Source organism: Microchirus variegatus, assembly GCF_963457635.1.
Source record: "Microchirus variegatus genome assembly, chromosome: 17".
Taxonomy (NCBI): Eukaryota; Metazoa; Chordata; class Actinopteri; order Pleuronectiformes; family Soleidae; genus Microchirus; species Microchirus variegatus.
The window spans coordinates 10,252,959-10,325,047 of record NC_139818.1 but is presented as its reverse complement, the minus strand read 5'-3'; the positions used below and the strand labels follow the sequence as shown (position 1 = coordinate 10,325,047).

Sequence of the window (72,089 nt, the reverse complement as noted above, 5' to 3'; positions counted from 1 at the left end):
ACGTTTTTGACCATTTTTTGACAACATACTATACTATGACTTTTTGACAATTTTTGGACGACATACTATACTATGACGTTATTGACCAATTTTGACTGTTTTTGGACGACATAGTATACTATGACGTTTTTGACCATTTTTGGACGACATACTATACTATGACGTTTTTGACCAATTTTGACCATTTTTGGATGACATACTATACTATGACGTTTTTGACCATTTTTGGACGACATACTATACTATGACGTTTTTGACCATTTTTGGACGACATGCTATACTATGATGTTTTTTGACCATTTTTGGACGACATACTATACTATGACGTTTTTGACCATTTTTGGACGACATACTATACTATGACGTTATTGACCAATTTTGACCGTTTTTGGACGACATAGTATACTATGACGTTTTTGACCATTTTTCGACGACATACTACACTATGACGTTTTTGACCATTTTTGGACGACATACTATACTATGACGTTTTTGACCACTTTTGGACAACATACTATACTATGACGTTTTTGACCATTTTTTGACAACATACTATACTATGACTTTTTGACCATTTTTGGACGACATCCTATACAATGACGTTATTGACCAATTTTGACCGAATTTGGACGACATACTATACTATGGCGTTTTTGACCAATTTTGACCATTTTTGGATGACATACTATACTATGACGTTTTTGACCATTTTTGGACGACATACTATACTATGACGTTTTTGACCATTTTTGGACGACATGCTATACTATGATGTTTTTTGACCATATTTGGACGACATACTATACTATGATGTTTTTGACCAATTTTGACAATTTTTGGACGACATACTATACTTTGGCGTTTTTGACCATTTTTGGACGACAAACTATACTATGACGTTTTTGACCATTTTTGGACGACATACTATACTATGACGTTTTTGACCAATTTTGACCATTTTTGGACGACATACTATACTATGGAGTATTTGACTATTTATCGACGACATACTATACTATGACGTTTTGCCCATTTTTGGACGACATACTATACTATGACGTTTTTGACCATTTTTGGACGGCATACTATACTATGACGTTTTTGACCAATTTTGACCATTTTTGGACGACATACTATACTATGGCGTTTTTGACCATTTTTGGACGACATACTATACGATGATGTTTTTTGACCATTTTTGGACGACATACTATACTATGACGTTTTTGACCAATTTTGACCATTTTTGGACGACATACTATACTATGGCGTTTTTGACCATTTTTGGACGACATACTATACTATGACGTTTTGCCCATTTTTGGACAACATACTATACTATGACGTTTTTGACCATTTTTGGACGACATACTATACTATGACGTTATTGACCAATTTTGACCATTTTTGGACAACATACTATACTATGACGTTTTTGACCATTTTTGGACGACATACAATACTATGACTTTTTTGACCAATTTTGGATGACATACTATACTATGACTTTTTGCCCATTTTTGGACAACATACTATACTATGATGTTTTTTGACCATTTTTGGACGACATACTATACTATGATGTTTTTGACCAATTTTGACCATTTTTGGACGACATACTATACTATGGCGTTTTTGACCATTTTTGGACTACTATGACGTTTTTGAACATTTTTGGACGACATACTATACTATGACGTTTTTGACCATTTTTGGACGACATACTATACTATGACTTTTTTGACCAATTTTGACCATTTTTGGACGACATACTATACTATGACGTTTTTGACAATTTTTGGACGACATACTATACTATGACGCTTTTGACCATTTTTGGAAGACATACTATACTATGACGTTTTTGACCAATTTTGACAATTTTTGGACGACATACTATACTATGGCGTTTTTGACCATTTTTGGACGACATACTATACTATGATGTTTTTGACCAATTTTGACAATTTTTGGACGACATACTATACTTTGGCGTTTTTGACCATTTTTGGACGACATACTATACTATGACGTTTTTGACAATTTTTGGACGACATACTATACTATGACGCTTTTGACCATTTTTGGACGACATACTATACTATGACGTTTTTGACCAATTTTGACAATTTTTGGACGACATACTATACTATGGCGTTTTTGACCATTTTTGGACGACATACTATACTATGGCGTTTTTACCATTTTTGGACAACATACTATACTATGACGTTTTTGACCATTTTTGGACGACATACTATACTATGACGTTTTTGACCAATTTTGACCATTTTTGGACGACATACTATACTATGGCGTTTTTGACCATTTTTCGACGACATACTATACGATGATGTTTTTTGACCATTTTTGGACGACATACTATACTATGACGTTTTTGACCATTTTTGGACGACATACTATACAATGACGTTTTTGACCAATTTTGACCATTTTTGGATGACATACTATACTATGACGTTTTTGACCATTTTTGGACGACATACTATACTATGACTTTTTTGACCAATTTTGACCATTTTTGGACGACATACTATACTATGACGTTTTTGACAATTTTTGGACGACATACTATACTATGACGCTTTTGACCATTTTTGGAGGACATACTATACTATGACGTTTTTGACCAATTTTGACAATTTTTGGACGACATACTATACTATGGCGTTTTTGACCATTTTTGGACGACATACTATACTATGGCGTTTTTACCATTTTTGGACAACATACTATACTATGACGTTTTTGACCATTTTTGGACGACATACTATACTATGACGTTTTTGACCAATTTTGACCATTTTTGGACGACATACTATACTATGGCGTTTTTGACCATTTTTGGACGACATACTATACGATGATGTTTTTTGACCATTTTTGGACGACATACTATACTATGACGTTTTTGACCAATTTTGACCATTTTTGGACGACATACTATACTATGACGTTTTTGACCATTTTTGGACGACATACTATACAATGACGTTTTTGACCAATTTTGACCATTTTTGGATGACATACTATATTATGACGTTTTTGACCATTTTTGGACGACATACTATACTATGATGTTTATGACGATTTTTGGACGACATACTATACTATAACTTTTTGCCCATTTTTGGACAACATACTATACTATGATGTTTTTTGACCATTTTTTGACGACATACTATACTATGATGTTTTTGACCAATTTTGACCATTTTTGGACGACATACTATACTATGGTGTTTTTGACCATTCTTGGACGAAGTACTATACCATGACGTTTTTGACCAATTTTGACCATTTTTGGACGACATACTATACTATGGCGTTTTTGACCATTTTTCGCGACATACTATACTATGACGTTTTGCCCATTTTTGGACAACATACTATACTATGACGTTATTGACCAATTTTGACCATTTTTGGACAACATACTATACTATGACGTTTTTGACCATTTTTGGACGACATACTATACTATGACTTTTTGGACCAATTTTGACCATTTTTGGACGACATACTATACTATGACGTTTTTGACCAATTTTGACAATTTTTGGACGACATACTATACTATGGCGTTTTTGACCAATTTTGACAATTTTTGGACGACATACTATATACTATGTCGTCCAAGATCTGACAATTTATTTGAAAAACGTTTTTTTGGTCCAAAACTTGACAAAAACGTCATACTATACTATGTAGTACGTCACACTATACTATATCTCCAATATGTGACCATTTTTGGAGAAAAAAAAATTGGTCCAAAATTTGACCAAGATCTGACAATTTTTTTGAAAAACGTTTTTTTGGTCCAAAACTTAACAAAAACGTCATACTATACTATGTAGTACGTCATACTATACTATATCTCCAATATGTGACCATTTTTGGAGAAAAAAAATTTGGTCCAAAGTTGGACAAAAACGACATACTATACTATGTCGTCCAAGATCTGACAATTTTTTTGAAAAACGTTTTTTTGGTCCAAAACTTGACAAAAACGTCATACTATACTATGTAGTACGTCATACTATACTATATCTCCAATATGTGACCATTTTTGGAGAAAAAAAATTTGGTCCAAAATTGGACCAAGATCTGACAATTTTTTTGAAAAACGTTTTTTTGGTCCAAAACTTGACAAAAACATCATACTATACTATGTAGTACGTCATACTATACTACATCTCCAATATGTGACCATTTTTGGAGAAAAAAAAATTGGTCCAAAATTGGACAAAAACGACAAACTATACTATGTCGTCCAAGATCTGACAATTTTTTTGAAAAACGTTTTTTTGGTCCAAAACTTGACAAAAACGTCTTACTATACTATGTAGTACGTCATACTATACTATATCTCCAATATGTGACCATTTTTGGAGAAAAAAAATTTGGTCCAAAATTGGACAAAAACGACATACTATACTATGTCGTCCAAGATCTGACAATTTTTTTGAAAAACGTTTTTTTGGTCCAAAACTTGACAAATACGTCATACTATACATGTAGTACGTCATACTATACTATGTCTCCATAATATGACCATTTTTGGAAAAAAAACTTTTGGTCCAAAATTTGTCAAAAACGACATACTATACTATGTTGTCCAAAATCTGACCATTTTTTTGAAAAACATTTTTTTGGTCCAAAACGTGACAAAAACGTCAGTCTATACTATGTAGTACGTCATACTATAATATGTCTTCAAAATGTGACCATTTTTGGAAAAAAAACTTTTGGTCCAAAATTGGACAAAAACGACATACATTACTATGTCGTCCAAAATCTGAATTTTTTTTTGAAAAACGTTTTTTTGGTCCAAAACGTGACAAAAACGTCAGTCTATACTATGTAGTACGTCATACTATACTATATCTCCAATATGTGACCATTTTTGGAGGAAAAAGATTTGGTCCAAAATTGGACAAAAACGACATACTATACTATGTCGTCCAAGATCTGACAATTTTTTTGAAAAACGTTTTTTTGGTCCAAAACTTGACAAAAACGTCATACTATACTATGTAGTACGTCATACTATACTATATCTCCAATATGTGACCATTTTTGGAGAAAAAAAAATTGGTCCAAAATTTGACCAAGATCTGACAATTTTTTTGAAAAACGTTTTTTTGGTCCAAAACTTAACAAAAACGTCATACTATACTATGTAGTACGTCATACTATACTATATCTCCAATATGTGACCATTTTTGGAGAAAAAAAATCTGGTCCAAAGTTGGACAAAAACGACATACTATACTATGTCGTCCAAGATCTGACAATTTTTTTGAAAAACGTTTTTTTGGTCCAAAACTTGACAAAAACGTCATACTATACTATGTAGTACGTCATACTATACTATATCTCCAATATGTGACCATTTTTGGAGAAAAAAAAATTGGTCCAAAATTGGACAAAAACGACAAACTATACTATGTCGTCCAAGATCTGACAATTTTTTTGAAAAACGTTTTTTTGGTCCAAAACTTGACAAAAACGTCTTACTATACTATGTAGTACGTCATACTATACTATATCTCCAATATGTGACCATTTTTGGAGAAAAAAAATTTGGTCCAAAATTGGACAAAAACGACATACTATACTATGTCGTCCAAGATCTGACAATTTTTTTGAAAAACGTTTTTTTGGTCCAAAACTTGACAAATACGTCATACTATACATGTAGTACGTCATACTATACTATGTCTCCATAATATGACCATCTTTGGAAAAAAAACTTTTGGTCCAAAATTTGTCAAAAACGACATACTATACTATGTTGTCCAAAATCTGACCATTTTTTTGAAAAACATTTTTTTGGTCCAAAACGTGACAAAAACGTCAGTCTATACTATGTAGTACGTCATACTATAATATGTCTTCAAAATGTGACCATTTTTGGAAAAAAAACTTTTGGTCCAAAATTGGACAAAAACGACATACATTACTATGTCGTCCAAAATCTGAATTTTTTTTTGAAAAACGTTTTTTTGGTCCAAAACGTGACAAAAACGTCAGTCTATACTATGTAGTACGTCATACTATACTATATCTCCAATATGTGACCATTTTTGGAGGAAAAAGATTTGGTCCAAAATTGGACAAAAACGACATACTATACTATGTCGTCCAAGATCTGACAATTTTTTTGAAAAACGTTTTTTTGGTCCAAAACTTGACAAAAACGTCATACTATACTATGTAGTACGTCATACTATACTATATCTCCAATATGTGACCATTTTTGGAGAAAAAAAAATTGGTCCAAAATTTGACCAAGATCTGACAATTTTTTTGAAAAACGTTTTTTTGGTCCAAAACTTAACAAAAACGTCATACTATACTATGTAGTACGTCATACTATACTATATCTCCAATATGTGACCATTTTTGGAGAAAAAAAATCTGGTCCAAAGTTGGACAAAAACGACATACTATACTATGTCGTCCAAGATCTGACAATTTTTTTGAAAAACGTTTTTTTGGTCCAAAACTTGACAAAAACGTCATACTATACTATGTAGTACGTCATACTATACTATATCTCCAATATGTGACCATTTTTGGAGAAAAAAAATTTTGGTCCAAAATTGGACCAAGATCTGACAATTTTTTTGAAAAACGTTTTTTTGGTCCAAAACTTGACAAAAACGTCATACTATACTATGAAGTACGTCATACTATACTATATCTCCAATATGTGACCATTTTTGGAGAAAAAAAATTGGTCCAAAATTGGACAAAAACGACATACTATACTATGTCGTCCAAGATCTGACAATTTTTTTGAAAAACGTTTTTTTGGTCCAAAACTTGACAAAAACGTCATACTATACTATGTAGTACGTCATACTATACTATATCTCCAATATGTGACCATTTTTGGAGAAAAAAAATTTTGGTCCAAAATTGGACCAAGATCTGACAATTTTTTTGAAAAACGTTTTTTTGGTCCAAAACTTGACAAAAACGTCATACTATACTATGAAGTACGTCATACTATACTATATCTCCAATATGTGACCATTTTTGGAGAAAAAAAATTGGTCCAAAATTGGACAAAAACGACATACTATACTATGTCGTCCAAGATCTGACAATTTTTTTGAAAAACGTTTTTTTGGTCCAAAACTTGACAAAAACGTCATACTATACTATGTAGTACGTCATACTATACTATATCTCCAATATGTGACCATTTTTGGAGAAAAAAAATTGGTCCAAAATTGGACAAAAACGACATACTATACTATGTCGTCCAAGATCTGACAATTTTTTTGAAAAACGTTTTTTTGGTCCAAAACTTGACAAAAACGTCATACTATACTATGTAGTACGTCATACTATACTATGTCTCCATAATATGACCATTTTTGGAAAAAAAACTTTTGGTCCAAAATTTGACAAAAACGACATACTATACTATGTCGTCCAAAAACTGACAATTTTTTTGAAAAACATTTTTTTGGTCCAAAACGTGACAAAAACGTCAGTCTATACTATGTAGTACGTCATACTATACTATGTCTTCAAAATGTGACCATTTTTGGAAAAAAAACTTTTGGTCCAAAATTGGACAAAAACGACATACTATACTATGTCGTCCAAAAACTGACAATTTTTTTGAAAAACGTTTTTTTGGTCCAAAACTTGACAAAAACGTCATACTATACTATGTAGTACGTCATACTATACTATATCTCCAATATGTGACCATTTTTGGAGAAAAAAAAATTGGTCCAAAATTGGACAAAAACGACATACGAGACTATGTCGTCCAAGATCTGACAATTTTTTTGAAAAACGTTTTTTTGGTCCAAAACTTGACAAAAACGTCATACTATACATGTAGTACGTCATACTATACTATATCTCCAATATGTGACCATTTTTGGAGAAAAAAAAATTGGTCCAAAATTGGACAAAAACGACATACGAGACTATGTCGTCCAAGATCTGACAATTTTTTTGAAAAACTTTTTTTGGTCCAAAACTTGACAAAAACGTCATACTATACTATGTAGTACGTCATACTATACTATATCTCCAATATGTGACCATTTTTGGAGAAAAAAAATTTGGTCCAAAATTGGACAAAAACGACATACTATACTGTCATCCAAGATCTGACAATTTTTTTGAAAAACGTTTTTTTGGTCCAAAACTTGACAAAAACGTCATACTATACTATGTAGTACGTCATACTATACTATATCTCCAATATGTGACCATTTTTGGAGAAAAATAATTTGGTCCAAAATTGGACAAAAACGACATACTATACTATGTCGTCCAAAATCTGACCATTTTTTTGAAAAACATTTTTTTGGTCCAAAACGTGACAAAAACGTCATACTATACTATGTAGTACGTCATACTATACTATATTTCCAATATGTGACCGTTTTTGGAGAAAAAAAGAATTGGTCCAAAATTGGACAAAAACGACATACTATACTATGTCGTCCAAGATCTGAAATTTTTTTTGAAAAACGTTTTTTTGGTCCAAAACTTGACAAAAACGTCATACTATACTATGTAGTACGTCACACTATAATATATCTCCAATATGTGACCATTTTTGGAGAAAAAAAATTTGGTCCAAAATTGGACAAAAACGACATACTATACTATGTCGTCCAAGATCTGACAATTTTTTTGAAAAACGTTTTTTTGGTCCAAAACTTGACAAAAACGTCATACTATACTATGTAGTACGTCATACTATACTATATCTCCAATATGTGACCATTTTTGGAGAAAAAAAATTTGGTCCAAAATTGGACAAAAACGACATACTATACTATGTCGTCCAAAATCTGACAATTTTTTTGAAAAACGTTTTTTTGGTCCAAAACGTGACAAAAACGTCATACTATACTATGTAGTACGTCATACTATACTATATTTCCAATATGTGACCATTTTTGGAGAAAAAAAAATTGGTCCAAAATTGGACAAAAACGACATACTATACTGTCGTCCAAGATCTGACAATTTTTTTGAAAAACGTTTTTTTGGTCCAAAACTTGACAAAAACGTCATACTATACTATGTAGTACGTCATACTATACTATATCTCCAATATGTGACCATTTTTGGAGAAAAAAAAATTGGTCCAAAATTGGACAAAAACGACATACTATACTATGCCGTCCAAGATCTGACAATTTTTTTGAAAAACGTTTTTTTGGTCCAAAACTTGACAAAAACGTCATACTATACTATGTAGTACGTCATACTATACTATATCTCCAATATGTGACCATTTTTGGAGAAAAAAAATTTTGGTCCAAAATTTGACCAAGATCTGACAATTTTTTTGAAAAACGTTTTTTTGGTCCAAAACTTGACAAAAACGTCATACTATACTATGTAGTACGTCATACTATACTATATCTCCAATATGTGACCATTTTTGGAGAAAAAAAATTTTGGTCCAAAATTTGACCAAGATCTGACAATTTTTTTGAAAAACGTTTTTTTGGTCCAAAACTTGACAAAAACGTCATACTATACTATGTAGTACGTCATACTATACTATATCTCCAACATGTGACCATTTTTGGAGAACAAAAATTTGGTCCAAAATTGGACAAAAACGACATACTATACTATGTCGTCCAAAATCTGACCATTTTTTTGAAAAACGTTTTTTTGGTCCAAAACTTGACAAAAACGTCAAACGAAACTATGTAGTACGTCATACTATACTATGTCTCCATAATGTGACCATTTTTGGAGAAAAATAAATTGGTCCAAAATTGGACAAAAACGACATACTATACTATGTCGTCCAAGATCTGACAATTTTTTTGAAAAACGTTTTTTTGGTCCAAAACTTGACAAAAACGTCATACTATACTATGTAGTACGTCATACTATACTATATCTCCAATATGTGACCATTTTTGGAGAAAAAAAATTTGGTCCAAAATTGGACAAAAACGACATACTATATACTATGTCGTCCAAGATCTGACAATTTTTTTGAAAAACGTTTTTTTGGTCCAAAACTTGACAAAAACGTCATACTATACTATGTAGTACGTCATACTTTACTATATCTCCAATATGTGACCATTTTTGGAGAAAAAAAATTTGGTCCAAAATTGGACAAAAACGACATACTATACTATGTCGTCCAAAATCTGACAATTTTTTTGAAAAACGTTTTTTTGGTCCAAAACGTGACAAAAACGTCAAACTATACTATGTAGTACGTCATACTATACTATATTTCCAATATGTGACTATTTTTGGAGAAAAAAAAATTGGTCCAAAATTGGACAAAAACGACATACTATACTATGTCGTCCAAGATCTGACAATTTTTTGAAAACATTTTTTTGGTCCAAAACTTGACAAAAACGTCATACTATACTATGTAGTACGTCATACTGTACTATATCTCCAATATGTGACCATTTTTGGAGAAAAAAAATTTTGGTCCAAAATTTGACCAAGATCTGACAATTTTTTTGAAAAACGTTTTTTTGGTCCAGAACTTGACAAAAACGTCATACCATACTATGTAGTACGTCATACTATACTATATCTCTAATATGTGACCATTTTTGGAGAAAAAAAAATTGGTCCAAAATTGGACAAAAACGACATACTATACTATGTTGTCCAAAATCTGACAATTTTTTTGAAAAACGTTTTTTTGGTCCAAAACTTGACAAAAACGTCAAACGAAACTATGTAGTACGTCATACTATACTATGTCTCCATAATGTGACCATTTTTGGAGAAAAAAAAATTGGTCCAAAATTGGACAAAAACGACATACTATACTATGTCGTCCAAGATCTGACAATTTTTTTGAAAAACGTTTTTTTGGTCCAAAACTTGACGAAAACGTCATACTATACTATGTAGAATGTCATACTATACTATATCTCCAATATGTGACCATTTATGGAGAAAAAAAAATTGGTCCAAAATTGGACAAAAACGACATACTATACTATGTCGTCCAAGATCTGACAATTTTTTTGAAAAACGTTTTTTTGGTCCAAAACTTGACAAAAACGTCATACTATACTATGTAGTACGTCATACTATACTATATCTCCAACATGTGACCATTTTTGGAGAAAAAAAATTTGGTCCAAAATTGGACAAAAACGACATACTATACTATGTCGTCCAAAATCTGACCATTTTTTTGAAAAACGTTTTTTTGGTCCAAAACTTGACAAAAACGTCAAACGAAACTATGTAGTACGTCATACTTTACTATGTCTCCATAATGTGACCATTTTTGGAGAAAAAAAAATTGGTCCAAAATTGGACAAAAACGACATACTATACTATGTCGTCCAAGATCTGACAATTTTTTTGAAAAACTTTTTTTGGTCCAAAACTTGACAAAAACGTCATACTATACTATGTAGTACGTCATACTATACTATGTCTCCATAATATGACCATTTTTGGAAAAAAAACTTTTGGTCCAAAATTTGACAAAAACGACATACTATACTATGTCGTCCAAAAACTGACAATTTTTTTGAAAAACATTTTTTTGGTCCAAAACGTGACAAAAACGTCAGTCTATACTATGTAGTACGTCATACTATACTATGTCTTCAAAATGTGACCATTTTTGGAAAAAAAACTTTTGGTCCAAAATTGGACAAAAACGACATACTATACTATGTCGTCCAAAATCTGACAATTTTTTTGAAAAACGTTTTTTTGGTCCAAAACGTGACAAAAACGTCAAACTATACTATGCGGTACGTCATACTATACTATATTTCCAATATGTGACCATTTTTGGAGAAAAAAAAATTGGTCCAAAATTGGACAAAAACGACATACTATACTATGTCGTCCAAGATCTGACAATTTTTTGAAAACATTTTTTTGGTCCAAAACTTGACAAAAACGTCATACTATACTATGTAGTACGTCATCCTGTACTATATCTCCAATATGTGACCATTTTTGGAGAAAAAAAAGATTGGTCCAAAATTTGACCAAGATCTGACAATTTTTTTGAAAAACATTTTTTTGGTCCAAAACGTGACAAAAACGTCAGTCTATACTATGTAGTACGTCATACTATACTATATTTCCAATATGTGACCATTTTTGGAGAAAAAAAATTGGTCTAAATTGGACAAAAACGACATACTATACTATGTCGTCCAAGATCTGACAATTTTTTTAAAAAAACTTTTGGTGCAAAATTGGACAAAAACGACATACTATACTATGTCGTCCAAAATCTGAATTTTTTTTTGAAAAACGTTTTTTTGGTCCAAAACTTTACAAAAATGTCAAACGAAACTATGAAGTACGTCATAAAATCTATGTCTCCATAATATGACCATTTTTGGAAAAAATACTTTTGGTCCAAAATTGAACAAAAACGACATACTATACTATGTTGTCCAAAATCTGACCATTTTTTTGAAAAACATTTTTTTGGTCCAAAACGTGACAAAAACGTCAGTCTATACTATGTAGTACGTCATACTATACTATGTCTTCAAAATGTGACCATTTTTGGAAAAAAAACTTTTGGTCCAAAATTGGACAAAAACGACATACTATACTATGTCGTCCAAAATCTGACCATTTTTTTGAAAAACATTTTTTTGTTCCAAAACGTGACAAAAACGTCAAACGAAACTATGTAGTATGTCATACTATACTATGTCGTCCAAAATCTGACCATTTTTTTGAAAAACTTTTTTTGGTCCAAAACGTGAGAAAAACGTCAGTCTATACTGTGTAGTACGTCATACTATACTATGTCTTCAAAATGTGACCATTTTTGGAAAAAAAACTTTTGGTCCAAAATTGGACAAAAACGACATACTATACTATGTCGTCCAAGATCTGACAATTTTTTTGAAAAACGTTTTTTTGGTCCAAAACTTGACAAAAACGTCATACTATACTATGTAGTACGTCATACTATACTATATCTCCAATATGTGACCATTTTTGGAGAAAAAAAAATTGGTCCAAAATTGAACAAAAACGACATACTATACTATGTCGTCCAAGATCTGACAATTTTTTTGAAAAACGTTTTTTTGGTCCAAAACTTGACAAAAACGTCATACTATACTATGTAGTACGTCATACTATACTATATCTCCAACATGTGACCATTTTTGGAGAAAAAAAATTTGGTCCAAAATTGGACAAAAACGACATACTATACTTTGTCGTCCAAAATCTGACCATTTTTTTGAAAAACGTTTTTTTGGTCCAAAACTTGACAAAAACGTCAAACGAAACTATGTAGTACGTCATACTATACTATGTCTCCATAATGTGACCATTTTTGGAGAAAAAAAAATTGGTCCAAAATTGGACAAAAACGACATACTATACTATGTCGTCCAAGATCTGACAATTTTTTTGAAAAACTTTTTTTGGTCCAAAACTTGACAAAAACGTCATACTATACTATGTAGTACGTCATACTATACTATGTCTCCATAATATGACCATTTTTGGAAAAAAAACTTTTGGTCCAAAATTTGACAAAAACGACATACTATACTATGTCGTCCAAAAACTGACAATTTTTTTGAAAAACATTTTTTTGGTCCAAAACATGACAAAAACGTCAGTCTATACTATGTAGTACGTCATACTATACTATGTCTTCAAAATGTGACCATTTTTGGAAAAAAAACTTTTGGTCCAAAATTGGACAAAAACGACATACTATACTATGTCGTCCAAAATCTGACAATTTTTTTGAAAAACGTTTTTTTGGTCCAAAACGTGACAAAAACGTCAAACTATACTATGTAGTACGTCATACTATACTATATTTCCAATATGTGACCATTTTTGGAGAAAAAAAAATTGGTCCAAAATTGGACAAAAACGACATACTATACTATGTCGTCCAAGATCTGACAATTTTTTGAAAACATTTTTTTGGTCCAAAACTTGACAAAAACGTCATACTATACTATGTAGTACGTCATCCTGTACTATATCTCCAATATGTGACCATTTTTGGAGAAAAAAAAGATTGGTCCAAAATTTGACCAAGATCTGACAATTTTTTTGAAAAACATTTTTTTGGTCCAAAACGTGACAAAAACGTCAGTCTATACTATGTAGTACGTCATACTATACTATATTTCCAATATGTGACCAATTTTGGAGAAAAAAAATTGGTCTAAATTGGACAAAAACGACATACTATACTATGTCGTCCAAGATCTGACAATTTTTTAAAAAAAACTTTTGGTCCAAAATTGGACAAAAACGACATACTATACTATGTCGTCCAAAATCTGAATTTTTTTTTGAAAAACGTTTTTTTGGTCCAAAACTTTACAAAAATGTCAAACGAAACTATGTAGTACGTCATAAAATCTATGTCTCCATAATATGACCATTTTTGGAAAAAATACTTTTGGTCCAAAATTGAACAAAAACGACATACTATACTATGTTGTCCAAAATCTGACCATTTTTTTGAAAAACATTTTTTTGGTCCAAAACGTGACAAAAACGTCAGTCTATACTATGTAGTACGTCATACTATACTATGTCTTCAAAATGTGACCATTTTTGGAAAAAAAACTTTTGGTCCAAAATTGGACAAAAACGACATACTATACTATGTCGTCCAAAATCTGACAATTTTTTTGAAAAACTTTTTTTGGTCCAAAACGTGAGAAAAACGTCAGTCTATACTGTGTAGTACGTCATACTATACTATGTCTTCAAAATGTGACCATTTTTGGAAAAAAAACTTTTGGTCCAAAATTGGACAAAAACGACATACTATACTATGTCGTCCAAGATCTGACAATTTTTTTGAAAAACGTTTTTTTGGTCCAAAACTTGACAAAAACGTCATACTATACTATGTAGTACGTCATACTATACTATATCTCCAATATGTGACCATTTTTGGAGAAAAAAAAATTGGTCCAAAATTGAACAAAAACGACATACTATACTATGTCGTCCAAGATCTGACAATTTTTTTGAAAAACGTTTTTTTGGTCCAAAACTTGACAAAAACGTCATACTATACTATGTAGTACGTCATACTATACTATATCTCCAATATGTGACCATTTTTGGAGAAAAAAACATTTGGTCCAAAATTGGACAAAAACGACATACGAAACTATGTCGTCCAAAATCTGACCATTTTTTTGAAAAACATTTTTTTGGTCCAAAACGTGACAAAAACGTCATACTATACTATGTAGTACGTCATACTATACTATATTTCCAATATGTGACCATTTTTGGAGAAAAAAAAATTGGTCCAAAATTGGACAAAAACGACATACTATACTATGTCGTCCAAGATCTGAAATTTTTTTTGAAAAACGTTTTTTTGGTCCAAAACTTAACAAAAACGTCATACTATACTATGTAGTACGTCATACTATACTATATCTACAATATGTGACCATTTTTGGAGAAAAAAAGAATTGGTCCAAAATTGGACAAAAACGACATACTATACTATGTCGTCCAAGATCTGACAATTTTTTTGAAAAACTTTTTTTTGGTCCAAAACTTGACAAAAACGTCATACTATACTATGTAGTACGTCATACTATACTATATCTCCAATATGTGACCATTTTTGGAGAACAAAAATTTGGTCCAAAATTGGACAAAAACGACATACTATACTTTGTCGTCCAAGATCTGACAATTTTTTTGAAAAACGTTTTTTTGGTCCAAAACTTGACAAAAACGTCATACTATACTATGTAGTACGTCATACTATACTATATCTCCAATATGTGACCATTTTTGGAGAAAAAAAAATTGGTCCAAAATTGGACAAAAACGACATACTATATACTATGTCGTCCAAGATCTGACAATTTTTTTGAAAAACGTTTTTTTGGTCCAAAACTTGACAAAAACGTCATACTATACTATGTAGTACGTCATACTTTACTATATCTCCAATATGTGACCATTTTTGGAGAAAAAAAATTTGGCCCAAAATTGGACAAAAACGACATACTATACTATGTCGTCCAAGATCTGACAATTTTTTTGAAAAACGTTTTTTTGGTCCAAAACTTGACAAAAACGTCATACTATACTATGTAGTACGTCATACTATACTATATCTCCAATATGTGACCATTTTTGGAGAAAAAAAATTTGGTCCAAAATTGGACAAAAACGACATACTATACTATGTCGTCCAAGATCTGACAATTTTTTGAAAACATTTTTTTGGTCCAAAACTTGACAAAAACGTCATACTATACTATGTAGTACGTCATACTGTACTATATCTCCAATATGTGACCATTTTTGGAGAAAGAAAAGATTGGTCCAAAATTTGACCAAGATCTGACAATTTTTTTGAAAAACATTTTTTTGGTCCAAAACGTGACAAAAACGTCAGTCTATACTATGTAGTACGTCATACTATACTATATTTCCAATATGTGACCATTTTTGGAGAAAAAAGAATTGGTCTAAATTGGACAAAAACGACATACTATACTATGTCGTCCAAGATCTGACAATTTTTTTGAAAAACTTTTTTTGGTCCAAAACGTGACAAAAACGTCATACTATACTATGTAGTACGTCATACTATACTATGTCTTCAAAATGTGACCATTTTTGGAAAAAAAACTTTTGGTCCAAAATTGGACAAAAACGACATACTATACTGTCGTCCAAAATCTGAATTTTTTTTTGAAAAACGTTTTTTTGGTCCAAAACTTTACAAAAATGTCAAACGAAACTATGTAGTACGTCATAAAATCTATGTCTCCATAATATGACCATTTTTGGAAAAAATACTTTTGGTCCAAAATTGGACAAAAACGACATACTATACTATGTTGTCCAAAATCTGACCATTTTTTTGAAAAACATTTTTTTGGTCCAAAACGTGACAAAAACGTCAGTCTATACTATGTAGTATGTCATACTATACTATGTCTTCAAAATGTGACCATTTTTGGAAAAAAAACTTTTGGTCCAAAATTGGACAAAAACGACATACTATACTATGTCGTCCAAAATCTGACCATTTTTTTGAAAAACATTTTTTTGGTCCAAAACGTGACAAAAACGTCAAACGAAACTATGTAGTATGTCATACTATACTATGTCTCCATAATGTGACCATTTTTGGAAAAAAAACTTTTGGTCCAAAATTGGACAAAAACGACATACTATACTATGTCGTCCAAAATCTGACCATTTTTTTGAAAAACTTTTTTTGGTCCAAAACGTGAGAAAAACGTCAGTCTATACTGTGTAGTACGTCATACTATACTATGTCTTCAAAATGTGACCATTTTTGGAAAAAAAACTTTTGGTCCAAAATTGGACAAAAACGACATACTATACTATGTCGTCCAAAATCTGACCATTTTTTTGAAAAACATTTTTTTGGTCCAAAACGTGACAAAAACGTCAAACGAAACTATGTAGTATGTCATACTATACTATGTCTCCATAATGTGACCACTTTTGGAAAAAAAACTTTTGGTCCAAAATTGGACAAAAACGACATACTATACTATGTCGTCCAAAATCTGACCATTTTTTTGAAAAACTTTTTTTGGTCCAAAACGTGAGAAAAACGTCAGTCTATACTGTGTAGTACGTCATACTATACTATGTCTTCAAAATGTGACCATTTTTGGAAAAAAAACTTTTGGTCCAAAATTGGACAAAAACGACATACTATACTATGTCGTCCAAGATCTGACAATTTTTTTGAAAAACGTTTTTTTGGTCCAAAACTTGACAAAAACGTCATACTATACTATGTAGTACGTCATACTATACTATATCTCCAATATGTGACCATTTTTGGAGAAAAAAAAATTGGTCCAAAATTGATCAAAAACGACATACTATACTATGTCGTCCAAGATCTGACAATTTTTTTGAAAAACGTTTTTTTGGTCCAAAACTTGACAAAAACGTCATACTATACTATGTAGTACGTCATACTATACTATATCTCCAATATGTGACCATTTTTGGAGAAAAAAACATTTGGTCCAAAACTGGACAAAAATGACATACTATACTATGTCGTCCAAAATCTGACCATTTTTTTGAAAAACATTTTTTTGGTCCAAAACGTGACAAAAACGTCATACTATACTATGTAGTACGTCATACTATACTATATTTCCAATATGTGACCATTTTTGGAGAAAAAAAAATTGGTCCAAAATTGGACAAAAACGACATACTATACTATGTCGTCCAAGATCTGAAATTTTTTTTGAAAAACGTTTTTTTGGTCCAAAACTTAACAAAAACGTCATACTATACTATGTAGTACGTCATACTATACTATATCTCCAATATGTGACCATTTTTGGAGAACAAAAATTTGGTCCAAAATTGGACAAAAACGACATACTATACTTTGTCGTCCAAAATCTGAATTTTTTTTTGAAAAACGTTTTTTTGGTCCAAAACTTGACAAAAACGTCAAACGAAACTATGAAGTATGTCATACTATACTATGTCTCCATAATGTGACCATTTTTGGAAAAAAAACTTTTTGTCCAAAATTTGACAAAAACGACATACGTCGTCCAAAACGTATGTCCAAAACTTGACAAAAACGTCAAACGAAACTATGAAGTATGTCATACTATACTATGTCTCCATAATGTGACCATTTTTGGAAAAAAAACTTTCGTCCAAAATCTGACCATTTTTTTGAAAAACGTTTTTTTGGTCCAAAACGTGACAAAAACGTCAGTCTATACTATGTAGTACGTCATACTATACTATGTCTTCAAAATGTGACCATTTTTGGAAAAAAAACTTTTGGTCCAAAATTTGACAAAAACGACATACTATACTATGTCGTCCAAAATCTGATTTTTTTTTTTGAAAAACGTTTTTTTGGTCCAAAACGTGACAAAAACGTCAAACGAAACTATGTAGTACATCATACTATACTATGTCTCCAAAATGTGACCATTTTTGGAGAAAAAAAATTTGGTCCAAAATTGGACAAAAACGACATACTATACTATGTCGTCCAAAATCTGACAATTTTTTGGAAAAACGTTTCTTTGGTCCAAAACTTGACAAAAAACGTCATACTATACTATGAAGTATGTCATACTATACTATGTCTCCATAATGTGACCATTTTTGGAAAAAAAACTTTTTGTCCAAAATTTGACAAAAACGACATACTATACTATGTCGTCCAAAATCTGACCATTTTTTTGAAAAACGTTTTTTTGGTCCAAAACGTGACAAAAACGTCAGTCTATACTATGTAGTACGTCATACTATACTATGTCTTCAAAATGTGACCATTTTTGGAAAAAAAACTTTTGGTCCAAAATTTGACAAAAACGACATACTATACTATGTCGTCCAAAATCTGATTTTTTTTTTGAAAAACGTTTTTTTGGTCCAAAACGTGACAAAAACGTCAAACGAAACTATGTAGTACATCATACTATACTATGTCTCCAAAATGTGACCATTTTTGGAGAAAAAAAATTTGGTCCAAAATTGGACAAAAACGACATACTATACTATGTCGTCCAAAATCTGACAATTTTTTAGAAAAACGTTTCTTTGGTCCAAAACTTGACAAAAACGTCATACTATACTATGCAGTATGTCATACTATACTATGTCTCCAAAATGTGACCATTTTTGGAGAAAAAAATGTGGACCTTTTTGCATTTAATGATAGTATAGTGGAGAGAGACTGGAAATATGAGGCAGAGAGATGGTGAATGACAGCTTTGGGCGGGATTCGAACCAGGGTCATCTGCAGCAATGACTAGAGCCTCAGCATATGGGCCCGGTGCTCTACCAGCTGAGCCACCGCTCCCACTTTGGTCCAAACTTTGACAAAAACTTTATATCATACTATGTAGTACGTCATACTATACTATGTCTCCAAAATGTGACCATTTTTGGAGAAAAAAATTTGGTCCAAAATTGGACAAAAACGACATACTATACTATGTCGTCCAAGATCTGACCATTTTTTTAAAAAACGTTTTTTTGGTCCAAAACGTGACAAAAACGTCAGTCTATACTATGTAGTATGTCATACTATACTATGTCTTCAAAATGTGACCATTTTTGGAAAAAATAACTTTTGGTCCAAAATTGGACAAAAACGACATACTATACTATGTCGTCCAAAATCTGACCATTTTTTTGCAAAAATTGTTTTGGTCCAAAACGTGACAAAAACGTCAGTCTATACTATGTAGTACGTCATACTATACTATGTCTTCAAAATGTGACCATTTTTGGAAAAAAAACTTTTGGTCCAAAATTGGACAAAAACGACATACTATACTATGTCGTCCAAAATCTGAATTTTTTTTTGAAAAACGTTTTTTTTGGTCCAAAACTTGACAAAAACGTCAGTCTAAACTAATTTTGGACAACATACTATACTATGACATTTTTGACCAATTTTGACAATTTTTGGCCGACATACTATACTATGACGTTTTTGACTATTTTTGGCCGACATACTATACTATGGCGTTTTTGACCAATTTTGTACGACATACTATAGCATGACGTTTTTTTTTACCATCTTAGGACAACACTTTACTATAACGTTTTGGAACGATTGTGCACAACACACGATAATGTTTGGACTAAAGGTAGAAATTTTAGTTGGCTGAGTGGTCTATGAGACTGACATTCGGGTGCCAACCGCCCACAGTGATTGTCGGTTCAAATCCCACCCGGGACAATGTAAACAACATTCTAAAGAGATCTCTGATGACATTCTATGGTATGACTGTTTGGTCATATCTTGGACACGTTATGATGTTTTGACGACATACTATGACGTTTTTGACCAATTTTGACCATTTTTGGACGACATACTATACTATGAAGTTTTGACCAATTTCGACCATTTTTGGACGACATACTATACTATGACGTTTTGGATCCAATTTTGACCATTTTTGGACGACATACTATACTATGACGTTTTTCACCAATTTTGACAATTTTTGGACGACATACTATACTATGGCGTTTTTGACAATTTTTGGACGACATACTATACTATGGCGTTTTTGACAATTTTTGGACGGCATACTATACTATTGCATTTTTTACCAATTTTGACCACTTTTGGACGACATACTATACTATGACGTCTTTGACCAATTTTGACCATTTTTGGACGACATACTATACTATGGCGTTTTTGACCATTTTTGGACGACATACTATACTATGACTTTCTTGACCAATTTTGACTATTTTTGGACGACATACTATATACTATGGCGTTTTTGACCATTTTTCGACAACATACTATACTATGACGTTTTTGATAATTTTTGGACAACATACTATACTATGGCGTTTTTGACCATTTTTGGACGACATACTATATTATGATGTTTTTGACCATTTTTGGACGACATACTATACTATGACGTTTTTGACCAATTTTGACCATTTTTGGACGACATACTATACTATGACGTTTTTGACCATTTTTGGACGACATATCATAGTATGACTTTCTTGACCAATTTTGACTATTTTTGGACAACATGCTATAGTATGACTTTTTTTGACCATTTTTGGACGACAGACTATACTATGACGTTTTTTGACCAATTATTAATATAGTGTGCCGTATAAAATGTGACAAAAGAGTAATAGGTTATTTTGTCGTCTAAAATTTGACAAAAAAAGTCATAGTATATTATGTTGTCCAAAATTTGACAAAAAAGTTATACTTTTGTATTTCGTCCAAATTTGACAGAAAGGTGTGACATTTATTTCAAAATGTCAAAATTATGAAACTAGAGAAATCAGAGAACTCGACAATTACTAGATTATTTTATTTGAAATAACCATACCTTGGAACCCTAGTTATGCCATTGCTAAAGCTATTAAAGCATCAGTGTGTATGATTTAGTGGCATGAAGTTGTATAGTGCAACCAATATGCAGTAACACAGTCTAAAGTCAACAAAAACACAAAAGTTGTTAGTTTTAGGTGTAATAGTTTGCAAAAATACATTTAGTTTTTGATGGTCAAATGGTCTTGCGTTTTCTATCACACATCTTTGATACCCAGGAGTAATATAGGGTTGCAAGAGACATTGGCATGTAGACTTGGAGTGTCGGGACTCAAACCTACAATCTTAAAGTTAAAAGACGACAGTCTAGCCTCTTAAATTCTACATACTGGACACTCTGGAAATCTACATTTATGACAACAAACTCCAGTGTTTTGGATGTGTCCCTTGTTAAATACTATTGAAACCTGATTAATGTGTGAAGTTTGTTGAGGTTGAACACTCACCTCCTTTTTCTCCGTGGCCCAGATGTGGAGGTACCGTCACCAGCCTCCTCTCTCCTACACACATTCCCCTCAAACCCACGTCCAGCCCGTCGATAACTTTGTCCGCCCCCAGCACGGCGTCCTGCATGTTCTCATAGTCGTGTCTGAACACAAAGAGTTCAAATGAACGGGTACAGGGCAATAAATATTAACGTTGATCTATATATGTATTTGTGTGACTCACGAGGAGAAGAGCAGCGTGCCGTCCATCAGTGAGCAGTTGTAGTGATAGTGGACGCGGTCGTGCTCCGCAGTGGTGTCGTTGCACACTTCGGGTTTGTGGGTGACCTGGATGCCCACGGTGTCGTTGGGGTTGTGGAAGTCGATGATATGAACGTCAAAGACAAGCACGGTTGAGGGAGGGATGACGTCACCTGTGATGATGCAGGTTTCATCTTTTTGGTAACTTGTGACGCTTTCATTAAACTCCATTACAAGGTACAGTGTTTTTCAGCTGAACAAAATAATGTACATCGTAATGTACAAAACCAGGTACAAAACCTCTAACATCAGATCCAATATAACAGGTTAATAATAAAAAATGATACACAATTGCTTGACTTAAATACTTACAGGTCTGTCTGCATTAGCACTTTGTGAATACACTGCAGTGTGCTTATATATTATTAATAAAAGTTAATATACAGACTGAATGTTGAATACAGAAAGTCATCAAAAAACAAGACAATTAAACTTATAATAATAATAGGTTTGCCAAGCACATATTGGACACAAGGTTTAGTGTGAGATGGAGGCAGATGATCCGCTGTGGTGACCCCTAAAGGAAGAAGCTGAAAGAAAAAGAAGAAGTCCACTCTATAGATTTCATAATAACTCACCTGCTCCTTGTTCTCCATAGGCCAGGTGAGGAGGGATGATGACTCTTCTTCTCTCCCCAACACAGACTCCGAGCAGAGCCTGGTCCATGCCCGAGATCACATACCCCATCCCGATGTAGGTGTTGTACGTGCTGTTCCTCTGGTAGCTGTGGTCGATCACACAAATAAAACCTCATTTTAAAAGCCAAACGCACAACAGAAATCTATCTAAATAAAGCGAGGACCAAGAGTTGCAATAATAAGACCTGAGCTCACCTGGTGTCAAAGGCGACTCCGTTGAGGAAGGTGCCGTTGTAGTGGTACCTCATGTAATCCCCGACCACCGACTTGCGAGTGCATGCCTCAGGCACCACCTGGTTCTCAATAGTGATGGTGTCCTTTGGGTTATGAATGTCCACCAACAGGACGTCGTACACCAGGGTCGCCTGGGAGGGAATCTCTGTGCCTGGTGAACAGGAAGAGGAGAAACACAATGACACTTGAAAGGTCAGGTGTTTGATACAGTGGGAGTTTTATTTTTGTTAAAGGGGTCATATTATACCCTATTTCTCCAAGTTAACCTAGTTCCCTGGTGTCCTAATGAACATGTCTGTGACATGCTTTGGTCTAAATACCATAAGGATGAAGCAGCACAGCAGTTCAATCACCCTGCTAAAACAGCCCTGTTCAGAACACTATGTTTAGTAGTATCGCTTTAGGTCCACCTTAAAAAAAGTACAACGAGACTTAAGGGACAGGAAATCAGCCACAGTGGCTACTGGGTGCTAGTTAGCATTTGGAAAAGTGATCATTTGCAGGCTCTAGCCGGCTGTCATATATAACATGTATCCACTGGACAGATAAATCCTCTGAGGCTGGAAGTTTGTGTAGGACTCTGTGCTGCACTTTGGAGCCAAGAATAGAACTTTTCACAGACTTCTGGTTTTCAGATACCATTGCCCTCGCCAGCACTCTCACGTGTTTTACGGACAAACCGGAGCTCCACGAGACAACAATTCCAGGATTTAGCACATTATGACGTCCCAATGACTGTGGAAGTCAACATCGTGTGTTTTATCACCCGTACTTAGACTGAGGAGGACCACAAACACTTGAGTCATCTATTTCACACTTTGGCAACTGATAGGGCTTCCAGAGACCCAAATGTAAGGATTTGAATGATTTAAAACATTTATTTTGCATAATATGTCCCCTTAAATTCAATTAATTTATAACTGTTGTTGCCAAATAAAAGCAATGTTAATTTTAGCCAAATATAGCCTTGTCTTACAGTCATGAAAAAAGGTCAATATTTCCACATTAAAGGTATAATTAGCGTCACGTATAGTCACAAGGGGAAACAGGAAAAAAAAATGTTTTAGCCCCCTATTTAACTTAAATAAGGGTCACCTAACAAAATCTATGCCTGGTTAAGTATATGATATCTTAAGAATAAGTTTGCTGCTGTATGTCACCGTTATTCATCTTTTTCTGACTGGAAACATAAATATTTGAAAACCTCTCACTTTCCCGCACCAAAGTCCATAGAGATAATCTGCGTTTTTAGCTTGCAGGGACACAGAGCTACTGGTCTACTGTTGCCTTGTTTAGTAAATGTGTGTCACGTCAGTGAATCTGAAGAAAGGATTTCAAACACAGAAGTCACACATTTATACATCGGAACTTGCCGACAGAGGCAGCAATGGATCGACAACTCCTGTGTGCCTGGGGGTTGATTTTCTTTGGTGCAAGGAGTGAGTGAGTTTAAAAAGTGGCAAAAACTTTATTTTCCATGAAGAAAAAAAGGAACACAAAGGGGGGAAAAAAAAAACATATAAGTCTTTGTTTTCTTTCTCATTTCCTGTCATTTGTACTCACCGGATCCCTTCTCCCCGTAAGCCTTGAAGGGCGGGATGACGATATGTCTTGTCTCTCCCACACACATGCCCAGCAAACCTTCATCCATGCCCTTGATCAGCCAACCCTCACCCACTAAGGAGTTTTGGGTCTGCTTCCTGGTGTAGCTACGTAGGGCTCATACAAGCTCAAAGTCAAACACAAGGTCACACAGACAACACACCTGGGTGACACAGTACAAAACACACAAGAGCTGTCATTCGGATGGTGCTTCATCACACGTACACACACACACTTGATTGTGTATGGTTTGTGTTTCATAAACAGATCATTCAGTTCATACATACATACGGCAAACCACAAGTCACCTGGAGTCAAAGATGGAGCCGTCGAGCAGGGTGCCGTTGAAATGGTAGCGCACAAAGTCCGTGCGCATCACAGAACGTTTGCAGTCTTTGGGCGTGTTGATGGTTTTGGTGACGACCAGGTCGGCTCTGTTCCACAGATCAACCAGAAGGATGTCGAACACCAGAGTGGCATCAGGAGGAACCACATCACCTGGAAACAATGGGATAATAATACATTTACATACAGTTACAGTTCAAATTTTTACCACAGCACGAGTGTAAATTCTTCTGGCATTTGTTTTCATATACACCCTCATTAATACTTTTTTAAACTTGATTCTCACATTATTTTAATAAATAAATAAATAAATAAAAAGTCAGTATAAACAGGGTGTGTGTAAATGCTTCACTGTTATGGCTTCACTGCTTTGAATTTGAGTTTTCCTTTCAAATTATATCTCTAAAACTTTGTGTTTTCAGGCCTTTGTGAAGTTTCCCTTCCAGTGATAGAGTTGTAAGTAAAGTATAGTCATTCAAATCCGAGAGTAAGTTAATTTTATTCACTTTATAGCATTTTATTCGACAATTTAGTTTTTAAAGGTTATCGACTGCTATTAAAATTTTTAAGTTGACGTCAAACCTGTACACAGTTACAAAATAATCAAAATTAGTCAAAATCCGGATATGAAAGTATAAAAAACGTTTATTTATCCTGAGCTGGTGCTTCTGAAGGCGAGATACAGACTAGTATCTTATGAGCTTATAAATCTAATTATGAGATATACATTGAAATTATGAGATATAAAGAGCAGGAATTACAGGATAAGTCATATTTATGAGATTAGAAGTTCAAATGAAATAAAAAAATGATAAATGGTCAAAAATATTAAATTAAAGTCATAATTATGATAAAATGTCTTAATATTCTCATATGTTTTACACTTTTATGGTCCTTTCCCTGCTTGACAATGCAGCCATAATGAGAAAAGTCTCAAATAAACCTCCCACATTTTAAATGTACCTTAAACCTGTTGTCAATGCAGATTCACTTTGTTTATGACTTTTTTATTTTTATTTTACCTGCACCGGTGCTTCCATAGGCCAGGTGAGGAGGGACGGTGACTGTCCTGCGCTCATTCACACACATGCCCTGCAGACCTTTGTTCATGCCCGCGATGAGCCGACCCTCACCAATGAGAGCCACCTTAGCGTCACCTTTCTGACGACTGTGGAGGAAAACAAGAGGAGGTGACAAAGTAAAGAGCCTGTGGAACTACAGCTGCAGCTGCAGGGAATATAAAGCCAACACTATCGTATGAAAGGACTTTAGGGCCTTGGGCAAAAGAGACCTGGAGGAGGGGGGGCTACACTTTTTACTGCCTTTTATTAACTGTAATTGATTGCACAATAAAAAAAAATATTCCGTTAATCTGTTTATTTCTAAATTGATGTATTAATCTGTTATCAGTATTCATTCATACTTTATATTTTAAAGGTTGAGTGCATAATATTTTGATTTGGCAGAAACAGAGGCCGCCATTTTGGACCACACTGTTTTTACAGTAGCACTGACGTTATATATAGTAGCTTTAAAGGTCCAGTGTGTAACATTTTTTTTAAATTATTATTATTGGCGGAAATTGAAAATATAATAAAACTACACATAAATATGTTGGTATAAATGTATATCAGAATCAGAATTGGTATTTATTGCCAAGTAACATACAAGGAATTTGACTATAGATTTTGTTTCTATTTTTACATTACAAAATATTCGCGTTAAGATAAAACAATTTGTTTTTCGTAGCCTTAGGTCCTCGCTGTTTCAGAGGACGCCACCTTGTGGCGCCATGTTTCTACTAGCTCTGCACAATGTGGTTAAAATCAAAGCAATAAATATTATGCATAGTGATTGACATTTTTGGCTTCTGTCAACTTGAATTTAATCTAAAGAACAATCTACATTACCGAATTCCATTTTGGCACATCATTTATATCGACATAGATCTGGACATTGCACTTGGTCATAATGCGATTTTGATTATTTTGCGATTAATTGTGCGTATCTAAAGCAGCACAAACGGACAAACCAGCCACAGCTTGTTTTTCCATCGTTCAAAGTAGGAGTCAACAATGCAAACAAAGAAGAATGCCATCTTCTTTGGAATGTGAAGGCCACTGTAGATCTCTGACTTGTGAAAGAGAGGGGGTTTATCACCGTTAGGTGTCGCTAAGTACTGCATTCCGCATCTGTGATGAGCTGCTTTGTATTTCTGCATGTGCGTACAAGCCAGCGGCTCCATTCATTCTAAACGAGGGTCTCTGTCAGTCTATCGCTCCACACATGCACACGCAGTCTTATAATCTGACTCTAGAGCTGTGATTTCTCACCAGGAGTTCATTTGCATTTCCTCATATTATTTGAGTGCTGACCGGTAAACGTGTGGCACCTCCTCATCTAATCTAAAGAAAAAGTTTCCATGGTTACCGTCTTCTTCGTTGACTCTTTTGGACAAATCAAGACGGTGCCGTAAACTTAACGGCAAAGTGTGCAGATTTATCCGTGCTGGAACAAGCAGAATGTACGACTTGGGGCCAAATTCTTACACTGTTCCTTTAAGAAAACTAGGGCTGCTAATCTGTGGATTATTTTCTTGATGAATCGATTACTTATTTGTTCTGTAAAAAAGAAAATCATTATCAGAATATGCAAATATTGGCTTTAAAATGTATTATTGGATATCGGAAAAATGCCAAGATCTGCTGATATGACCAATGACTAAAATAGTAGGCTGAAAAAGCAGCTAACTCCTTGACCTTTATGCTAGCGCCCCCTACAGCTATTATTTTTTAATGCTTTTTTTATTTATTTTTGCACAATAAAGATATTTTATATCCACATCTGCTGCGACATATGTATGAAAAATATTATGTTAATTTCACTGCAGAGGAGACCAAATGAAAAAAAGAAAGACATATCGGTATTGTTTATTGGTCCAAGTACTCCCGATATATCGGCATATCGGCAAAATGTCCAACATCGTGCATACTTACCACAAACTATTGAGTTTGAATGAAGCTGAAAAATCAAGTTTGAATTATTTAAACATATATATTCTATCAAACTAATACATTAAACTGGTGAACTTACAACACGAAACAGTCAATAAGAACATAATAACTGATGAGATAAACTGTAAAAATCATTTTGTTGGTTTTTTTTTTTTTCAGCTACCCCCCCTTTCTCAGTTTGGGGCCCCAGGGCAAATGCCTGCCCTATTAGATTTAGGACGCCCCTGTCCACAGTGGCCTGTACTACACACTAAACTTGTTATAACGTGCAAACTCCTCATCTGATAGTTTTTACATAACTGTGCATCAGTGTTTCTGCGGCACAACAGAAGGCCTGTGTGTGTGTGTGTGTGTGTGTGTGTGTGTGAGCTACACTGAGCTTCAAATAAACTACGGTTAAATCAAATAAAAACCACATAAAGTGTGATAAATTTGAGATAATGAAGCGAAAACCAATCTCACCTGGAGTCAAAGGCTTTGCCGTCGACAAACGTGGCGTTGTAGTGATAGCGGACAAAATCTCCGTCCTTGGTTTCTCTGCCGCACTCAGCGGGGATGAAGACTCTGTCCACGACTACATCTCCTAACACTGGACTGGGGTTACAGTCCACACAGCAACGAGCAGAGAGCAGGAAAACGAGCAGGCGACAGGAAAACATCTTCAAACAAAGTCAAGTTAAAAAAAGAGAGAGTTTAACAATAAACAGTGCAACAGTTTTTCCACGAAGAAACGGAGAGCGCTGACGCGGGGCCGGGGCTGCAGCTGAGGGGCAGAGAAGTTGAGAGACTGAAGGCTGTAAACGTGGACAATCTCCAGGCTCCTCAGGCTGTGGGAAGACTCTTTTTTTTTTTTTTTTTTCACCTTTTTCCTTTTTTCTTTTTTTCCACGGAGAATGAGTTGGAAGTGGGATGCGCCCCTTTTTCAGAAACTCACCACAATAAGACACGAGAAGCACTTCCGTTTGTAAAAGTAAGAGAAGTAAGAGGAAGTCAAATGAAGTGACTATTGAAAAAGGGTTGTTATTTTTAAAATGAGCGACATATGTATGGAAGCCCATATGTGCCAGTAAAGGAAATAATTCAAATGATATAAAGAAAATATAATAATATGATATAACGTCGTCACATTATAAGACATAACTATGAGATAAGGCATCATTGTAATTATTAGATAAAAAAAACCAACAACGATATTTTAAAATAAAAAGTCAAAATTAAGTCCAAATGATGGGATGAAAAAGCTGAAGTTTAGGTAAATCACAGTTATGAGATTAAAGATGAAAACATTCGAAATTGAGATTAAAACACATTATTTGGGGTATGGAAAAAAATCAAAATCCTGATTTTAAAAAAACCAAAGTAATTAACTTTTTTCATCATTTACCTTTAGACTCGCAATACTGACTCTCCATTTCCCACTTTTATTTTGAAAGGGCAATAGCAGCACATCTGTGCACATCTGCAGGAAGCAGCAGAGAGTGACTGTCTGACTGGATCAGCCTCAGTCTGAGGCCTCCACACACTGAGCTTTAACTTTAATGCTGAGTGTACAAACCTGAAGCACTCTCCTATCATATTGTACCATTAATGTGAATGTGACATATAGTATGTATGAATATACAGTTAAATAAAGTTATTTATTTCATTTATACCAAGAGATTGTGCTTTACGTAAAATAAAAGTCATACAAGTTAAGCAGCTCAACCATAAAGTACCTTGAAGGGAAACTTGAGTAAAAGTACAAGTAGCTTACCATAAAATGACTTTGGTTGAAATTGAAGTGACTTTTTTTAAAATAAAATATTCTGATATAAAATGTACATAAGTTTTAGAAGTAAAAGTATTAAAAAAGGCTCAGTGGTAGAGTGAGTTGTCATTCAACTGGAAGGTTGTGGGTTAAATTCCTGGCTCTACCTGTCTATATGTGTCCTTGAGCAAGACACTGAACCCCATGTTGCGGCGTGTGAATGGATGAATGACAAAACTGTAGAAAAAGCACCGCATCAAGACTAGAAAAGCTTTATATAAATACAGACCATAATACCAACTCTTCTTCTTCTGATTGTATTTGGTAGTAACAAGTAACAAAGATAGTTAGAGGAAATGTAGTGCAAAAAAATATATAAATAACAAAGTAAAATACAGATACGTGTACTTACAGTAACAAAGTACATACAAAAAACAAGCACGCACATTCATTGGTATTCAGATATTTTTTATGTATTTGTTAATGTACAGTATTATACGTATTTACAGTGATGATTAAACCTTCTTTTTTTAGACAATGTTGTGTTCTATACTGTGAAAGGTACATGTTGCCGCTTCGATGAGTGATGATGACAAAATGCAGTGGATCCGGAGCTTTCAGCCGAGTCTGTCCTTGAGTATTTTTCAGTTTTATTTGTATTATTTTAAACACAGTTTGATTAAAGTGGCACATCGTGGCAGATATTTAGTCAATGTTGTCAGATTCTGATCATTGGAATGTGGGTGATGTGATGTACCTGACCTCCACAACAAGACGTCTGTCTGTGTCTGCGTCAACGCGTTCCCTTGACGCTCGTGAAGTCTGACTGGCAGTGTAAGTTCGGTTTTATCTCGTCTGGCACCTGTGCTTTTTGTGCAGCTCGTCAAAAGTGGTGAAACAAAGATTTTTCGAGCTCTCTCTCGTGGTGGATGTGATCCTCTGACGCAAGACCTGATAGATAAATGGAGACAGTGATGCAGAATTTGACATAAAGGAGACCAGATATCAACTGTCATTTTCCTTTACTGCTATGTATTGGACCAAATCTTTTCAGGTAAGTAAGCCACCAAGGAGCATATTAACGAATGTAAATGCTAATACTGTGAAATGTAAGCACAAGTGTGAGTACATAAGATGTTTATATAAATGTTGGGTGAGATCCAGTGTTCTAGCTTTGCAGCGTTGTCCTATTCAGACACAAAACAAGAAACAACGCTGTTCCCTAAAACCTGCAAAGCTTTAAAATTAACACTCACTATAATTAAATCTTTCAAATGAGCAGTTTGAAGCTGAGAGGCAGGACGTGTTCTTTTTGTGCTTCCGTTCCGAGCAGCAGTGCTTCCTAAACAGATGGACCCTATGATACACTATGTACATCAGCACCCGTGTTGAGCATACCTGTATGCATATTATTGTTATCTATATGGATTACATATAAACATTCAGTGTGCCCAGTGCAACTGTGGACCGGGTTTTGGCGGCGGCGAAGTACAAAGTGCTCTGATGTCATCAGCAGTGAGAGAAGCTTCCTATCGTACATTCATACATTAATGCATATTACGCGTGAGCGTGTGATTCAGGGCGGGCGTGTTAATGAAAGATGACACAGGAGGAGGAATGACGGCTATTACTGTGGAATGTGAAGTCCTAAAGCACACAAAAATAAGCCGTCACCTAAAGAGACGGAACACCAACATTCACTATTGATTATATTTATACGCTTCTATTGCAGTATTACAGTCACACTACTGAGGAGAGCTGGTTGTGTCCTCTATGAGGTTATTACATCAGAAAATGTGTTCTTGGTACCACTTTATAATAAGACTACACTTATAAAGGATTTATTCATGAATACATTTAAGTACAAAATTCATCTGAACTTTTTTCTTTACATTTCTAGCAACTTTTACTTTTGCTCCACTACACTCTTAGAAATAAGGGTTCTAAAAGTGTCCTTCTACAAGGGCTGAGGTTCTACCTGGAACCATTTGCTTCTAAAGAAAGGGTTTTTCAAGGGTTCTCGGTAACACTAATGGTTCCAGTAAGAACCATTTTGATCCAGAGAACCCTTTAAAACCTCTTTCCTGAATAAAGGGTTCTTGGTGGAACCCTCCAAAAGGTTGCCAAAAAGGGTTCTCCTATGTGGACAAGCTGAAGAACTTTATATGGTTCTACTTAGCACTTTTATTTCTAAGCGTGCACATTTCCTCTATCTATCTATCTTTGTTACTTGTTAATACCAAATACAATCAGAACAAGTAGAGTATTATGGTCTGTATTTATATAGAGCTTCTCTAGTCTTGATGAGCTGATTTACACTACAGTTTTCACCCATTCACACGCTGCAACATGGGGTTCAGTGTCTTGCTCAAGGACACATATAGAGTAGCAGGAATTGAAACCTTTAGCTCATTGGTTCTCAAAGTGTGGCCCATTTCTGGCGGCCCGCAATGAATTACAGTTGATAGTTTTAATCCAGGAGGTACTAAGCTTGTTAATTTAGTTTATTGGACATTACTGAACACAGACCAATAAGTGTAAACAAAAATACTGGGTATTTACCTGGTTTCTATATGGTGAATTTTAGTGTATTATTGGCTTATAAGCTGGTAATAAGCAGGTAGCTACAGCCCCCAATTACTAGCTATTTACCCAGGAAATATATGGTAACAGAAATGTGTTACTTGGTATTAACCTGTAATAAGAAGGTAAGAACAATGGCCAAAATACTGGGTAATTACCCACTAAATTATAAAGCGTTATTATATTAATGCTTAAATTACATTATATTAACGCTTATATTACTTAACGCTAAACTGTAGAACTGCAATCTGGTCATTAAAATGATTACAAATGGGATTTCTTTCTGTTTTTTTTCCTGTGGCGGCCCTCAGTCCAATGTTGGGTTCCTAAATTGGCGCTCAGGTATCAAAACTTTGAGAACCCCTGCTTTAGCTGAATCGTAACTCCTCACTTTTTAAATACTTTTACTTCTAAAACTTAAGTACTATTATGTCAGAAAAGTACTTATAATACGTAAGTACAGTAAATGTCATATACTTAATAATATAGACTTTTACTTTAGTAATATTATTTAAAAAAAAGTGACTTCAACTTCTCCCACTTTTACTTGTACTTTTACTCAAATATCTCTTTAAAGTACTTTATACAAGACTGAAATGTAGTGACTTGGCAGACAAGTGATCAACGTGCTAATGTTAAAATGTCAAAGGAAACGTTCAATGTTAATCGAGAGTTGCAGAGTTGCAGCTCAGTGAGAGAGCATCAGGAGGAAATACAAAAAAAAAACATGGTAAGACAAGTGGTGAGAGATTCTAGAGAGGAGGTGATGAGTTTCTCAAGAACAGAGAGAGTCTGCAGCTCTGATAGCAGATTAGGGGATCTTGTTCCACCAACATGGAACCACAAATGAGAGCAATCTGGACTGCGATTGCAGGGAGAGCAGGAGGAAGGAGCATATGCCTGAATAGTTTGTGGGCACATAAGTGCAGACTCAGAAGTGTAACCCTGTAACCAATCATTTGATTTGCAGTGGTTGAGCAGCTCACTGAGTAAAGCAAGGCTTTATTTTTCTGATGTTATGTAGTGTTACGCGACACACGACCAGGTGACATGGTCAGAGTATTGGTCATCAGGTGTGAGGTTTATTACAACCAAGAGTTGTTTATAAATCATGAATACTGTTTGATAAGACATTTGACAGTGGTTTATTGCTTCCTATAATATTGTAGTATTGAGTATAATATAATGTCATCAGCTTGGAGACAAAGCACATTTCTGGTTTGCTGCTATGTTATGAATAATCCAGAGCCACGAGGTTGTCCTAACAGAACAGGGCATGTTTTATTATTTATAATTGAATTAAAATTCCTAATTTAGTTTCTTTATATTGTCTTTTGCAAAGCCTTTTATATTTTCTTGAAAAAACAGTTTAATTTCTTCTGAACAAGGTTGTTTAGGATAAATAATTACAGTATAAATCCTTTATAAAGTTGGTCTTATCATAATGTGGTACTGAGTACAAACAGCCTTTTTCAGTGAAATCACTAAAGAACAATAACAGTCAATATGGCAGAAGATCAGCTGTAACCTGTGGTTAAAGAAAAACAAACCAAACTAATGAGACTTCTGTGTCCAGGACACAAACGTCCTTTCAGGTCAGGACAGTTGTGGACATTTGTGGAAGTGTCCTGTTTCTAGTATTTTCAGAGGGAGAGAACATTAGCTGAAGAGAGAGAGAGAGCGAGAGAACATCAGAAAAGCCAAACGGGGAAATAAAGCAGGTGGAAGACATGTCCTTTTTTGTCTCCTCAGAGTGGACTGGACACAGTGTAAGGAAGACAGGACAGATCGACAGTCAAACTCATGAAGATCTGGAAAGAGAAGAGGGGAAAAAAGAAGTGGAGAAGAAACTCAGCATCGAGCATAAACCAATTAAGACGTAGATGTAGATTAAGGCTCAAATTAATAATTACGGCTCTTAAAGAATTTCTTTTTCCAATAAATTGAGGAATTATCAACTTATATAAACAATCTTAAACATTACAAATGTCCAGCACAAGGTCCTAGTGCCATGATATGTTGTTTTGTCCCAAAAAAATATATTCATCAAATGAGTTGCTGGTTTGTTTTACTTGAATGAAAAATCGCCTGATCACTGAAGCTCTAAAGGCAGACAATAAATCAAAAATAACTGAAATAACTGAAAAATAACACCATAAAGTCAACACTATAGCTCCTATGTATTCTAAAAAAAAAAAAAAAGAACACAAATGAGGAAAACTGCCATGCACTGAAATGTTTCCATTAGCATTTATTATTTTTGTTTTGCAACATACATGGATTATATGTCGTGTATATTAATGCGCTTCATACAACTGTTGACTATGCAAATAAACATGAAATCAAATGTGTGAGAAATGACGTAAAAAAGAGGCAGTGATACAGTGTCTGTGTGATCAGAGGATTATCATAAAACAAACTGTATTCATCTACGTTAACATAAAGGCTTCTCATCTGTTAATGACAGTGTTATGGATCAGGACTGAAAGGTGGGGTCGTACCTTCCTCTCCGGATGTTTCTGGAGCCGCAGTGAGGGAGAAACAAGATGGAGAAAAAAGGACAAGTGAAGTGGAAAGACAATTTAGAGTGTACATCAGAGTCAACGTGTGAGTAAACATGCAGCAAAACCCAAGGCCTTAAAAAGCAAAGCAGTGATCAACAACAATCGTCTCCTTCCTTAAAGTTTGGTAATGTCGCAATAGTCAGCATTGATGTCAACAAAAGACTCATGCAATAAAATGTAAACCAGCTTTAGTCTACAAGAAAACCTGACTCACTCCCTCACACCAAAGTCCATGGAGAAAATCAGTGATTTTACATCACAGCAGGAGTAATCCATCAGTAAATTGTGTGTAAATGTGTTATTTTGTGTCTTCAGTGTTAAAACTCTGACTCTTTCTGATTTACCTCAGTGGCACAAACTTATCAAAAAAACGCAGCAGTCGATCAACAGTTGCTGTGTCCCTGTGAGCTAAAAATGCACATTTTCGCTATGGACTTTGGTGCAGTAGAGTGAGGGGTTTCCAGCTGAAAAACCCTGTCTAACACTTAAATAAAATAGTAAACATATTCTAAAGATATCATGCAGTTAAGCTGGCTTAGATTACCAGATTTCATTAAATGGCTAAAAATCCATTTTCAATTGAACTATATATAACTTTAAACTTAAATTACCAGGCTCTTGTCAGGTAGATTGGCTGATGCTATCATACAAGCTACAGTCAAAAGATTCCTGCCAGAGAGGAGCTTTTTTGTTTGCATGCTTCAGGCATGCCACAGCAGAGCTAACATGAAGCCAAAAAGTGTGGAAGTGTGGAAAAAAAAAGATAAGAAAAGCAACCAGGAATCAAATCCAGGGAGAGGAGAAGATCACCTGCTGTATTTATACATTTTACTGTACAAAATCTGCCCTTTGACCTGGACATGAAATCTGGTCAAAAAACTATAACTAACTTATACCTAACTATATACTGTATAAAAAGTAGATATAGTCTGCAGGTTTGCCAGTTGAAACAACAACCAGGAAGTAAGAATATATTGATTCCTCTGGTTGCAAAAAGAACTACATTTGAATGGAAGACAACAGGAAACTGAGCTTCTGCTTCTCACTTTTACATTTATAATGTCAGTAAACATTCTTTCTGAGGAGTGAACGCTCTCCATCACTTGTTTCAGGTCTCTTTCAATAGAACATGATGCCAATTGTGTAAGTTATGTTCCCAGTTAAATGGCAAAAAGACTTATGAGCACTTATGAGTGGACGCCAGTGTGATTGACAGCTGGTATCGTCACATAGGAGCCTGGTTGCAGGTCATGTCTTTGTGTTTCCTGATGCAAAACCTGATGTCTGTTACCACTTGGTGAGAACACAACTGTAAATGCAAACTGCAAATATTGACCTAGATATTTTCCTGGAACTTTTCCTCCAAGCATGAGTGTTCTGCTTCCTGCATGCACCAAATCTGACCCAGACAACCTCCTACTGCACATGCTGGGACCACAACCTTCAAACATTTAGGTTTGGCGAGTATGATAACCTCAGATTATCATACTCGCCATAAGCAGAACCATGTTACAATGTACTTTTTCACATTACCCACAATGCAACTTCACCCACAATACTTTGACGGGGATTTAGAATAGTTACATGAATAACAATAATTATAATTTACAGAGCGACTTTAAAGAATCTCAAAGACACTTTACAGTTAAAATCACAATAATAATAATATCTAAAAAAAAAAAAGAATTCTCAAATTTCTAAGAAAAGAAAGAAATGTACCAATCATATCATGCCATTTTCAAAATGTCATTCAGGAGTGAAGCAGCCAGAGGAAACAGTGAAGGCTCATGCTTTCTCCCTCCACCTGTGAAAATCATTCAAAATGAGCAATAAATCCAGACTCATGGAGTGAGTTTATGGATCAGCCAAGCAGAGCAGCATTCAGCAGCGAGCCGCAGCCATGTGTGTGTGTGTGTGTGTGTGTGTGTGTGTTAGCCGACACAGCAGGCGCACACACAGACGGAGGCACGACGACACAGCTCTTACTTAAATCCCCAGCCAGTTCCCCCCAGGATGATGGCTGCCACCAGAATCGCACCAGCAACCGCACCTATTATGATATTGGTGCCACTGGGACCTGTGGGAGTGAGGAGGACAGACAAACAGCATGTCACATTGTTGAGTATTCTATGGTTTTTCTGAGTGTATTAGAATTCATCTACAAAATATCCTTGTCGCACACACTGTAAAATATAATATAAACAGGGTTTCTTTCATTTTAGCAATTCTTCCGCAGCTTCTTTTATCTAAAGGTTGGCTAATGTGGGTTTTTCTATGGCTGAAGCTGATGTTGATCTTTAAAAATCAATATTTTGGGCGTATATGTAAAAATTTTTTCCCTCTATCTGATAAAATATGACAGTTTAATAAAAGGAAACGATCCGAACGGCTTAACTTGAACACTTATGGTCTGTCTCTCCAGCCTGACTGTGATTGCACTGCATGTGCACTTACATATATATTTATGTTTAAATACATGAAACAAATTGTTTATTCTGATTATATTATAATCCAAAAACTGAACTTTGTCGAAAAAAAGGAGGAAAGATAAAATAAAAAAATAAAATAGAAATAATCTGCCCAATTGATTAATCAATCTACCTCCACTTCTATTATTGTGAAAAGATTCATATATTTCATATATATTCCAGGCTAATGTAAAGAACATATCATATAAGTACTTTTTTTTTTTTTCCTATGCAAGTTGCCAATAACCCATTATTCCTTCATCCTTAATTGTTTGGAGTAAAAACTATGGTTTTGTTCACACACGTCATTATGACTCTATGACGGTGCTGTGGAGGAAAAGGAAGTGCTCACTGTGGTTTCTTACCTTTGTGCTTTTCTGGACCATCTGGTGGGGTCGGGATGGGGATTGGGTCAAAGACGCTGCAGTCTTTCCCGGTGAAGTCTGGATCACAGATACACTTCATCTCATTACTGCATGTCTGAGGCACAGAGAGGAGAAAGAGAGCTCGTCTTTATTAAAATGTACCACCACCAAGCTGACAACTGCGGAGGTTACAGGGACAAAAAAAAAAAACAAACAACAACATCTGAAGAGGGGGACAGGACGGTCAGACTCACCCCGTGGTGAGAGCAGATACGGTAGGACGATGAACCCGGGCAGGTGCTGAGGTTGAACGTGTTCACGGCGGTGCAGCGTCGCTCCGTGCACATCATGTTTGGCCCACATGGCGTCCCGTCCTCCACGTAGCCGAGGTCTAAACCATCATCCAGTACAGCATGGCCTCCCCTGCCACATGAAATCAGTATTTCACTCTCTTTGTACTTTCCATTTGCTTTTAAATCTACCTCTTAAACCACCAAATGAACCATCATCTCTTTGCTCAATTTATTCACTGTATGCTAAATTTTTCAATCCCTCTGTTTTTCCTCACAAACTCCCATGAAAAAGCCCACTTGAAGGAAAACTGAAGAGGTTTTTCAAAACATTGCGCAGTATTACACGGAAAAAACACTTGAACAGGTTAAAGTGACCTATATTTAATGTGACCTACCCTTACACTTAAAATCACTCAACCCTGGCTCTCTTAAACCTGGAGTGGAACCCTAATGAATGTTACTGGTGCTGTTAAAAAGGGTTTCTTGTGGCAGGTTTTTTCAAGACATGCTTGAGTTTATCATAGTGTGGATGCACTATATGTATGTATGTATGTATATATATATATATATATATATATAAGGTAATATATATAGTGTGTATATATATATGTTACCTACATGTGCAGGTCGAGAACCAAAAGGTCAAAGGTCACACCATGGGAAGCCAAAGCGTTTGTCAACCCTGTGGCCACTTTTGTCTTTGTACTTTATTTTCTCTTTCTTTACTTAAATATATAAATATATATATATATATATATATATATATATAGTATATATACACATATTCATATATATACATATATAGTACAAAGACAAAAGTGGTCCGAATATGGTTGACAAACTCCTTGGCTTCCCATGGTGTGACTTTTGACCTTTTGGTTTTGGGCCTGCACATCACTAATCACTGTTTACGTATCATTTTCTACTGTTGTTTATTTGGACTTTTGTTTTTACATGTACGTCTATTTTAAATATTAGTTAAATAACTGGCTATCTTTCCCTCCTCCTCCTCCTCCGGATGACCAGAACACAAACACGAGATCCACAAGAATAAACTTTTCCTCAAAAAGAAGAGGCAAATGTGGCAAAAAAAAAGATAAAAATGCATTGAAATTGTTGTTCAAACCAATCAAGTGATGAAATAAGCGCTGCCTCACCTGCAGTCCAGGTATCTGTTCTGATGGTGGATGGTCAGACTCGTGAGCTTCCCGATCAGCTCGCCAAACCTGGGCTTCTCTGTCAGGTTAGTGCACAGCAGCAGCCCACACAGAACGTCTCTGAAGGAGGAAGGTGAGAGGAGGAGGAGATACAACCATGAAGAAGTAATAGTTGTAAAGGCTGTGTGCACTGATGAACTTTGCCTCACATTGTCAAAAACATGACATAAACAGTTCACAAAATGTCACTGTCACCTGCCCAAAATCATGGATTTTAACTGCCATAAGGTGTTTATAGTTGATAATCTTTACTCACTGCTTGCTACACGGCATCCATCCCTGACCAGAGGCGTCCGGGCCACAGTTTCCTTTCTCTGTGCCCTCAGAGTTCAGCTTCTCATAGCAGAACCTGTCTGCTGAATCTGAGAAGAAAGAACAGACTTGCTCAGCTAACTCACTGCAACCTGTAGCTTTGTGCTTGAATCCTGACAAAGGAGGTCTAAACGAATAATCAGAATATTCAGAATATTTCACTCTGCAAATTCAGATAGCTGAAACACAAAATTATAAAACCGCGAGGAGGTGGAAAAACATGTTTTTTCAGCAGTTTGATGGTATAAATTCCTCTTGTGCCTGTCCACCCCTGCTCTGCCACTGCATACACACAAACACAAATGCTCCCTCATTAAGGTCTGATAGTATTGCTTGACAGAGCCAGTTATCAGATGAAGGACACTGCGTAAAAATAGTGTTACATCATTTCTGTTCATGAAGACAAAGCAGAGGCAGAATAACCAGAAAAATCAAACACCAAAACCTTAGCAGTGCAGCTTTAAAAAGGACCAAATATTGTGTTTTTGTGAGGCCAATGTGACGTTAAACCCCTGTAAATTTAAATGGTCTATCCTGAAGTTCCCTCGATTTGTTCTTGAGGTATCAGGTTGCAAACAATGAAATGGACAGAATCTGGAAAACTGGCTCAGTATCTAATGCAAACCTACTGTAGCCCCACAGAGTCCTGCACTGACTATCTCTGGTCTTACAGCGACCTCCATAACAACGACCCTGAGGAGGAAGAGCAGAGGGAGGGAGGACGTGACGATGATGAGAAGAGGAGGGAAATATTTCTTTCAATGTGAACGAAGGAGACAAACATGACCGTACCTGTCCAACGTCACACATGTAGCCGTCCAGTTTGTGGACATTATGAGGACACTGAAAGAAGAAGAGGATCACAGTGGCTTTTTCATACGTCTCCATGTTTACATGTGTCTCACAGAGGAGTTTGGGGAACTTCTTCTACCTGACTGGAGTCTCCTGTGCAGGTCTCAGGAATGTCACAGTCATTGACGGTTTCTCGGCACGTCACGCCTCTCAGCTCGTACTGTCACAAAATCATTTCATTTTTTAAAATAATATTCTAATTAGACTTTTTAATCTAAACACTATACACAGCAACAAAACAATACCCTACAACTTTAACCACCATCTACCAAAAAACAAAGACAGACAGATAAACACGCTGCTCAATTCCTCTTGAATTTGGTTTCATGTTGATTTCATTTGTACTTTTCAGTTACTAGTGTATTTCCATGTTCAAGTAACGGTGGATTATTTGTCTCCATGGATAGCTTGCCCTATCGAAAAACACAAATTATTGGTGAAAATGTGCTAAACAGAGTTCTCTATCAGACCAAACTTTCTCTGTTTGACTGCATTCAGGTGCTTGAATGAATGAATGCTAAGCTTCACGTATAAGATATATATTGGATGCTCTGTGTCTTGTGCAGTAGGTTAAAACAACCTCACTTGAACTTGAAAGTGCTGCCAGTAATACAAACACAAACAAAGGCAAAAATAATAGAAATAAATAAGAAGACAAGAGAAGACATAATTGAGAACATAGAAGGAAAAAATGGCATATGAAAGAGTAAGATGAAGGAATCATTAAACACGGTGTGATGAAAGCAGTTTTACCTTACAGTCCCTGCAGCAGAGTCCGTTACTGCACATGGCATTGTGGGTAAGCGTACACTTTTTACAGCAGTTGGCTCCAATGCGAGCACAATCCTACAAGACATAGATGGTTTATAACACATAAATAATAATAGTTATATATGATATTATTATATAATAATAAAAGTGTGTGTCAGAAAGTGTCATAATGACTTTACAAAGCTGATTATAGGTCAGTACCTGTCACACTTTATAAAACTTATAATGGGCAGTACAATTATGGTAATATTTTTTATCTTATTTCCAATAGAATTTCTATCTTTAGAATTACAACAATAGTGTGCTACTGATAAGATATTATGGTAATACAATGTTAAGTAATATCCAGGTGAATATTTCCTTAGTCCACAATCTGTGTAATACATTCAAATTAAAAGTCTTATAATCACAATAGTGTAAAGTTAATATTTCCATTTTTATTACCATGATGTGACTTTGGCAATAACATGGTACCATGATAAGACATACATACAATAATTATTTCTATTCTATTACCATGGTGTTACTGTGCTGTGAGTTACCAAACCTCATTTTAACCAACCATTAAACCTGGAGGATGTGGATACAAACAGTATCATAACTGATATTAAACTGACATAAGTAATTAATACCATAAATGTCAGATAATGAAAGGTGATTTTAACATCTACAGGCATAAAACAGTCAAACATATCATGTAAAATATCCAAAGTAATTGTGTGTTAGCCCTCATATAGACCTACTCTTAAATTGTTTTTTTAAATTATTATTTTAATTTACCAAACTTATTTGCATGTTTTAATGAGTCATTAGGTTGCATTTACTCACCACTAGTGTTCCACAGTCACACTCCTCTCCCTGCTCAACATATCCATTACCACACTCTGGTGGGTCAAAGAGCTGTTGACGAAAACAAGTTAAAGTTACAGTAAGAAGCTATGTATGTATGTATTATCAGACAAAATAACAACATGCTAAATATGACCATGTCCATGTCTCACCTTGCTGGGCTTGTTGAAGAGGCAGCTGCCTCCTCCCTGCTGGAGGAAGCGCAGGTACTCGTCTATACTGCAGCGAGAAAACTTCCGAGGCAGATAGTAACTGAGGGAGAAACAGCAACAGCAAACAAAACAACAAAACACAGTTCACTGACGGAAATATGGTCACAGCTACAGGTCAAGTGCTTTAAAAACAACTGAACTCGTGAGTGAGTGAGTGCATACCCTGTATCCTCCATGATGCAGCCCAGCCAGGGATCTGGACACCTGCAGTCTCCTGAACACACATACAGACACTTCAAAACAGGTAATGAGGCTATGCTGACTACTCACCACTGGAGGGCGCTGTCAGGACATTAGTGTTGGCACTGTTCAACATATTCGACACATTCTCAGAGGAAAATCAAATAATTACAGGTTTGCAGTTGACGTTGTTGGTGAAGCTGTTTCACATACAGAAAATAATTATTTTTATTTTACATGAAGCATCTATGAATGTGTTCTGTATTAGATTAAGCTTTTATAATTAGTTTACTAGACTCCAACTCTGTTTTACTGAGCCAGAGATTTGTAAGGGATTTGTAATCTTTGTCCTCTCAGCCATTAAAGGTACAGTAGACAGGGTGTTGTAGATAATAATAATTGTAATAATAATTCCATGATAACCTTTTAGGATTATGTAAATAAAGTGATGAAATAAAGTAACTCTTCTACAACTCCTCTGGTCTACAACCGCACATCTAAATAAATAAAAAAACACTATGGGTGGTTTTGACCAACCTCAGGTGCTCCAGCGCTGCAAAAGCAACACACAAATGTGGGATTTGGACAATAAATGCAATAAAAACGTGTCAGTATTGGCAAAGAGTCTCAGAGATGTACAGACATCATTTGTCCATGCAAAAAAAAAAGATTATTTTAATAATTTCAACTGAAACTCAACACATACACATTTCCGCACCAATCTTGCATATACTGCAGCTTTAAACACAGATTAGTTTAGTCTCACCTGCAGCTGGCCGCTCCTTGTTCCTCAGCATGCCAATGTTCTGACCAAGACTCTGACACAATGTGATGGCCATGGGGCCCACACTGCCAAACTGAAGAAAAAACAACGTTAAAGGTAGATTACGCTGAATTTTCCTCATAAACTAAGTATAGATTAAAGAAAAAGTAACCCCTGTCAATCATCCTTAATTGCCCCCTAGAAGTATGTGGTGGTAGTTTTACGCCATCTTTGCCATTATGGTATGGTTCGGTTTGGTACAGTATGTTTTGAAATGGTAAAGCCCTTGGTCAGGCTTGCATTTGGGCTGAGAACATTGGTAGGTAGGGTGAAGGCTGTGCCTGATCGCTGCGTCACTGAGATATGTAACGTGACAACACAACAGAGGACATTCAGCAGCTCTTTTTTTCCCCTGCTCGCTTTGTGGCTGTTTGTCTCAACAAGACTAGACTGAGTATAGACTGCAGGTGTGCACGTCGGTCGCAAGGAAGTTGAGTTTTCCTGTCACCCAATCAGCTGACTACAAACTGTACCATGCCCTTTTACTCTGGTACCCCAAGGGAAGGGTGCCAAGAATGGAATGCTAACGTTAAAAAATATGTACCATACCAAATTGAACTGTTCCACTTGGTGGAAACATGGCCACATATGCAGAGACATTGCCCTCTGTTGGTATGTTCACAAACAGGATAAATAGATCAGACTACTATGAGGCTAAATGCTGAGCGGACAAAAGCCAGTTAAAAAACAAGATGAATCTGGGGATGGTAGAAGAGCGACGTGGGGGAAGCCTTTTTTTCTCTTAGCTTCAGTAGCTTGAAGCTAAACTATTGGCATTTCTACTACAAATGTAACGTTCCTGCCACAGTATAGATCGTAGTGTACAGGGCATACATGTGAGAACAGTAGCTTCGTACAAACTAACCCTGGAAGTCTGCAGCTTGGAATCATAATGAACCACCACTGCAGCTAACTGTGTCTGTGTCTGAGGATGGTGAGTCCAATCTAATCTGTTTACATGCCCATCCATGAAAAGCCATTCCAGGCATAGGGCCACTGTGTGCACATGTGGCCATTGGGGCCCAGATGTTTGTACGTTTACTATCTGAGCTACTGGTAGTGAGCAGGGGGGAGGAGGGGCCAACATGCACAAGTCCAGCTTTTAATGAAAACCAGAAGCAAAACATAATAAAGTGGTTGTAAAAGTTTTTTTGGGTTGAAAAACACAGTGTTTTGTCACCAGTGTCACAGATCCAAACAACTAAGGTCTCACCTCATTAATGCCTCCACCCCTGCTGAGTGAACAGATGCCCCCGATGAAGGCAGCCTCACTGCGGCTGCTCATGAACGTCCTCCCACTGTAGGAAAGACGAGCAGAGTCTTAGACTAACAACAGCAGGAGGAGGCAGCGAAGATGAAGGATGGAATGGAGAAGAAGGTGGGAGAGGTAATAAAAGAATGAAGAATGAAGGAAGAGAGGACAAAAGGAGGAGGAAGAAGAGGGAAGGTGAAGGTGAAAGACAACAAGAAACCAGACAAGGTGAAAAAGAAGCTGGGGGGGGAGGAAGGGAAGGAACGTACGAGAAGAGGTGCACAGCATCGCAGCGCTCCTTGATGCTCTCCTTCCTGTACTTCATGAAGTCTCGCAGGGTGAGCAGAGCATCATCGCCGACAGAGATTCTGTTTTCAGACGACCACGTTTCCATGGAGACCAGGACGATGCGAGTGTTGAGCTGCTCCTTGTAGATCTGGACACATCATCAAAGGGGGGGGATTGCACACATGAATTATACAGCAGGTACAGAAGGGTGGAACCAAAACAACATCAGGGGTTTTCATTTGTTTAGTCTTTACACAGTGACCAAAAAAACACAAAAAACATCCATGAGGAAGAAATGGAAATGAATGAGAAACAAACAGATGTGTGTTGGTTTGATGATGGTTCTGTAAGAGAGTAAACATGCAGAGAAAACACTGATAATGACGAGGAAATCTGCTTCCTCTTCACACTACATTACTTCCCTATTTACTTCCTTCTGTACTTTCTTGCTTATTATCTTGCCTCATTACTTCCTTATCTACACCCTCCCTCCTTAGCTCTTTACTTTCTTAATTACTTTCTTATTACATCACTTTCTCCCCCCATTACTTTCTTTTTTCCTTATTAACTTATTTTTGCACTTTGCATCTGTTATTTCCTCTAAACTCCACTCTTACTTCCTGCTTCTCTTTCTACTTCTGATACAGATTTCCATACTGCTTATGCTTCCAAAATTCTCCCCTCATTAGTTCCTTATTTACTCCCCTCCTTTCCTTGCTTTTGCTCACTTCCCTCTTTAGCTCCTTACTCCATTCCCCACTTTTTTGTTACCATTTTGTTTCACATTACATTCCTCTGTTTCCTTCTTAAATTCCTTACCTCAAGTTTAGTTTCTTTCTTATGTCCTTGTCTACTTGCCCCCTTTCTCGTTGTTCTCTAAACTAATCTGATGTCTCTGAGACAAGACATTGGAATTAAAAGTGCAGGTTTTCCAGTGCAAAAATGTACAACATATATAAAGATATAGAAAGTAAGAAAATAAAAGATAAATGATATTGCCCGTGTCCTGAACTACAATGTTATGAGGACAACAGTTCTCATCACAAACAATATTCAAATCTCTCAAATCAGGAAAAATACAGTTTGAAAACCATAGAATTTAAAATGTTCACTCTATGATTACATTGTACTGAAATGTACATATATACATGTTAATTCAGGGTTTTTTAAGGCAAAAACAGCATAATTAAGCAATAACATTGAACATTTTAAATGTCACACAAACAGGGGTAAATACATTTGTCAGGAAGGAATTTTCACACACACACGCACGCACGCACGCACGCAGACACAGTGTTTTAAACCATAAAAATAAAACAAATTCACAAGAGAAGAGCAAAGACATCTCAGCTCTGAGACTCGACAACATATTCCCAGTGAAGGGTTTCTATGGTTACAAAAGAGGTGATGATAGGAAAAGGAAAACCCATAATAACCACATTTGTGTCCAAATTTACATCAGGGAATGAGCGGGTAAAAGAGTGGGAAAAAATGAGCTACATGATTGTGATCGTGATTAAATGACTAATGTCTGTTACAACCTTCTTTTAAAGTAAGGCTGTTCCATTTACTACAACCTTTGCTTCAGTCTAATCTCTCTTATTCTTTTTTAACCCGATCCTTTAATTGGAGCGAAATCCCTCCCCTTTGTGTGTTTATGTGTGAATCATTTACACGTGAAACACATCATTTATGAATTATCTGTCAGAATACGCCCCCTCCTGGAGAAACATAAATTTAAAATTCATAGGTTTGAGGCCGCTTTACAATTCTGCAAATCGGCCGAGGCCCAAATCCAAATTTGTGATTTAACAAGAATGAAGCACAGCACTAAAATCAACAGATAAGATTGAAACAGTCCAATAATCCTAAATTATGAAGCTTCATGCGTATACAAATCATTAATAATATTAATTATTAATTATAATATTAATTAATTATATTATTCATTAATTCATTTTCTACCGCTTTATCCTCACATGAGGGTCGCGGTGCCAATCCCAGCTGACACAGGGTGCAAGGCGGTATACACCCTGGACAGGTCGCCAGTCCATCACGGGGTATATAAATATAATAATCTAATAATAGAGTCTTTTAATCGAGTTTTTAAGCTGTATTTCAGAAATGTTAGAATTATTTAGGCCCCTCTCAGGCTCACCTGCAATACCACCCAGTCCCACCAGTGGGCCATGGCCCACACTTTTCAGAAGTGCACTATGAAATAAATAGCATATGACTGTATTTCTTCTACTTGTGTCGATTCTGTGCCGTTTAAAAGCCACTCACCGCGTCGGCCATGTTCACCACTGCTTTGGCAAAGTTCTTTGTCTGAGTGGTCGAGCGACGGAGCTGCACAAACTAAACAGAGTCGGAGAGAAACACTGCGTGAATACCTGATTATAAAGTCTTGTCATCCAATAAAACGAGTTTGAGGGCCTAGAGACAGAGAGTTTCCCACGTACCAGCTCATGGTCGTTCACCACCATCAGCTCGATATACTTGGTCTCGGTTTGGACTGTGCGCTGGCCTCGCCGCACCTGGAGGGGGAAAAAGAAATCCACACAGCCTGAGTTTTGATTTCACTGCTATAATAACCTTCACAGAGGTCAAACACCCACACACACACACACACACACACACACACACACACACACACACACACACACACACACACACACACACACACACAGCCAGCAGGTGAAACTGTAACTCAGACACAGATACAAACATATGCTGATGCTTGTGAAACTTTAGTCTTTGTCCTTGAGAAGGAACTTCAATGAGAGAGAGAAAGAGCGAGAAAGACAGAGAGAGAGAGAGCAACAGCTACTCATTCATTTAGCGGAATATTCTTCTGTAACTGAGACGACAAACAGCAACATCTAACCCAGATTTTAATGGAACAAAGTCAACAAAACAAAAACACCATGATACTGAGTATCTCAGAGTGAGAATATATCTCTGGTTTTGCAGCTTATCAAATGTAAATGCTCATGAGAGCAGCTGAGGCGTATGGGGAAGTTATTTATTTCAGGTATTTGGTCATAAACTCTCTGTCATGTTGACATTCTGACGCTGATGCACAGTGAAGAGTTAAGGGATTCTCAGAGATAAATCATCCATGAATAAGGGGGATATTAACGTCTAATGTCAGGAAAACCATGCAGTGGTGGCTGATAAAGGTCAAACGTGATGACTGTTACTGTGGTTCCCAAACAAGGAGTCAGAACATAGAACAACATAGTATAAAAAGTGGACACAGTCTTTTGGTTTGGCCAATTGAAGCTAAACAGGATGCAAGAAGATACTTTTTTGTATCCTCAAACATTTTCCTCAAGAGCTGAGAAGTATGGTGACGAGTTAATCGTTCGATTTTATAAAGTATGTTCCCAAAATAGATGATAAAGCAAAACATACATGAGAAAACTCTAAATTTCAAGGCAACTTGATGCAATCGATTTTTGAGTTGACAGCCCAACAAAAGATCTTGAGTTTTTAAAAAACTTCGGTCAACTAAATTCTCTTTTCAAACAGTTTGGCTAACTTATCTTGTTCAGATAATGTAAAAAATGTATAAAAAAATAAAATGTTGAATTTTGAGTTGGCACATTTGTCGGGCTGTTAACTCAAAAATTGATTGCAGCAAGTTGCCTTGAAATTTTGAGTTTTCTTTGTTTACAGTGTATAAGTGCACACCAGTGTGACTGACAGCTGGTATCGTCCAGTCAGAGATGGCCGCAGCGACGTCTACACATTTCCACTTTAAAATGTCAACATCGCACATCTCAAAGATTCAAGACAGGAGTTCATAGTCTTATTGGTGACGTCACAACCAATTGCCAATCGGGTCAGAAGTAGGATTTAAAAAAAATCTATTCAAGCCATAACAAAAGTTTTTTTTATGAAATTATGAAACAACGTCATTATTGATAACACTGTGACATGATTAATGTCCTTTGACATAATGAGACTCTGGCACAATTACTTTGGGGATGAAAAGTTATTAAACTTTCCTGGTCTGATAAACACCTTTTGTACAACTTTCAAATCCCATGCCTTTACATTTGCTGCTGTCACTTGATTCATTTCCTTAAATTTTAGAAAACTCTGTGTCTCTCTCTCTAAAATAGTACTTGTGTTATACTGTATTCTACTACATACATGCAGGTGAGCTGTGTGAATAGGTACATGCAGGTGTGTGTGTGTGTGTGTGGGAGTAAAGACAGTCATGTCGGCTGTATGAAACACACTGACTTGTCTCTTCGAACGTCTCAGTTGTCCTGTAGCGACGGGCTCTCCATCTTTAGACGACCAGTCGCCTCCTTCCTTCAGCTCTGTGTCTCCTTCACTGAGGCCATCTGGCTGCTCCTCAGGGCTAGTGCTGTTCACAGAGCATCCTGACACACACACACACACACACACAGAGAAAATCACTTCCATTCATTTGGACAGCCTGAATAAAACATTAACTTCATCAACTTAACTCTAACTAGTTAACCCCAACTGTGAACTTACCACAATTCAAATCTTATAGCACCAAACTTAACCAGTCCCACAGAAATTAGGTTCTGCCTCAAAAGGACCGGGTTCTGGTCTCTGTGAGAACTATTGGTCCTGACAAGGTCAGTGTTTATGCCAGAAAAGAGGTCACAAATACAAGAACACACACACACACACACACACACACACACACACACACACACACACACACACACACACACACACACACACACACACACACACACACACACACACACACACACACACACTCACATCACATAGGGAAACCAAGTAAGTTAAAGAGTGAGCGAGAAAAGTGGCTCGTCATCAGTGCATGGATGAATGTAAGCTTGTCCACTATAGTCCACTGCTGCTCCGAAGGAGAAATCAATATCACACAACCACAGGAGAAGAGAGGAGGAAAGGATAGAATGACGGACTAAATGGAGAGAGAGAGAGAGAGAGAGAGAGAGAGACAGAGACAGAGACAGAGACAGAGGTGAGGAGGTACAGTGAGAGAATGGATGGATGAGATTGAGTAACAGGAAAGAGGGAGGAGGTTGAATCCAGAGAGTGTTAGGGACAGAGAGGAGCAATGCTCCCAAATGAGACATTTATCTGGGGCAAGAAGGGCAGCTGGAGAACCTGAGGACAACACTACACTCTGCATGTGTGTGTGTGTGTGTGTGTGTGTGTGTGCGTGTGTGTGTTAAAATTAGATTTAAACCTATTTCTGTGAGGATATTTTTGAGGTATATTACAGAGGGGAGGGGGTCAAGACTAGGTCATGTTGGGGTTAGGTTAAGGTTTAGGTTTTGGCATTTCGTTGTTGGCATTAAGGTTAAGGATAAGGGATTAGGAGATGTGTGTGTGTGTGTGTGTGTACTTGTACTGTATTTATATCTTTGAGAGCACATTTGACCTTGTGGAGGTAAGGGGTAAGTGTTAGGCACTTTGTGGTGATGGTCAAGGTTAGGGTAAATAAATAGGTAATAATTTATGTCTATGGTGTGTCCTCATGAAGATATAAAAACAAGTTTGTGTGTGTGTGTGTTGGCCACGTCTCCTCTAAACAAGTAATGACAGGCAGCTTTTAGGAGTGTCAATAACAAGCTGCCTCCTGCCAGCTTCATCACAATCTCATTTTGAAGTTTGACGTTTTACTACAGCAGACACAATGTGCCAAACACTGTATCACATCAAGTTTGGGATGTCACAAACAGATTTGTATTATAGCTGAATATGTAGGCTGTAGTCGGATTTTGAAAAAGGGAGGCCGATAAGACAAGGATACTTTTTTTTCCATTTATCAGGAGGGACAGGAAAAGTTACAAGCAGTCTTTTTTCTGCTATCAAAACAATGGTCCTACCTGGACACGGAGGTTGGAAGAGGTCAATGCCTGGCATGCGGTGCACAATGTGGTCATTGTGCTCCTGGAGGGCGTCAGAAAAAAAGCAACACGGATGGTTTTAATATGTGACACAAAAGGAAAAATCACTAATATGCAATGTACAAAAAAGTTCTGTGCAAATCATAGAATTACGCAACAAAAGCCATTAGCTCAAAATAAATGCAACAAATAATCAAAGCCATCAGTCCTCAGAAACAAAGTGCCCCTTCTGGGCAAAGTTAAATTTACACCAAAATTAATTTAATGTCAGGCAACAGCAGGTCACACGGTACACGGGTTTTACCAACAGAAGTGGAATTACCAGACAATTTTGTAAAACTTCTTTTGTATTATTAACACTGAAATGCAGCTGTGTATAATGATGCCCTCTGATATGCGTCACACGTGCCTCGGAATTACTTTCCTCATCCTGAGCTTAAAAGCTTTCCTCCGTGCCTTGTCCTCTGTGGTGCAGACCAATCGACATGGAAAGAAAGTGCTCTGATACATAATTAATCATTAACTGGGTTGTCATAATAGCAACAACACTACTGGACACTGTGGTACACTTGAACTGGGGATGAATACTTTATGAAAATGAGCCATCTGAGATAGAGAGAGAGAGGCAGAGATGAGCTGGGAGGCTATTGATCCTCTCTATGTAACGGAGCTGCACTTTGATTATTGTGAGTCTTAATGGGGGAAAATGCTCAGCCACTACCACTAAGTTCTTTCTACTTCCTTTCAATACTAGATCTACTAAAAATCGAATCTAAACATTTTTAATGCTCTTAAAACTTCTTTTAACAAAAATAAAAAAAAATCATTATAATGTCACATGAATCATCATCACCACACCGTCTATGTATCAGGTGATGTCTGCTGTTAGATATGAGACAGGAGATGGATTGTATATCAACTCAATGGTTTCCACACAACAGCTCGGAGAGATTGAGTAACGCGGCGCGGAGTCGCTGTAAGTCACGGAGAGACGAGCACAGAGAATGTGAGACTGAGGAGGAGTGGATTCACCACGAAGATTCAGACAAATCTGTTCAGTGAGTTGGTAGAAACCAGTGCCAATGTTTTGACATCTTTACAACATGACCTTGCTTGCTCTGCTAGGTTCGATGCCCCCAAGGGGAGAAAAAAAAAGATAAGTGTTTGTTTACTAGCAATGCAACTGGCTGATCCATTCCAGTGAAGCCCTGACTCACCTCTCCACGGCCAACAGGCTCAATCACATAAGAGAAGTTCCCATCAGAGAACATCCCACTGAAAAAGAAAAACACAGTAGCAGGTTACAATGTGCTGTACATTATTATTCCACGTGTTGAAACAACTTACTATGACAGCATGATGCTGTAGTTTAAAGTCTGACACACGGCTGCCAGTGACAAAAGGAAAACAGACTTAAGCCACTTAACAAAATGCTCACCTAATAAAATCTATGTCCACTTAAGGTCCCATATTATACCCTATTTCTCTAAGTTAACCTAGTTCCCTGGTGTCCTAATGAACATGTCTGTGACATGCTTTGGTCAAAATACCATAAGGATGAAGCACCACAGCAGTTCAATCACCCTGCCAAAACAGCCTTGTTCAGAACGCTCTGTTTAGTAGTATCTCTTTAGGTCCACCTTAAAAAAAAAAGAATTACAAAACTTGAAATCACATCAGCCACAGAGGCTACTGGGAGCTAACAGCAGTTAGCATTTGGAGACTGCATTAGCATTTGCAGGCTCTAGCAGGCACATTGCCGTCATATACAACATGTATCCACAGGACAGATAAATCCTCTGAAGCTGGAAGTTTGTGTAGGACTCTGTGCTGCACCGTGGAGCCAAGAATAGAACTTTTCGTGGACTTCCAGTTTTCGGGTATACTATTGCCCTCACCAGCACCCTCGCGTGCTTTACTAACAAAGCGGAGCTCCGCGAGACAACAATTCCAGGAATTGAGCGCATTGTGGCGTCCCAGTGAGCGTGGAAGTCTCCTGTTTTATCTCCTGTACTTAGACTGAGGCGGACCACAAAAACAGTCATCTTTTTTCACACTTTGCCAACTGATAGGGCCTCCAGAGGTTTTAAATGATTAAAAAGTTGTTTTTGCATAATGTCCCCTTTAAGTGAAAAATATACAATAATCAAACAGGTAGATCAACAGCTTCCCTGTCTTCATGAGCTTAAAACACTGGATTTCTCAGTGGACTTTGGTTCATGTGAAACCTCAGTTTTCATTCAGGAAAAGACTGTTTAACAAAGCTTAATAAAGCATATTGTTATGATAGCACATGCTTAAGGTGAGGTATATTTGATTCAATACCACTTATTTAAATTAAAGATTACATTTCTTAAATCTGTTTCTCCTTGTGTCCTGACTGGCAGACATGTTTTCAGTGAGAGTGTGCCTGACTGTAAGGCCTTTTTGAACTACACTCCAAAAACATGGTTTATCAATGTTACTAGTTGAGTATTAAAGCTTTTGATTTCATTTGCAGCAATCTTGGAACATTTCATTAATGTAAACAAAAACAACTTTAGGGCCAAATGTCAGGTAAAATTACAACTTTTAGGCCACACATGACATAAATTTCGACATCCACCCATTTCTATGTTGGACCATTCGTGGATGAATCTGTGCAAATCTCCAGCACGCTCATGTTGTGCTCAAAAGAGACAACAAAGACAATGGCAACCATGAGAAAGTCAAAGAAAACAAGGACATACAAGTGAGGTGATTTCCAGGTAAATGTGTGGACTGATACAGACCCTTGTTTATACAGTATATGAAAGGAATCATGGGCCTCTATCCGTGGATGTGGAGTGTGACAAGTATGACCCAGGCTCACCGTAGGCCATGGCAGGTGGACAGTGCAGCCCAGGAGCCCGGTATCCCTCGCACTTGCCCGTGGTAGTAGCAATGCTCTCCCCCCTGACAAAGAAATTATGGATTACACAGTGAGAAACCAAATCCACCATCATCCAGTAACAGGTTCATGCAAATGTAAAAAAAGAAACACATATTGACTCTTATATCCTATACAAACACAGAGCAGGTATTTGCTGTCACAGAGGGGCTTATGGGCGACCTGGTGGGCCGATTTAAAGAAATCAATGACTATTGTACAGCGCAGGGAAAACTTACACCCTCAGAACCTGCAGCTGACTTGGGTTTCAGCAAGAAAAAGCTGTGTGCACCCATGCATGCGTACAGTACATGTGTGTGAGAGATGGGTGGAGTAATTAAAGAGCAGGAAATCCAGGGAAGAATTTGAACAAAAGGAATCTAGTTCCACTCTAGGTGAGTGAACATAAACAGGTGACATGGGTGTAAAAATCCAGAATTCTACATCAAACATTACAGTTTAGAAAAAGAAGAGTCAGGAAGTAATATTTGTGAACCAGTGAGAACCCAACTCAAGGCTGTTGGTTAATATGGAAGAGAGTAATTCAGGACAGGTGCACAAAGATAACAGTAAGTGTCTGTGACTGTAATCTCTCTCAATCAAAGCATATGTTAATTCATTGGATATAAGAATCTGAAATGTAGTTTTGAAGCCTCCAGAATAACAATTTGGCTGACACCACCATTGACATTTTGCAACCAGAATGTTAAAGGTTTTCTCCTGCAACCAGGTTCCAGCTGTCAATCACACTTGGGAACACCTACGTGTTCTTTGTGCCGCACTTTAAAGTCTATTTGCCTCATAATGGGAACTTTGAAGCTTTTGAAGAAGACTCGAGACTAGCAAGTGAGACCATTAACTCCTCAGGAAAATGTTGACATTATAAATCAAGTGAGAGGAAGGATAATTTACCCATTGAATTCCATTTTAAACTACCTTTTGCAACCAGTGGAGTCGCCCCCTGGTGGCTATTCCATGTATTTCTACTTCTTATTTGGTTTATTTAGGAACCTGGAAGGCTACATACTGAAATACCAGAAAGACACATGTACATATTCACTTATAGAACACAATTATTTAAAGGTGCATTATGTAATAAATCTAATGCAACTGGCCATAAAATCCTCCTAATATGTCACAGAGACTCAGGAATAATGTTCATATAACAAACTGAACTCACCAACAACAACAGTACAGCCAAAATATTTGCATTAAAAACATCTTTTTTTGCAGACTGCAAATCTTGTTTATGTTTTGAAATCATGTTTTGGCATGTGGCACCACCTACCGCCGTCTACCAATCATTGCAGTCGGTAGAGTCTCAGCTGCCGAGCAACCACGGGTTGCCAGTTAAGTCAAAAAACTAATTCTATAAGACCTTGGTATTTTGAATTTGAATGTAGTAACCATTTTTGGCCACATTCTTGCATATGGCGCCTTTTAGTAAAGTGTAATTTTGGTTATATCAAACCTTTGAAATTTTTTAAATAATGTTATAGAAAAGCCTAACGAGTAAAGAGATTGCCAATTAGTCTTGAAATATGCAATACCTCCAAATCACATTATTGTCTGTTGGCATTGTGGATCATCAATTAATCATTGTGAAATCAAAATGCAATTAAAAACAATTGCCAATCCAAAAAGGCTGCAACTGAATTGTTGTATATTTTTTTCACTGTTCTTCCATGCCAATTGAAAAGACAATTAAATGTTATAAACAGTTTTTAAGTACTCATCCTTGTAACACTCACAACATTTACCAGAAACATTGCACTGCTTTACCCTATAATCATTCAGCCTGAGTCAGCATTATCCCTAATAAGTAAAATACAATACATTTAAATAAACATGGAGGATATACACGAGACAGATTTAAAATGGGCATTAAAAAAAAGAGAAAAATCAATGCTGAAAAGCAGAGATATCCTGGCTTTCAGGAACTGGCTCATTCTCTTCCCAGCATGGAACCTGATAGTATCTATCACCCCCCAGATGAGATGGTAAATCAACAACAAAATAATGGTGACCCTCAGGAGTGCAGCAGCTTTTCACTTTTGATTATGCACGTTTCTTACATCGTCATGCAAGGAGCATGAGTCATGAATTCTGTTCTCTTCATGTGTCAACAGAAAGACGTTCAGAATGACCTTATATATTATATATATAATATACATTATATATATATATATTTCAAACTTCATGCCTCCTATTTGTACATCAATCAAAACAACATGTCTGATAAAGGAAACTGATTTATAATGAGACCATATCTCATTTAATATGAGATAAAATGTTATGAATACAGTGTCATGACCTGATCACAACAGTCAGAGATGAGACAACACACAACACCTGCTGTGACTTACATATGTGAGCGATCAATAACTGAGGAGAATAAACTGTGCATTAACGTGGGCAGGATTACAGCCAGAATGATTTTAAATAATCAAACAGGCCTCAAGTAAGAGGGAGGAGATTAGAGCCACATGTCGGAGCAAGGACGCTGTGAGAGAGAGACTCATAGAGAGGGTCAGTTTCAGGTGTTTGTAATGAACTCCACTCATGTCCTGTCATGTCTGTGACTTGAGACTGCAGCTGTCTGCCATGAACACAAAGAAAAGACTGCACTTCATGTATCATTGACCTTTAAAGGTGCATTATGTAATAAATCTAAAGCAACTGGCCATAAAATCCTCCTAATATGTCACAGAGACTCAGGAATAATGTTCATATAACAAACTGAACTCACCAACAACAACAGTACAGCCAAAATATTTGCATTAAAAAAAATATTTTGCAGACTGCAAATCGTGTTTATGTTTTGAAATCATGTTTTGGCATGTGGCGCCACCTACCGCCTTCTACCAATCATTGCAGTCAATAGAGTCTCAGCTGCCGAGCCAGTTACGCCAGTTACGTCTGAAAACGAAACCTAAAAGACCTCGGTATTTTGAATTTGAATGTAGTAACTGTTTTTGGCCACATTCTTACATATGGCACCTTTAAGCCCCAAAATAGGTCCAACAAAAAAATTTCTTGCTAAAAGATAATCCATATTTATTTATTATGTTTTGTTTATTAATTTTTGAGCAGACTCTGTTGTGACGTGCAGCACAGCGGCGACATTAAAATCCACATTGTTGCTGTAATAAATACTGTGTGTGTGTGCTGTGCTTCATCATTAGTAACTAGTGTTCACTGGGGCCTGTCATGATGCTGCTGGTTGGAAAACATATTTCTGTTTCACTGTTTATCTCCTTTATGTGAATTATAAACATTGCAATGAAAACTGAACCATTAAAGGCGCCATACGTAACAATGTGGCCAAAAATTGTTACTACACTCAAATTCAAAATACTGAGGTCTTTTAGGTTTCGTTTCCTCCGCCATTGTAGCTCAAACAGGTTGCTCAGCAGCTGAGACTCTACTAACTACTGACTGCAATGATTGGTAGATGGCGGTAGGTGGCGCCACATGCCAAAACATGATTTCAAAACATAAACATTTTTTCATAAAGATTTGTGGTCTGCAAAATATAATTTTTAATGCAAATATTTTGGCTGTACTGTTGTTGTTGGTGAGTTCAGTTTGTTATATGAACATTATTCCTGAGTCTCTGTGACATATTTTATAGCCAGTTGTTTTAGATTTATAACATAAAGCACCTTTAAATAATAGTTGTTGGTTACGTTTTAGTGACATAAAACTACTTTCATGTAAGGTCGGCTGTAACTCAAACCCAGCTCATGTGGTCAGAAACTGATTAAGCATAATATGAGATGAGTTATTTTACATTATCACAATGAAAGGAAATCATCTTTGTTGTCATTGCACAACTGAAAAAACAAGGTCAAATGAAAGGGTTGACCATAGCCGCTGCGACTGAGCGCGCCGCCACAAGGGACCAACCTGACCGAATAATGTCTAACATTCTAACATGTTCTGGTGGTGGGAGGAAACCGGAGAGCCCGGAGGAAAACCACTCAGACAAGGGGAGAACATGCAAAAGCCAGCACCTTCTTGATGTGAGGCAACAGTGCTAACCACCACTAACCACTGTGCCACCCTTGGTGCTATCGCCTTCTACTGCTGTATGGAGTCAGTAGTCTCTGTGTATCATGTCACCCCCCCCCCCCCCCAAGGCATGTCACAGATATGTTCATTAGGACACCAGGGAACTAGGTTAACTTGGAGAAATAGGGTATAATATGTCCACTTTAAATTTTTGAATATCTGTTCCACTCTCATCTGGAAAGCTAGATGCTGGAGTGGTATCAGCATAGCGTTGCCAGCGGCCGTGGTGTGAGGCAGCATTTGTGCACCAAGACATAAGTGAAGACGGAGTGTTATTAGTGAGAGTGTGGCTGGAGCCTGACCGATTGATTGTGGTCTGGCGGCTGTCAGCTGTTTATATCTGGAGTGTATGATTACTGTGTCCTGCACGAGCTAACGCACAACTTTATTTAGTGACACAAACTATAGCTGCCAGATTTAAAAAGATTCCTTCTTCCCCATTCATAAGTTCATAATTACAAGGCAAAAAAGTGTGATTTCTGAAGTCACATTGTCCTTGATCTTTGACCATCAAACTCTCATCAGTCTTAAGTTCAGGTAAACGTACAGTATCTGACCACAGCTGTCACTGCAGTGGAGGCATTATGCAAAGTCTTTGATTAAGTACAGGTATTTTTTTGGAAGCATACTGATATTAAGCAGTGCTACATCCATTTAGGAAGAGCTAGACTTTCATCTTCATATTGCCAAGTTAGGCCCACAGCACTTAGCCCGAGACACGAGCATAAATAAATAAGAGGTAGGATTACAGGGCTAAATGGAGGAAATCCAATTGCCTGACACAGCAGACGTACACCGACTGCGAGTGACTTTCAGATGAGGTGTATGGGCTTTGGCGATTAGAGTCATCATTGCTCCGAGGACAAGGAAATAAAGAACTAAATGAATGAAATAATAATCTGTTTGTGCGAACACCGACAAATGGAGGCAAATGAACAGGAATGAATGTCCCAGAGTCATTTTTAACTGTAGGTGAACTTTAATTGTCGATGTAACTATTTATGTGTTTTCCTGATGATGTTCATGACTGTATTTACTTCTTCTTTTTTTTTTTCAAACTACTGTATATTTTAATTTATCGGATATTAATAATAACATTGCATCATATTTGGTGATTGAAGAGATGTTATAGAAAGGGGTCTGTGAAAAAAATCTAAGGAAAAATGTGTTTTAGGCCGGACACTGATGCAAATATAGAAGAGCTTCCATCAATTCCTTGTCACTAACTCAATTCCTCTTCTAGTCTGTGTCACTGTGATTCAATCCAAACGAGACAGTCACCAGCTCAGTGCAATAGTGCAGATCCACAGGGACCAATAACTAACTGACACACAAAGGCAGGAGGAATTTATTGGCACATCAGTAAGATGTAATAAATCAAGATGGAAACAGAAGAGGTAGAGTTAATGATCATGCTCTGCCTTTTTTTTTTTTTAGGATAAAAAGCCCTTTATCAAATTAGATCTTCATTTTAAAGCCTATAGAACATGTTAAATCCTAATTTTTTATCACATAATCTGTGCACTTCGTTGTTCATTTCATAGAGAAATATGAAGAAATAAATGCATCTTCCTATCTGTAAATAATAGTTTCCTCACGTGACACACTTTCCAAAGGTCAGGCCAGGAGTTGGTTGGCAAAATATGGAAAAATGGACACGATTTCAAATCCCTTCACAACATGACAATGTAAACCCACCCTGGTGCTGCTGCTGGTTACCATGGCAACCATTTACTAATTGGTCAGGTGGTCTTTGGCAGAAAAAAAGGGGATGGAAAAGGAGAACAGGCATTAGCGAGACAAAGACCGAAATAAAAGCAGAGGATAGTGACAAAAGGTGAATGTCCCCCCCCCCCCCGATGGTGTTGACAGTCAAATATGTCTGCAGTGACTTCCTGTCTTTGGCTGAGACACTGTGAAGACACGAGACTCTGGACATAATTATACTGCTGCTGCATGTCAGGGAGGAGAACCTGTCAGCCATCCCATCATTCGTGCTCGTGCAGCTACAACTAAAATATATCTTTCTACAGATTCAGGATGATGTCTGGATGTCTGAGTCAACAGCAGAACAAACAGTGGGCCAATACACACCTGAAACAAAGCATCTCCATCACAATACATTACCGATCTAATACTGTTCTGTTTGATAAGTAACAGCAGTATTTTCCGTGAGGTATCATTGCCTTAAAGGGACAGTGTATAAGATTCAATCTTATATGGGGCATATTGGCAGAAATTTAATATACTACCCCTATGTTATGTTTGTCAAAGTCATTTAGTTTCCACAGTATTAGATTAATCCTTGAGTATGTACTTTTGGTAAGGGACTTGCTTTAGATTGTAAATAAAAAGGGGAAATAGACTTCTTGTTTGCTAGTGAAACTAATCAGGAAGTGAAAATATATGGAATAGCCAGCAGGGGGTGAATACAATGACATCAGTAAACATTTCCTGATGGTCATGATGATTTTCATGATGCAAATGTTTACTGGTGTTATTAATCAAGTGAGTAGTAAAAACTCATAGACTTCTTTTTTGTTTTTCTTTGTAAATATTGTCACCAGGAAAATAGATGATAAAACAAACACTGCACACGAGTGAACACTAGTGTGACTGACAGCTGGTATCATCCAATAGCAGTCTGGTTGCAGGTCGGGCTGCAACTAACGATTATTTTCATCATCAGTTAATCTGTCAAATTTTTTTTTTCCAATTAATCGAGTACTTGTTTGGTCCGTAAATGTCCGAAAATGTCAAAAAAGTTGACCAAACTTAGAAATAATGACATTCTCCACATATTTCTTTGTTACATGGAGCAAAAAAAACGAAATATTCACATTTACGAAGCTGCACAATTAGAGAGCTTGTTTTAATTAGAGAAAAAACAGTAAATTCGATTAACTGATTATCAAAATAGTTTCATTTAGTAATCAATTAATAATTGATTTATTGAATAGTCGTTGTGGCCCTAGTTGCAGGTGACATCTGTGAACTTAGATTTTCTAACTGCAACTCCTGAGGTGGTAGTTCAGATTCTCATGACCAGTTGCTAATTCTCACTCAAGTTTAGTTTTTGATAAATGGCTAAATCTGTTTTTCCTTGCGTCCTCTTAACAGTGTTTACAGTCTGTCTTGAGCAGGTTTTTGGTGAAGGGAGTGAACAAAGCCAGAACTGTCCCTTTAACTCCTGGACATAAAAACAAATAAGCACAGAAGCGGAACCTACCATATTTTCTGATGGCTGTCCGTCATCCTCATAGTGCCGCTCCACATAGTCGGTAGACAGGAGATTACTGGAGAGAGAGGACAACATTCAAATCACAGTTAAAAGCACTAACTAGTACTGCAGAACCAACTATTTCCTTTTTTACTTAGAGCGGGCTTGCGCCAACATTTATGATGTCATTAAAAGGAAAATTAAATGTTAATGGTCTGTAAGTACACTACAAAATGTATAAGAACAGGCTTGTTTATTTTATGTTTTCATGCAGAAACGCTTCATACTATCTTTAAATAATTTCATGTTTCATTTTAAAAGCACAAAACTACAGCTCTGTGAGACACAGTCATACAGGTCATCGGCACAGAGTGCTAATTATGCAAATGCTATTTTGAATTGCGCCAGTCGAGATAAACTAAAATCACCGATTCATAAGCAAAACGACGCGTGAAGAATTGCTGATTCTCAGAACCAGGCACAGGTGTTTCATTAATCAGCAAAGACTTGGTAGAGGGAGATGAAATTGAATCAAATTTTATTTGTTATATGCACCAGTGATTCCCAAAGGCGGCATCTGTGGAAGTGAAATTATATAGGAAAAGGTCAAAGGTCAGAGACTAAACCAAGGAGAACAAACTCCCTGGATCTGGGAAAAATATTTTCTAGTCTCCAAAGTGATGAGTGTTGAAATGATGATTGCTGCCAGGATGGAGACAATGTTTTGACCGTGAATATGAGCCAAGAACATGACGACCTTAAAGCACTGGGGAGTGTCAGCTCAGCTGTTTTATCATCAGAACAGGAAAACATTTGGAGAAATGTGGGGAAGAATTCCTAACATCACACACGTACATGCATGAGCTCAGTGACAGGGCTATTTGACTGTTCCACTGCTGTTCAACAATCCATCATCCATCTTCTACTTCTTTACCCTCCACATATGAGGGTCGCAGGGTCCTCTGGTATCAATCCCAGTCGACAATGGGAAGGTTACACCCTGTGCAGGTCGCCAGTCCATCACAGGGCCACAAATAGAGGCAAACAACCACCCACTCTAACATACTCACCCATGGTCAATCCAGAGTCCAATTTTGTCTAATCCCCAAATCTGCATGTTTTTGGACTGTGGGAGAACCCTGGCGGAAACCCACGGACACACGAGGAGAACATGCAAACAAAGGTCTTATATAGTTTGCCTCGCTTAGATTGTAAATACTTCATCTGTCTGCATTGTCGATTATTTTCTCCACAGCAGTCGCAATATATAACCACTAGTGGAGAATCAACATATCGAAAGATACGCCCCCCATTTAGCTTCTTAGTATAAGGGGGTTTGGAGTTTGTCGAGTGCCATTCCTACCCTAAATTGTCTTATTCTTCTGTGTATCGACTTATTTGATCATTTCTGGGTATTTATGGTAGTACAGGCACAGAACCAGGCAGGCCAGCCTGTTTCTGACTTGACTGAATGTATACAGCATATGCAGCAGTAGCTGAACTTCAAATTGCATTACCTGGGTGTGTTAGTCTGACTGTGAGAAATTCAATTTTGTTCAATTTCAGTCGAGCTAACATGTTGGCTAGGAAAGGTCTCCAGAGGCTCCACTTCCTGAGGAGGCTGAAAAAAGGCACAGCTCCCACAACGGCTGCTGTTCGTCCTCTACAGGTGCACCATAGAGTCAGTAATCACATGAGTGCATCACAGCCTGGTACTCTGGCTGCACCTCGGATAACAGAAAGACCCTGCAGAGCATCATTAAAACTACCCAGCGGCACCCAGCTTCTAACATTGGAGGAATTGCATGGAAGTCACAGAGGCAAAACATCACCAAAGACCCCAAGTCACCCAGGAAAGAGATTCCTCTGCTACAGAACTCTGTACGCCTGCACGTCCCCACAGACATCACACTTCTGAACTCAAAAAACGTAATCCTGCATCCTCAAATGAACCCAGGGTTAAACTGTCATCACTGTTATAACTGTGCAATATTCATCTCACAGCTCTTAATCATGTAGTTATTGCATTTACATTAGTTTTTATCTTGTGCTTAAAATGAGCATCTGCTGATGGTGATTGCTCCAAATGACATCCCATGGTACTTGTTACGATAAAGGACTCCAATCTGATTTCATTTAATGTTCAAACATGCTTTAGTTAGACAGTCACTGTTTTATTTCTATTGTCATGTAAAGATACCGAGTGACAGTTGTATCCAGTGACATGTTGCCAGTATAGGGTCAGTGTGTGTGTGCTGACTTACTGGTTGAGCTCCAGGTCAAGGGTGAAAGAAGTGCCAAAGGCCTTCACCAGGAAGCTGCACTGGGCCAGATGGACCGGCTGAGGAAGTGAGAGAAAAAAAAAAGGAAAGTGACAAAATTAGTACCTGATTTAGGTCGCGTCATATTAGAAGAATCCCTGTACACTCTTATTTTACCCAAGCAGCTTTAAGGAAAAACAAAAATCACTATTTAGTTTCATATGTCAAACATGTGCAGCCCATGGCCAAGAGGGAAGGAGATGGGCTTGTAACCAGAGAGTTGCCAGTTCAAATCCCACGATGGATCAAGGCATATAATCCTCCAGTGCTCTGTCGGTGCAAATAAGTGCTACCCACTGCTCCTGTGTATATGTGTGTGTATAAGGATGGGTCAATTTCACTGTCAATAATGGGTTTGTGTGCAAAAATAACTAATCCTATTCTTGACCATTATCAAGAGAATAAAAAGTGTTTAATACCAGTATTTTCATGTCTATTTAGTCCTTTTTCTCGTATGACCATACTAACATACTACTAGTTTAGACATACTCATTATCTGCTTGTGTGTAATAATATGTAGTTGGTGCACTCCTTGTTCTAATAAGACTTGTTCCCCCCCCCCCCCCATTTTCTAATTATACAAATCAAAAATAAATGACCATTATGTCAGATGGAAACAGTCGACAACACGCTACAAACACACCTTTTTAAATTGGACATAATAGATCTGCAACCAACTTGTTAGGACTTGTAATGCAACATTTCTTCTTTTCACTCTTTACGCATTATTTATATTTTGGGCTTGGTCTTGTTCGTTTAATTTCATCAACGTTTCCTTTGGCCCACCTGCCATCTTTGTAAATATATCCGTGTGCACCCTGAGGAAGTGAAAATGAATAGATTTCTATATTCTACGTCAAAATGTACCCTATCTTTTTGTATTGACAATTGAACACAGCAGACATGTCTGTATTTTAATTGTGTTTGTGTAGATTATTACTGTTATTCTTGAAGAGCACTAGGTTTTACTCCCATTCTCTGCCCCAATGTAATGCTCTCCATTTTTGTGAAGAGCACTACAGCAGGACTTCCTCATATATGTCCTACAGCTCCTGTCCTATACAGGGACTCGTTGTACTAGAAGAAAATATTAATATAACTTATAAAAAGCACAAGTTGATCCTATTTACTTAATTAAAAAACATTTTAAACAGTGCTTGTGTGCTTGTGATTCCTATACATTTATTTTGACCTTGAAAAAGAGCTTCCCCAGTTTACGACATATATTTGTATTTGAGTATTTAAGCCGTAGAGAGTGTACTTTCAGACGAGTCAACTGTGCGTCTGTAATTCATATTCCTACGGCGTTGGTCCTTGTCATTGACACAGACAAGTGACTCACCAATTTGTGAAGTATGTCATGGTTTGATGAAATTGTGAAAAAGACATTGTGGAGGGGGAAAAAAAAAAGTGACAGAATATGATGAAGACCGAGTGGAAGAGGGAAGTAAACTGATGGAGGTTAAATATGAAATCATATGAAACTGCGTGAATAGAGGGAGTAAAAAAGGGACTGCGATGATAAAGAACAACCTCCTCCAACAGTAACCTCTCTCTCTCTGAAGACGGCACCAGTCAGCTTTATCATCCCGCAAGCTTTTTGGATAAAGTGTAACCTTGGTCCAAGGTGAGTCTCATCCTCATTATGAGATGGAGCTCTGGTGGCTCACATCAGTGGGCTCTAATTAGCATTACCGTGCGCTCTCTGCAAACCTCTTAGACCTTGTTCAGACTCTGCCAGAAGATAGTACGATTTATTTGCATATCTTGATTTTATCCAGATCAGCGTGTGAAGGTCACATTGTTTCCCCCCCTTAAATCTAATTCATGACAGATTTGAAGGTGGTTTGAAACACCTTCTTTAAATCAGCAACATTCCTAAGCACAAAACTCATAAAACGACTCAATGAAGACCAGCTGAAAGTGGCAAATCACAAAGGCCTCTGTGAAATCCTGGCACCCATCATTTGTCTACAGAGTGGCAAAGGACTGATAACTCAACTATGCAGTTTTCCCCAAGGTCGACTCTAGGTATCAGCAGAGGAAGGCGCCAGGCTTCTTGACCTGACCTGCCTCTCCTCCTCTCCTTCAAACTTTAACTCTGAGATTAACATCTCATTGTCTCAGTTAACTTAACTCATCACTGACCACAAACTCCATCCTTGGTCGATGTGTCTCCAGCTGAACACTCTTTTGCATCAATCTTAACATAACACACAAGGACACTGTGAAAACCGCTGTCGGACGTAAAGCTGGCCACGACGACATCAGGGAACAGCGCAAAACAAACATAACGGATTGTTTGGAAAGGAACATGATAAACCTCAGGTTTCCTGCATCTGTGCCCATCCATCCATCCATTTTTCACCGCTTATCTGGGGCCGGGTCGCGGGGGCAACAGTCTGAGAAGGGACGCCCAGACCTCCCTCTCGCAGGACACTTCCTCCAGCTCTTCCGGAGGGACCCCAAGGCGTTCCCAGGCCAGCCGGGTGACGTAGTCACTCCAGCATGTCCTGGGTCTTCCTCTGGGTCTCCTCCCGGTGGGACATGCCCGGAACACCTCCCGAGGGAGGCGTCCAGGGGGCATCCGATACAGATGCCCGAGCCACCTCAGCTGGCTCCTCTCGATGTGGAGGAGCAGCGGCTCTACTCCGAGCTCCTCCCGGGTGACAGAGCTCCTCACCCTATCTCTAAGGGAGTGCTCCGCCACTCTGCAGAGAAAACTCATTTCAGCCGCTTGTATCCGGGATCTTGTTCTTTCGGTCATAACCCAAAGTTCATGACCATAGCATCTGTGCTTTAAAGCCAATTAAAGTGGGTTCACTGACATCAAACGTGGGTTCACTGACATCATTACCAAATCAACCCATGCTGACAGGTTGGTTATGTCTATGCACACAAATATAACTGCAATCACATGCAAAATGATGTGGTTTGGGAGAATAAAAAACTGATTTTCCTGCAGGTCCACATAATTGTCCACCACTGTGCTCAGTCATACGTACAGTGTGTCCGTTGTTTTGGTCCCATCTCAACTTTTGACAATGGAAACTAACAACTAACAGTGTAATGAACCTGAACTGGAAACTGCTCTGTTTTCACTGTGACCTTGAAAATCCACGGTTGGATTTATCGCTACGAGCGATAAAACACCTTCCTCCTTTCACGTTACACATAGAGTTAAAAATATATCATTTGATCCATCCATCCTTATTTCACACCACACGACCTTCAAGGGTCAAGAGAGCTGGAGCCAATCTCAGCTGACATTGACACAGGTCACCAGCCTATCACATGACTAACAAACAGACCATTTACACCTGAAATTATTATTCTTTTACTAAATTATTCACAGTGTTGGTGGGTACTCGGATTACTTTTTTGATGTAATAAGTTAACTAAGTAACGCCACAATAAGTAACTCCACAATTAGAACACTTACTCTTTTCTTTTTTTTACTACAATAATCAGTTGAATTACAGCTATAGAGTGTAACAGGTGTCTGTAATCCATGAGGAACTTGCACCTTCAGCTGTTAGGAGGAGGAAGGAGGAGGATATCGCCTGATGGAATTAGCTATTTTTAGTGAATTTGACCTCTGCATTTAAGCCACTACACACCAGTGAACAGGAGAAGTGGGCAAAAAACACCTTTTCTCTTGGCCATGGACTGTCCAAAGACTAGCTTTACTTCACTGGGGGTTGAACCCAGGACCTTCTGCGTGTAAAGTAGACGTGATGACCACTACACCATGAAACCTGCTAAAGACCCCTCCTGTGTCTTCCAGCCCAAACAGAAATTAACCGAGCGTCAATTTTTTCCACATTCCGTAAGATTAGAAATAAAAAGTTTTTGACACTTATCGAGGAAGGAAACTGCTGCTGCTGCTGCTACCTCACGAACACGGAGGAGGAAGAAAAAAAGAACAAACGTTACAGTGTTTGGAATACGTTTCCACAACAGTTAAGGGGCCAACAATAAGAGTTTTATGGTCAAACATGAGATAAGTTTTCATTTCCAGTCATGCAAAAGTAACAGGTAACTTTTCTCAGATGGTTACTTTTTTAACTGCAGTAACATTGCAACGTGATTACTTTTAAAGTTACATCACCAACACTGATCGGCAACTATTTCAATCACTCATTTTTACAAAATAATTTCAGATTCTTCAATGTGAATAATGTTCTGATGACTCTTGGCACTGACAATGACAATGACAGAAAATCGAACATTTGGTTTGCGGACTAGATAAAATTATAATATTTTGATAAAGAAAGGTTTAACATTTCACACCATTTTCTACATTTCAGGGGCCAAACAAGATCAAGATATCGATCAAAAGATGAATACATAATCAGTGCTTGCAGCTAGAGCTGGGAGATGAAGCCAAATATTTATCATAATAATAACAAATGTTCAAACGATTATCACGATGCAATGTCTGATACATAAAGATTGAGTTTTGCTCCTGTGTGAATGTTCAACAAACCAGTTCATTGTGAAAAAGAAAATAAAAACTATAAATATCCTTGTTAAAAAAACAGAAATATTGAACAAATCGAAGCCAAACCTTCATAGGAATTATGTCTCTATAGTAAGTTTGCAATTAGCATTATATCTATACATATTGTTTCTTTATCATATTGATAATAAAGAACATGAAAATGTGATATGTATATTGAAAGTTAATTATTTCTTAATCGAAGTTCTGGACTGAAAAGAAGAACGTTCTTGCTGTGAGGCACCAGTGCTAACCACTGCACCACTGTGTCACCCTCATTTATTCCATTGTCATTATAAAAGCATCGATTATAGCATCTTTAAACCTGCTCTATAAGTACTACAGTGCTTAATGTAATGTACAGGCTACAGCTAAAAGGATGCTGGGCAGACTCAACCATCAAACATATAAATTAAAATGATATGAAGACGCTTAAGCAGCACATTATATTCTAGTCTCAGATAAGAGAGAGCGCGAGAGAGAGAGAGAGAAAGGTCATGAGACAACGTGTTGACCACAGAGGGCGACTCAAAGGCAGAACGGTGTTATTTCCACTGCTTGGCCTGACGCTGACTGACAGGCAGCTTTTATGGCAAGGGTAATGAGAGAGGACAGGTAGAGGCATGAAATATAATCTAACAGAGTGGAGAAGAGAAAGGCGGCAGAGGGGTGAGTTGGCTGACTTTGTGTTCCCCCCCCTTTTGTCTTGCTCCCTATCGTGCAAGCTGGGCATCAGGACAAGAGGTGTCACTGGGTGTAAGGGTAGTGACACATGACCTTGAAAACACTGCTGACAGAGAGCAGATGATGGTAGATTGTTTTTTTTAGAAGTAATTGCATGATACTTGTTTGAATATGCCTTTTTTTAAAGGGGACATATGATGCAAAATCAACTTTTTAATCATTTAAAGGTGCCATATGTAAGAATGTGGCCAAAAACGGTTCAAACAAATTCAAAATACCGAGGTCTTTTAAGTTACGTTTTCTGACCTAATTGGCAACCCATGGTTGCTCGGTAGCTGAAACTATACTGACTCCAATGATTGGTAGATGGCAGTAGGTGGCACCCCATGCCAAAACATGATTTCAAAACATAAACAAGATTTGCAGTCTGCAAAAAAAAAAAAATTTTTGGCTGTACTGTTGTTGTTGGTCAGTTCGGTTTGTTATATGAATATTATTCCTGAGTCTCTGTGACATATTAGGAGGATTTTATGGCCAGTTGCTTTAGATTTATTACATAATGCACCTTTAAATCCTTACATTTGGGACTCTGGAGGCCCTATCAGTCAGAAAAGTGTGAAAAAAGACTCACTCATGTTTTTGTGGTCCTCCTCAGTCTAAGTACAGGAGATGAAACACGCGATGTTGACTTCCACGCTCATTGGGACGTCACAATGCGCTAAATTCCTGGAATTGTTGTCTCGTGGAGCTACGATTTGTCCGTAAAACACGCGAGAGTGCTGGAGAGGGCAACGGTATCCGAAAACCGGAAGTCCGCAAAGTCTGTGAAACGTTCTATTCTTGGCCCCACAGTGCAGCACAGAGTCCTACACAAACTTCCAGCCTCGGAGGATTTATCTGTCCAGTGGATACATGTTATATATGATGGCAATGTGCCTGCTAGAGCCTGCAAATGATCACTTTTCCTAATGAAAACTGCTGTTAGCTCTGCTCTTCCTATCCCTTAAGTTTAGTTTTACTTTTTTTTTTAAGGTGGACCTTTAAGGTGGACCTTTAAGGTGGACCTAAAGAGATACTACTAAACCGAGCGTTCTGAACAGGGCTGTTTTGGCAGGGGGATTGAACTGATGCGGTGCTTCATCCTTATGGTATTTTGACCAAAGCATGTCACAGACGTGTTCATTAGGACACCAGGGAACTAGGTTAACTTGGAGAAATAGGGCATAATATGACACCTTTAAGTGTTAAGAAGCATTCTACTTTACTTAAATTGTTAAAAGTAATACAGTAATGTGAGTAAGTCTGTTTATTTTAATTTAGAAAAAATCCTATAACAACTGAAAGAAACCTTGTCATCATTTTTGTCTGTCGTCGCTCCTTTACTCTCATGGAGATGCCCTGCTCTGGTCTCAGTTTGATGTCAGAGATGACTACAATGAATGTGCACTGAACTGAGAGGAAAAGGTAATTAATGTGTGCTGAGTGAGTGCTGGAGGACGAGGACACACACCCACACACCCCCACACACCCACACTCACGCACACACTCACGCACACGCACACACACACGCACACACACACACACACACCCACACACACACACACACACAGGTGCAACGCTCACCTGCTCTCCGGCGCTGTGGTTTCTGACTCTGGTGTCCAGGCGGCTGTGAAGCAGCTCCTCCTGTGAGTAGATCTGATGCAGGAGCCGCTTGGGCTGAACGATCTCGTCTGCCAGAGGGAGCTCTCCCTGCAGAGCTGCAGAGGACACACACCGGGGAAGGTTTAGTGTAAGGCGATTAATAACAGAACAATCGAAACAGCTCAGTTGGCAGAGCTGGCGCCCCGTAGTGCAAAGAGTCAAGCTGCAGTGACCTGTGTTTCAATTCCACCTGTGGATGTTTTCTTCCTACCTGTTCACTGTCCTGTCCAATAAAGGCAAAACGCCCCCGAAAAAAATATCCTTAAAACAAAATATGTGACAAAAAAACCACTATAATTAAGTGTTGCAGGAATTCAACAGCCCAAATAAATGGACAAAATGTCAAAAGATTATGAGTCAAAATGACAGTAAAATTGTACAAAACAGGAAATCAGCAAAGATCAGCAGTGTCACCATTATATTCCTCAGTGGATGTCAGTGCCTTATTCTATTGTTTTCTCTCTTTATGTAGCTATAATTGCAACAGTAAAATGTTGAACAAAGGACATTAAATCACTTTCAAACACAACCTGCAATTTGAAACACTGCTGCACATTCCACGTTGTAATATTCTGTGAGTATTTTTACATATTTGACGTCTTATGACATCTTATTTTTTAACCATCATTTGTTATTACTTGTCTGTCTGTGATGTATTGACCTGGACCCTCTTGTAAAATAGATGTGTATTCTCAATTCTCTTTCTAGGTTAAGTAAAGGTTGTACATTCTTATTTTTATGCCATTTAAATACATAAATAAACGTAAAGCTCTCATTCTTGGATAGTGTCATGTAGTATAACGCTCCATTACCATCACAATTGAACTTTGCACAATGACATGTTCCCTAACAACACCTTAGAAGCTTGACTTTACAAAAAATCAAAGAGGAAATTAAACATATATTAGTTGGGGGAAAGGGCGCAAATCAAAATTGTGACCCAAATTGTGCATCCATCGCGCACAAGTGTGGATCTGACGTGTCTTTTTTCTGTAAAGAGCGCTCATCCTAAAAAGCTTGTTGATCAACACCAGGTCCTTGTTTTTGGTAAACAGTGACAGTGAACGCACCATCTCTTTGTGATCGTGACGCGCAGCAAAACTAAAAGCCCGAAGGAGGCGATGGAAGGAACACAGCGTTGTCGTTACCTGTGGCACACGCTGCAGCGAACAGCAGGCATCTCACAGCGAGCATGGTGCTCACATAGTCCCACTGATTGATCCGGTGCGAAGCCGTTAAATGGATCGATGGTGAGCGCGGAGCGCGCAACAGCAGGAGGAGCAGGAGGAGCAGGAGGAGCAGGAGGAGCAGGAGGAGTGAGCCTCACGATGAAGAGAATCACAACAGCGCGCCTCCTTCAAACGCTGCGCCCGCATCTCTCGCCTCTCTGCCCGCCTTCTGCCAGCTCTAAACGCCCTGAAGAGGGAGGCTCCTGCGCTCCGATCCTACAGCAGCAACAACATGGTGTGTGTCACTGACACTGAACTCCACTCTTCTCTCTCTCTCTCTCCTCCTTCACACACATACACACACTAA

General features: G+C 37.2%; 2 protein-coding genes across 2 annotated transcripts in view; both read right to left on the bottom strand.

Annotated features, from left to right (window-relative positions):
- Positions 1–29,193, bottom strand: part of fkbp10b (FKBP prolyl isomerase 10b) — a 33,667-nt gene extending 4,474 nt beyond the window's left edge. Inside the window, exons 1-8 of the mRNA XM_083903341.1 lie at positions 28,940–29,193; positions 26,486–26,631; positions 25,427–25,616; positions 25,080–25,225; positions 23,478–23,667; positions 23,223–23,368; positions 22,568–22,757; positions 22,345–22,487 (exon numbers count right to left, since the gene is read on the bottom strand). Of these exons, the coding sequence (XP_083759467.1) occupies positions 22,345–22,487; positions 22,568–22,757; positions 23,223–23,368; positions 23,478–23,667; positions 25,080–25,225; positions 25,427–25,616; positions 26,486–26,631; positions 28,940–29,136 (1,348 nt within the window). The 5' untranslated portion in view covers positions 29,137–29,193. The remainder of the gene's footprint in view (positions 1–22,344; positions 22,488–22,567; positions 22,758–23,222; positions 23,369–23,477; positions 23,668–25,079; positions 25,226–25,426; positions 25,617–26,485; positions 26,632–28,939) is intronic.
- A 5,910-nt stretch (positions 29,194–35,103) lies between these two features.
- adam11 (ADAM metallopeptidase domain 11) lies at positions 35,104–71,747 on the bottom strand (the record flags this gene model as incomplete). The annotated part of the gene is made up of 26 exons (XM_083903945.1): positions 35,104–35,326; positions 37,358–37,448; positions 38,205–38,319; positions 38,459–38,627; positions 39,655–39,774; positions 39,971–40,076; positions 40,656–40,719; positions 40,819–40,869; positions 40,958–41,038; positions 41,632–41,724; positions 42,478–42,549; positions 42,651–42,750; positions 42,873–42,924; positions 43,657–43,747; positions 44,927–45,011; positions 45,235–45,401; positions 47,540–47,611; positions 47,716–47,790; positions 49,508–49,650; positions 51,124–51,187; positions 52,362–52,419; positions 53,996–54,078; positions 61,356–61,422; positions 63,611–63,687; positions 70,476–70,609; positions 71,702–71,747. The coding sequence occupies 26 exons, from the start codon at positions 71,745–71,747 to the stop codon at positions 35,284–35,286; spliced, it is 2,319 nt and encodes a 772-aa protein (XP_083760071.1). The 3' UTR covers positions 35,104–35,283.
- Positions 71,748–72,089: the final 342 nt, after the last annotated feature.